Source organism: Eubalaena glacialis, chromosome 3, assembly GCF_028564815.1.
Source record: "Eubalaena glacialis isolate mEubGla1 chromosome 3, mEubGla1.1.hap2.+ XY, whole genome shotgun sequence".
NCBI lineage: Eukaryota > Metazoa > Chordata > Mammalia > Artiodactyla > Balaenidae > Eubalaena > Eubalaena glacialis.
Genome location: NC_083718.1, coordinates 77,726,013 through 77,798,101, shown reverse-complemented (window position 1 = coordinate 77,798,101; position 72,089 = coordinate 77,726,013). Strand labels below are relative to the sequence as shown.

Sequence of the window (72,089 nt, the reverse complement as noted above, 5' to 3'; positions counted from 1 at the left end):
TTAGTATTTCCTCGTAGACACATCATATCCTTTTACTCATCTGTAACTTACAAAGCCTTTTTTGTATTGGGTGTGCAGGACACATTTACAGCAGGGATTCCCATCACAGTAATCTCCTGTAGGCAGCTGCTTATCTCCTCTGTACTACAAATGTCAGAGAAAGAAACCCATTGTCAGTATCCCCTCATGTCTTGTACTGATGCCTCTAGGAACTGCTTCCTTTCTCTCGCCCTCCTTTAAGTGCCCCTCTGTTTTTCATAGTGAATAGAGCTGAAATGGCACTAGGCATCTTCCACATTAATATTCACCATCATTATTCTTCTTTTTTTGTTCTTTATTGCCATTCTCTTTTCTTTCTCTCACTCTTCTGTTGCTTCCTGCAGCTTGACCCTAGTTCAGCTCCTACCGAGTGCTACTGACTGAAGGTCATTCTGCCCTTGACACCAAGTGTGTATAATTCTATACTCCCTCCTGCAAAAACTAGGAGAGTGGCTGCTTCTAGTGTTTTTCTATCTCCTACAAAGTCTCTCTTTGGTTGACTCATCCTGGGTCCCCTTCCTCAGTCCTAGGACCTCCTCCAGACATTGACCTCCTGCATCCTTTCAAGTGAGGCCACAGCACACACTCTTTACCTGTCAGCAAAAGCCACATTTAACTTTCTGTCAGAGAAAATACAGGCTTATTATTTTTTTTAATAAATTTATTTATTTTTATTTATTTCTTTTTGGCTGCATTTGGTCTTCATTGCTGCATGCGGGCTTTCTCCACTTGCGGCGAGCGGGGGCTACTCTTCATTTTGGTGCGCAGGTTTCTCATTGCAGTGTCTTCTCTTGTTGCGGAGCATGGGCTCTAGGGGCACGGGCTTCAGTAGTTGAAGCACGTGGGCTCAGTAGTTGTGGCTCGCGGGCTCCAGAGCGCAGGCTCAGTAGTTATGGTGCATGAGCTTAGTTGCTCCGTGGCATGTGGGATCTTCCCGGACCAGGGCTTGAACCAATGGCAGGCGGATTCTTAACCACTGCGCCACCAGGGAAGCCCTACGGGCTTATTATTGATGAACACCCTAGACCCGAATCCTAATCCCAAACATTCTCCCAATGCTGTATTTTCTCTTTCTTCAAGCATAAGGCCTCTATACCATCCTGGGCACAATTTTGAACTGACAATGCATAAAATGCCACTATAAGCTCGTGCTCCTGAAGTGCCTTTAGTCCACTGAACTCAACATCCCAAGAGAAAAAGAATACTACTGAAGCCTTTCTATTGATGCACAGGAACAGAATCAAAAGATGTTCTGAAAATAAATAAAAGATGTTCTGGGCTTACTTTTTCTCTTTTAACTAAATAGCAAGTATGGATAAACTCACCTCTATTCAGAAGAAAGAGAAAAGGATAAAGGAGAAAATAAGTTCTAAGAAAAATATTGAACACAAAAGAAGGAATAAAAATATAAACAGCCACTTCTAAACATTTGCCCCAGAATACATTAAACTATTTGATAACAGCTTATTTGCCCTCTGGTAGAAACAAGAGAAAATTAGGTCCCTGGCTTGATGGAAGACAATCTTTAAACCTTCCCAGGTTTTCTTCTCTTTTTATTCAAATGGAGACCTCAACTTTCTTTGTTGTCCTAATTATAAACTTTTATGATTAATAATATCCTTTCCTGCACCCTACACTTTTTTCCCTTTAACTCAAGGAAAGAGTCTAGATCAGTGTTGTCCAATACAGTAGCCACAAGCCACATGTGGCTATTTAAATTTAAATCAATTAAAATTAAATAAAATGTAGAACGCAATTCCTCAGTCACACTAGCCACATTTCAGGGGCGCAGTAACCACATATGTCTAGTCGTTACCATATTGGACAGCACAAATTATAATATTCCCATCATCGCAGAAAGTTCTACTGGACAGTACTGGTTTAGGGGAATTCTCATTTCAGTCAAGGCTGATTAAAGCCCCTTTGTAATAATGGTATAGAAAGGTAACATTGCCACAGAGGATTTAAAAAACTCGGAGCCAAAATGGCTTGCCCTTTTAGATGAGGTTAAAACTCTCAGTGCTATAAAGCAAGATGCAAGCAGTCCACATATGAAAGATAGGAGCACTGCCTTGGATGTACGTGTTTATGGACACTGTGAGGTGGAACAGGAAGAGGATTATTGAAATATTATTGATAAATAATAAGTCTGGCATATATAAGCTGAATGGACAGTACTCATGTTACCGACTAGGGTTCTTGGCCTGCTTAATCAATAGAAATTGATTAGAGGACAGACAGGGAATTCCGGCAAGGCTTTACTGGGACTTGTGCTGTAGCACGAGGGAGCGAAAACAAGTAACAGGTTCCCTTGCTTGCTCCCTGAGTAGGGGGCAAGCTGGTTCCTTATATGGGGTGAGGGTAGGGGTGGGTCTAGGGGTTGGTCCAGAGGCGTGGCTTAGGTGGTCTGCCCACCCCCTTGGTGGTGCTGTGTGCAGGGGGCTATGTGCATGCACAGTACCCTGCTTTTGCTCCTGGCTCCTCAGAAGTGGCAGTTGCGTTTTTGTATCTTGTTGTTCATAATTTGCCCCGACTGCACATGCACGCAGTTGTTTTTTACCCCTTATAGTTTCTTTGTATTTCGTTGCTCGAGGAGGTGTTTGTTCAGGTACAAGCACTGCAGCAAAGGGTCCCACGTCCCAGGTCCCAGCCTGTCTCACTCAGAAGCAGGGTTGAAAGGCAGTATGGACTGACCACTGTAGGAATACAGTACATCGTACAGTACTAAATTCCCTACGCCAGTTTTCTTGAGATCAGCCCTGGACTCAGAGTGTGACAGCTATGAAAGGGTGAAGAGCAGAGGGGAATTGGAATAGGATATTGTAAGACCAGCATTGTGTTTCCACTATAGAAACTCACCAGCCCCAGGGCCACTGTGTATGGTGTGCAGGCTGTTCACTGCACATGGGTGTCTAGCTGAGGGAGTGAGTAGGGGCTTTTATCTCCCCACACTCCACTCACCAAGCCGTTCACCCAGCATAGGGTTAATCCCCCCTTCACACAAAAATACCACATGGACTACCAGCAGTCCAGACGAGCCCTGTCAGTTTTTTTTAATTCCCCTTCTTTAGGGTCTCCGTTGTACCTTCTGTAAATGAATGTGATAGGCTGAAGAGCCTGTCTATGTATGTCCTAATCCCTGAAACCTGTGAATATGTTACCTTTACAGATAAGGATGTTGAGATGGATAGATTATGCTGGTATCCAGGTGGGCTCGATATAATGACAAGGGTCCTTCTAAGAGGAAGGCAGGAGGTCAGAGAGAAGAGAAAATGCTATGCCATTGCTTTTGGAGTTGGAAGAAGGAGCCACAAGCCAAGGAATGTAGGCAGCCTCTAGCTGCTAAAAAAGGCAAGGAAATGGATTCACCCCTAGAATCTCTAGAAAGAACACAGCCCTGTGGACACACCCATTTTAGACTTCTGACCTCCAGAGTTGTAAGATATTAAATTTGTGTTGGTGCTGTGTTAAGCCAATAGATTTGTGATCATTTGTTACAGCAGTGATAGAAAACCAATACAATAAGGATGCTGGATTATGTCTAGAGTCCTTTTCAATGTAAAACATAAATTCCATAATTTTGATTCCTTCTGAGAAAAGCATGACATATAGATTACCTTTCACGTAAGAAGAAATGTTCATTCATTCATGTTAATGAAGAGCAGAGAGGGGAAGTCCAGTGTCCACTCTGCAGCACTCCAGGGTATAAAGGCAAAAATTCCTCAGAGTCTGAGACACGATGCTGGTGAGGTGTCATCTCCAGTGGGCATGCTCAGCACTGCTGCTGTCGGACAGGGTCACAGCCCCAGGACGGCAGCTGGGGCTTGGTGAACACTCGACCGTGAACCCCATACACTGGCAGCCCCCCAACCCAGGACATCAGGACTGAAGGTCCACCATGATAGACATTGTTAATCTCTTCTGGTGACAACACAAATTCCCACATGTTCACATCTCCAGTGTCTCCCACCAAGGACTGGTTCTTATCAAAGACCACTCTTCCCCCAAAAAAGAGATCTGCTTCTGCCCCAGAATGATGCTTGCCTCTGTCCCCATAAAGTACCCCTTCTCCAGACTCCTCCTCACCATGGGCTTCCCATCCACACAGAGCTCAACAATTCCCAAAGCTACTCTCAACTCCCAGATGTGCAGCAAAGCAAGAATGGCCTAGAGACCCAGAAGAGGGCTGCCACCCCACTCAATGAGTGCCATAGACATCAGTCTTTCGCTTATGAGGGAGTCTTATTAGCTTGGGCCCAGGCATCACGAAAAGAGGCTGCACCCCCAGGCAGGCAGTGTAGACCTGGATTAACTGATGAAGACCATTGGTTTCTTTATCTGTGCTTATCTGGTTACATAGGATTTCTCTCTCTCTCTCTCTCTCTCTCTCTCTCTCTCTCTGGAAAACACAAAAGGCTTTTGTGCCTATGTCTGTGGAAGTAAAAAAAGGAAGAAATAAGAAATTGAATTATCAAAAAAAAAAGTTGAATTATATTATATATATATTATTATATTTATCAAGGAAAATATTGGAAACTAGAGATTTACTCTGCCTCTTCTCCACAATTCTGTGTATTCTCAGCTCCATTCACCCTCTCTTGAGCCCACACAAAGCTTTTCAAAGTCACAGCCCAGTAGACCAGAGCTCAGGCATAGGCTGGGGCTGCAAACAGACTGCTGGGCAGCGGCCCAGGGGGCTGATGAGGACTAGGAAACAGTGAGAGCTTTGCCAGCTTCACTCTTCCTGTTGTTGTTCTGGACGGTGAGGATGTTAGTGGCTGAGTTCTTAGGACCTAGATGTCTTAGACAACCTCAACTCCAGATATTAGCTAATGTGTGAAACATTTTCCAAAACTACCTCTGAAGACTTTGTTTTGGGGCAAAGGGAACAGGATCATTCCCAAGTTGGGAAAATGACAAGCAATTTATTAGAGATTTCAGGCATTCCTGCAGCTTCAAATCTCTATAGTCATGCTTGAAAACTTGGGAAAAATTCATTCTTTCTACCAGTTTAAGGAAATTATTCAAAATATGAAAAAGTTTTTCTTAACACCAGTATTATTTAGAGAGGTAAACGCTTAGAAATAGACCGAATACTCATTCTGTTCACTGATTCAAGCCAGAAACCTCTCAATTGCTTTGTGTTTCTAACCTCCAGTTAACATTCCCCCTTAAGCGCTACTCAGGTCTACCTGGGTCTCTCCAACATGACTGCCTTAGACCTACGCCAGCTGCCATCACCTCCCACCTGGATTTCCAACAGCCCTCTTATTGTCCTCACAGCTATTCTCATCCCCCTCCAAAGCAGTCTTCACAAAGGAGCTGGAACAATCATTCTAAAACAAAAACATCAACTCTCACAATTAAAACATATTATTAGCTCCCTGTATTTTAATTTTCCAGTCATAATAGAAAAATAAGACAAGAAAAAATGAGCTTGGGATGGGTGTTAAGTGAGCCAACCCCCTTAACTCTAAGAAGCTTAACACGCATTACAAGCCCCTCACCAATCAGAGCCCTCTTTAATCCTCTAGCTTCATTTCTCTCCACACTCCACCTTGAACCCCAGCATCCAAGGCCGGTTGGTCTTTCAGTTCTTAAAACATGCTGGTATCTCTCTTTTTTTTTTTAAAGGAATGTTTATTTATTTATTTATTTATTTAGGCTGTGTTGGGTCTTCGTTGTTGTGCACGGGCTTTCTCTAGTTGCGGTGAGCGGGGTCTACTCTTCTTTGCAGTGCGTGCGCGCTTCTCATTGTGGTGGCTTCTCTTGTTGCAGAGCATGGGCTCTAGGCCCGCGGGCTTCAGTAGTTGTGGTTCGTGGGCTCTAGAGCAGGCTGTGTAGTTGTGGAGCATGGGCCTAGCTGCTCCACAGCATGTGGGATCTTCCTGGGCCAGGGATCGTACCCTTGTCCCCTGCATTGGCAGGTGGATTCTTAACCACTGTGCCACCAGGGAAGCCCCCAGAGACTTATTTAACTTTATTTAAAGCAAATAGAGATGTGGCATTTCTTACTCACCTGAATTTATTGAATAAGATTTATATTCCCTACCTAAATGAATGGCTTGATGATTTATACTACATACATGTGATGGATGAAATAATAAGCAGTCATTCAAACTAACAGTGGCATACCCAGAGAGAAATAAGCCTCACAGTGACAAACTTCTGTACATGGTGTTTATCACCTGGTTTTATTCTCTCTGGACACCATTATTTTAACCTAAAAATCTGAATCCATTCTGTCAAGCTTTCTCAATACAAGAATACCTGAAAGATCTTCATCAAAAATCTTCAGAAAAATAGCAAATGGATCCATTGAGAGTGACTGAACTTGCATTCTGTAATGAGAACAATAAGTTTATTGGTTATAACTACTTGGTCTTTCAGGTTAGACCCTGTGTAATGATTTGCCTCGTCTGTTCCACCTCACTGAAGAATAAGAGAACCCTTAATCCCTGAAAGATAATGAACTAGCGTCTGTTCTGGTCACATCTAGATGCTCTTTCTTGAGTCCCCTGATGGTCCAAAACCCCATACAATTTGATCTACTTCTTTGTTCTGATGACTTGATTATCAAGTCTCAGTATGTGCTTATGCATCTTCTCAAAATAAAGCCTGGGAGTGCTCGTTCTCTATTGATTTTTCTGAAACATCTGACCTTTCCCAGACCTCATCAATCTGGGAAAGAGAATTGAATCACATTAACTGAAAGCCCTTCATGACCCTTTCCCTAACCCCACAGTTACACTCAGTTATTTCTGAGGGTCCTAGTGGTGCTCATAGGAGCTTAGCCCCCTCTTGGACTTTTACTGTCTTTCAATTTTCTGAAGCTCACAAAACCTCTCTCCCTCTTGCTGCAAACACTGTCCTCTGTGAGAAGCCCTATATTTATTCCAGGGATGCTAGGGCTTCCAAAGCTGCCCTCACCAGGTGCCAGGCTGGGTGCTCTCTCTTCAGTCCTCAAGGCAGCAAAGTTTTGCTACCTTTCCCCATGAAGTAGGGGAAATTGATATCTCCCCAGCTCAATAGAGAATGAAATCTGCTTTCATTGTCCTCTCTATGTGTCTGTCTCTCTAACAGCTTATTTGGTTTCTACCTATCACCCCAAATCTCCAAAATGCTCAAGAATGGATCAATGGGGCCCAACAAGGAAAGGAATCTAAGATACACACCTTAAGCTATCCTCCCATCTCCAATTTTTCCCCAAATGTCCCAAGCAAATACCATCTCTTCTCTGTAGGACCAAAAGTCCTTAGGCAAATTAATTCCTCCTGGTTCTGACTCTATTTCATTAGACATGTCCTAATCCCATTTTACAGTCTCTGCTATATAAGAAAGCTATAACTTGCTCTAATTTTATAGTAGACCACTTGTTTTTATTTCCCTAGCCCCAACCATCTATCCCTGCCTATTTCTAAACCATAGACACAAAAGCAACATGTCTTCTCTGACAACCAGGATCCCCTAAGATTTACATAAAGCTGTGGTTAAGATTTGTAGAGTATGTGTGGGTTTCTATCGTCTAACCTTCCTGTGGAAAATTCTAAAGCTGTCAAATGGGCCTTTCTCTTGTCCTCTATACACAACCGGACAAAGTGAAATGATCTAAAAATTACATCTCAGAGCCTCAAAACTTTCACTGTAAATTGATCACAAAATATTGACTCATTTATTTTAAGAAGCCATGTCCTGCTCATTATAACTTTTTCTCAAATATTCCCCTCCAGGAAAAAATGTGTTTGTCCTCAAATTCCATTCAAAATCTCACCACCCTTGAATACTTTCTTGACTCTCATTCCATCCACAATCTTCCCCTCCCTCATTTCAAAGGAAAAATAAATCACTCTATTAGTTCTCAACTCCTGTAGTTCATTCTTTATTAATCTGTTACAATACATATCTCATCGGAATATAGTTGTTTGTGTATGTTTTCGTCATCTGTGGGCTACAAAAACTGATGCTACATCATCTTCATTCATTCATTTATTCAACCATTCATGTATTCAACATATATCTTGTTTCACTATGTACCATTCACTGTATTAGCCCTCTAGCTCAAGAGACATTAAATGACTAGTTTTTGCCTGAGAAAAGAGGAAGAAATGTTCAAATAAGAAATAAATAATTGCCCAAAGCCTCCAAAAAACGACTTTCCATTCTTTGGTTGCTTCTTTCTAGTACTTCTGCTGTGACACTTTAGGTTGTTCTACTAGTCTATCATGCTTCTCATCTCTTCAAATCCCTTAGAGTAAAAGACTACAAAAACAAAAACAAACAAAAAAAAGATTTATAAGAAAGGACGCTGTATTTGGTACCTCCAACTCTGGTTCCCTGAAATTCACATTCCCGAGAGGCTCTCTGTCATCACTGCCTAATGGTCTCAGAGGTTCCTCTCTCCCCCTTTTGAGCGAACCCCTCAAAATGGACATAAATCCTTCCCCCAATTCTCCATAGCACAACTAAGCCCATACTGTTATATTTCTTAGATATGTTTCCTGATATGACAATTCTCAGAACCTAAGGTTCTGGCTTATGCTCCTTGGATGGCCTCAGCCTACTTCTCTCCTGTGATACTGTGATTTATAATAAGTATATATTTGGTTTCATCCTGTTTCTGGAACAGAGCTCCTAAGACCATTGGAATTTCCTGACAAGAGCAGTAAATGTTCTTTTGTTATGTTAATGAGGTGACTTTTGGACCCCACCCAGTGATGGGGGCTGGTTGCCAGTGGAGCCAAGGGTGTCATTGGAGGGTTATAACTTCCAGTCCCACATCCTGAGCAGGGGAGGGGAAAGGGGCTTGGGCTTCAGTTCAGTCACCAATGGCCAATGATTTAGTCAATCACGCCTATGTAATGAAGCCTCCATAAAAACCCAAAAGGACTGGGTTTAGAGAGCTTCTGGGCTGGTGAGCACGTGGAGATTGGGGACAGTGTCATGCCTGGCACTCCACGCCCCTTCCACATACCCTGCCCTGTGCATCTCTTCCAATTGGCTGTTCCTGAGTTATATCCTTTTACCAGTGAACTGGTAATTAAAATGTTTCTTTGAGTTCTGTCAGCCACTCTAACAAATTAATCAAATTCAAGAAGGTGGACATGGGAACCTCTGATTTATAGCCAATCGGTCAGAAACACAGTTAATAGCCTGTGTTTGGCATCTGAAGGGAGTGGGGGAAGTCTTGTAGGACTGTTCCCATAACCTGTAGGATCTTTTGCTATCTCCAGGTAGATAAAGTTCAGACTTGAGCAGAATTGGGTTGAATTGTGGGACACCCAGCTGGAGTCCAGAGCATTGCTTGTTGGTGTGGGAAACGCCTGCCACCCACCCACACACACACACACACACACACACACACACACACTGGAATGGGGTCTAGGAACCCAGAAAGATCTCCCAACTCAAGGGATGCCCTGAGGCAAGAGCCAAGGAATACCCTGACACTTTTCTATCCTCCCCCAAGTCTAGGCCCAATGAGCAAGGGCCTAACACAGGAATGAGTTCCCTCTCCTTCCTGCTAAGTTCCACCTTCATCTTCCTGTGAATTAAGATATCCTCTTCCCATAATAATCAACACTGGAAATATCTAGACATCTTGTGAGAGAATCATTTCCTACTTTTGTGTGATCCTTATCTATGGGACCAAACTCCCAATATAATAATAGCCCAACCTTAGGACAAGAAATAAGCATATGGTGAGGGCAATAGGGGAGGATATTTTCCTTACACTGTCAGCTCCTGTGGGCTGCTTCTCCATCCCAGCGTGTTATTCTATTTCCCTTCTTTTGGCCATTAATCTTACTTCTTATATGTCCCTTGCCCCTTGACTGTGGACTTGCCTCAGACTAGTTTTCTCAGCTTTGACTTCAGAACACCTAACCCAGAGCACTTTGCTAGTACATGCACACACATGCACACAAACCTGAAAGTAGATAAAAGTAAACATCCCTCAGGAGACCCTGGATTGCATCATGAAGCAAGCCTGCTGCAAACATGAAATGCCATACCAGTTTTGTGTTTTCTCGTAAAATGAGTGCATATTTTGCACTCTAATTTCTATTTTTTTTTTTTCATATTCATTTTAGGTTTAAAATTACTCAAAATCACATTAAACAACCCAACCATGTCCCACCTGTCTTACTGCCCTGCAGGTAAGAAGTTGATGTACTAAGCGTGTCACTTTTAATATCTGGACTGAATTGAACTGAACTGGCACTTGATAAATCAAATTCAGCAACCAGGCGATTGCTCTTGTCTGTCTGGGTATCATAATATTTCAAGAGTCTGGGCTCACTCATGTAGATACAAATAGAATCAGCTTTTGGTGGTGGTGGTTTTGTGAGGAGAGAGGCTGTTTGTTTGTTTTAATGTTTGATTATTATGTCAGAGTGATCACCTAGATGAGATACCAGAAAACTGCCAATAATGTGCCAACATGTACAACTTGTAATTGGTGGAAATTTTGATCAGCATATTTTCTTACTGAGAAATCAAGTAGCTTTTGTCATTTGTTCAGTTAAAACACCTGCTGGTCCACTGGACAGTTTATTTTACCGTTTTGGGAAAATACTTGCCAAAGGAATTTGTCTCCAACAAAGAAAGATGGTAATGATGCTGCTCCTTATTTTACCACCAAAGTTGTAATTTTCATCACATATACATGAATAAAGTATTTCAAATGATTCAGACTCCACATTCAACTTTCTTCAATCAATCTCAAAGATCATCTTCATTTCAGTATGTTTGTTATATGCCATAAAAACCTTAATAGTTTTGCCTTACAGTTATTTATTAAGAGTATTCAGGCTCTTACAAATTGCTAAATAAGTCAAATTTGTGGCCCCTCTATCAATGATTAAGATAAGAATTTAATCAATTCACCCTGTCTAGATACTTATCCATTTTGAGGGCATCTTTTTTCTGTACAGTTAAGTAATAAATCAATCTTCAATTTGTAAACTCTCACCAACATCTTCTCCAAATTGAATTGGAAGATTGTGATTGACATATATACACTAATGTGTTTAAAATGGATAACTAATAAGAACCTGCTGTATAAAAAAATAAATAAAATAAAATCTTGGAGAAAAAAAAAGAATTTAGTATGAATATATATGGCTGGTAGGAAAAAAAATACTTTCAAAATTATTTCCCTCTTCATAATAATGAAGTTATATTCTAAGGGAAATACTTAGAATATAACTTTTATTAAAAACTGAAAATTTAACTATATTTTTAAAATTTAAGTTAATTATTTGGAGGGATAATTTTTACCTTCCAAAAATTTCCCAGGTACCACAAATGACTGTGTAAAATATATAGCCAAACCTAAATTAAATAAGTTACTTTTAGTTAAATAATTTTGAAAGCAAAACTATACAAATTATTTCAAATTTTTACAGGAAAAAATTATATTTGGGGAGGTGAATACATGTGAATATTCTTCCTAAGATTTTTAATGGAACCTCCAAAAGTTAAGAGGGTACAGATTTTATCATATAAGAAAAAAATGTTTTATGCTCATTCACATTTTTTTTCTTTTTTTTTTCCTTTATTTCTTTCATTCACATTTAAACATAATAAAACCTGTATTTGAATAGGTTTCCAAGAACATCCTAAAGCTTTTAATTTGGATGCTGCTGTTTAGTGACAGTTCATTCATTATGACAAGGGGTAGTTTTGTCATCTTCTCTGTTTAGTTCATGTTTAATGTTTATTTCACTTTTTTAAAAGCAAGATAAAACTTAAATGCATATTATGAAGTAAAAGATGCCAGTATGAAAAGGCTACATATTGGATGATTCCAACTGTATGACATTCTGGAAAAGGGAAAACTATGAAGACAGTAAAAAGATCAGTGGTTGCCAGAGACTGGAGTTTGGAGGGAGGAATGAGTAAGCAGAGCACAGAGGATTTTTAAGGCAGTGAAACTATTCTGTATGATACTATAATGATGGATACATATCATTATACATTTATCCAAAGCCATAGAATGTACACCACCAAGAGTGAACTTTAATGTAACTACAGACTTTGAGTGATAATGATGTGTCAATGTAGGTTCATCACCTATAACAAATGTACCACTCTGATTCAGGATATTAATAGTAGAAGAGGTTGTTCATGTGTGGGGCATGGAATAAATGGAAACTCTTTGTACTTTTGGCTCAGTTTTGCTATGAATCTAAGGCTGCTCTAAAAAATAAAGATTATTAATTTTTAGAAAGCAGGATATATTTATTCTAGAAAATGTCAATGATTTTTTCAACTACCTGTAATCTCTTCCCCTCCAAGAAAACCACTTTGAACACCTTAGTTTGAATCCCTTTTGTATTTTTCTAAACCTACACACACATATGTGTGGATGTGTGTGCTTTCCTTATTAAAAAATGGGAAAATATGGGTATCAATATTCATTCTTTTAAATTAAGATGCATTGTGGGCATATGTTCATATCAAAATATTTTAAAACACAATAAAGTAAACTTTATGCATAATCCCCTTGGCGGATCCTGTACATTTCTCCAGTCAGTCTCTCTTTGGAATGATGGTAAGGTACACACTACATTTCCCAGGCTCCCTTGCAGCTCAGATTCTGGATGTGAATAAGGTTCTGCCAATTCAGTGAACTTACATGAAATTTGAAGATGGGACTCAGAAGGAAGCCCTTTTGCTCCCCTCTTTCAGGTAGTTTTTGCTGTCTAACAAAATCATGGAGACATGAGATTTCCTTGGGGACAGTGTTCCAGTGCCCATTATTCAGCAATCTGGGCATTGAGAAACAGCTGCCACTATGTCTTGATTCTAACTCTCTGACCCTGGGATGGTAACTATGGGATTGTGGGGGGTTTGTTTGGTTTTTGCTTCATAGTTGGTTTGCCAATTTTACTGAGTTATATTTGACGTATAACGTTGTATTAGTCTAAGGTGCTCAACATAATGATTTGATATATGTATATACTGAGAAATGATTTCACAATGTTTCATTAATATCTATCACCTCACATAGTTATAATTTTATTTTCTTATGATGAGAACTTTTAAGGTCTACTCTCCGGGCAACTTTCAAATATACAATGCAGTATTCTTAAGTATAGTTACCATGCTGTACATTACATCCCCAGAGCTTAATTATCTTATAATTAGGAGCTTATACCCTTTAACTACCTTCATCTATTTCCCTCAGATCCCCACTTCTGGCAATCACCAATCTGTTCTGTTTCTATGAGTTTGGGGTTTTTTTAGACTCCACATATAAGTGAAATTATACCTTTCTCTGTCTGATTTATTTCACTTACTATAGCAGTCCATCCATGTTGTTACAAATGGCAGGATTCCCTTCTTTTTATGTCTGTGTAATATTTCACTATTTATTTATTTATTTTTATTTCTATTTATAATTTATCTCCTTTGGATATATAACCAGAAGTGGAATTGCTGGATCATATGGTGGTTCTATTTTTAGTTTTTTGGGGAACCTGCATATTGTTTTCCAATTGCCTGCACCAATTTACGTTCCCACCAACAGTGTACAAGGGCTCTTGTGCATGTCCTTGCCAACATTTCCATGTCCCTGCCAACATTTGTTATCTCTTGTCTTTTTGAAGATAACCATTCTAACAGGTGTTGGGAGGGATTGTGTTCTTGAACTTGGAGTTCCAGTGGTGGCCTCAAAGGAAACCCTGGTATGTCACTTTTTGATTGATCCAGGAGTCATTCCATTCCCAAAAGCCATCTAAGAACCTACTTTTTCAGTTCTTCCAATGATTTTGCAAACACTTAATTCCCTGTATTAAATCATTCCCCACTTAAAATATTTAGAATGGTTTCTCTTTACTACATGGAACTCTGACTGACACAATCCCAACACACTAAAAATTTTATAATAAAGTAATAGTAGAGAATTCCCACCTCTGCCTATTTATTATAACATGAACATAATCTTTACCAATATATCTGCCTACCTTTGGTCTATCTATCTATCTGCCTATGTACCTATCATCTGTGTATCCATACACGTAAAAATGTTTTGTGTTGCGAAATGGAAATATGCTGCACGTGCTGGTCTGCAACTTGTTTTATTCCCCTGAACCGTTTTCCTGAATGGTACATGTGGATATATCTCATTACTTTTTAATAGTTACACAATGTTCTATAGTATGGTTGTAGCATAATTATTCAACATATCCAAAAATTTCCCCACTGACGAACACATGTGTTTTTCCAAATGTTTGCTGTGAGAACGCTGTAATGAATATCTTTTTACACATTTCCTTGAGAGCTTTGATTTTACTGATGTAGCATAGATTTCTATAAGCAGAATTACTGGGTCAAAGAGTATGAGCATTTCAAAATTTTAATAGATACTGTCAAATTAAATTCCAATAAGCTTCTACAAATTTACACTCCCAGCACAAATGCGTGAAACTGCTTATATCTCCATAACCTGGTTATAACTGGATATTAATGACTTTTTTTGGCCAATCTAATAACGTTTAAAACGTAGCATACTATCATCTTTAAATTGCATTTCGTGGATTACAAGTAAAATTGAGTCTCATTTCAGATTTTTACTGGCCATCTGCAATTTATGTGCTATGATTGTCCTTTCACATGTACCCTTTGCCCATTGAATTAATTTTCGTATCTATTTGTAAGTATTTTTAGTATATTAAAGATATTATCCCTTTATCTGTCTGCCTCTCTCTCTTTCTCTCTCACACACACACACAGAAAGAGAGGAAAGAGACTATTCTCCCACTTTGTTGTTTGCTATCTGTTGTTATTTATATTGACTTTTGCTGTAGCAAGTTTTTCATGTAGCCATTGGTTTACTGTGTTGCTCAGAAAAGGCTCTGTGACCTTGATATTTTACAAATATTTTTCTAAATTTTTAAATAATTTTTCGGTTTTGTTGTTTATAATTAAAGGGTTAACCCACCAAATTTTTAATTGATTGTATTGTATAAAATTAACATTTAACTTTATTTTAGTTCTAATGGATAGATAATTGTCCCAATACCAATACCAACCAATATCAACCATTGTCTAAGCCATCCTTTCCTCCATTGAAATTAATTGTTTTACTCCGCATAAACCTGGATCCGTCTCTGAGTTTTTATTTGTGTTTCACTGGCCTATTGTCCAATTCCTATTCAAATGCCATATTGATTTGATTATGCTGCTTTATAGATAGTAAGCTCTGGAGTTCCCCTTACTATTTTTTTCATTTTGAAACATTTCTTGCCATTTGTAACATATTTATTCTTCAAGGTCAATTTCAGATTTATTTCCTTTTATTAAAATAAGCTGGAAATTTTATTCAAATTAAATTAAATTTACATATTACTTTAGTGATTAATTTAATGATTGGCATCCTTGGAATGATTGAGAGTTTATAATATATATGGAATATATATATGACATGTCTTTCCAATTTATTCATGTCTTGTCCTTCAATAACACTTCTTTTTCCTTCATATAGACCATGTGGCTTCTATTAAGGTTCTTCCTTAAGAGATTGACAGTTCTTACAGAATATAACAAACTAGTATGGATTCATGCTTCCTTCCCTTGAACCAAACTCTGGAGAAGCCACTGAAGTGAGAGGGAGGTTGCTGGATCCCAGTACAAAAAATAATGGGAGAAATGGTTGGGAAGATGAGTTGACTGAGCCCCAATGTGAAAGGGAAGAAGGTTCAGGCAAAAGGAGGCCATGCCCCATGATTGGGGGAGTGATGGGAAGCAGTTGTCTAATTGGGCCTTTTATTCTCTGGCCCACATTGCCCTGTGAGGACTACTGCTCATCCCTTCACAATGGCTTGGTGAGAAAGCACATCACCAGCCCAGTAGTAGCACCAGCCCTAAGTGGCAGACTCACAGTAGGGTGACTCTGAGTGCAGAGTTGATAACCAGAAATGCACGTAGTCTGGTCAATCACTAAGCATTCCCTTCCACACCCTCCCCCTCTATCTCACTCTATGATAGCATCAGTCACGAAAGAAGACAGCCTCTGGAATACAGAAGTACTTGGGGCAGAGATATTAAGTGGGTGGGGTTCATGAAAGACAAGGTCGTCTGGTGAGTGGAATGAAGTAAACAGGAAATGGTTGAGACCATATTACAGAACTAGAAGCTCTCTACTCTGGGATATGCCCCATCCCCCCTCTCAAACTTACCAATAGGACAACAAACCAGGGCAGAGGATCTTATCCTTCCATCAAAGTACATGTTACCTGTCAAGATAGTTGATAGCTCCAAAAGAATATGAGCTTGCACAGAAAAATGTTAGCATAATAGGTCTGAGACTGTTATACTTAGAAAGGTCTGCTTGCAAGACTGGACTTTCTCTTTAGCCATAAGAAGATGCAAGGATATTTAACACACACACACACACACACACACACACACACACACACAGAGCAAACATCATACTTAATCACAAATTATTGAAAACATTCCCCTTGAGGTTAGGAAAAAAATAGATGATGACAATTACCATTTTCATTCAAGTGAAAGTGCTACACAGTAGAATGAAACCAAAAATAATATATGAGTCTATACTGATATAAATAAAGGAATGAATTAATGAGGAGAAGAGAGACTTTTTCCTTTACAGTAGAATGTCATTAATAAACTAGAAGGAATGATTGAATTAGAAAATCACCATTTGATAAACTATCACAGTAATAATTAATTCAACTAAGAAACATTGATGGATGCTAAAACTAGTGAGTGAAAGTTTGATGGGGAAAGGTATGTTTACATAGTCTTGAAGTATTTCCTCACAACGTATTTAAGAAAACCAAATGAAACCACTTTAATCAAATGATCAAGTAATGGGACAAATCAAAATGTGTTCCTCTTGTTGGAATGCAGTGAGAAGTATACAGCCTCAATTCTGAGATATTTCTGCCAAAAATTTATAACCTGAATCTAATCATTAGAAAATACCAGGTAAACCCAAATTGAAAAATATTCTGGCCTGTAACCTTCAAGTGTTAAGGTTATGAAAGTTTAAAAAAGATTGAAAAGAATAGGAAATGCTCCAGATATCGAAGGAGACTAAAGAGGCAAGACAACAAATGCAACACTGATCCTGGACTGGAACGGTTTGCTATTGTTAACAAAAACAAACAAACAAACAAACGAAGACTGTCACTCATCATCCAGTTATTCAAAGGGTTAAGTTGCAACCCTCTGCCAATGCCCACTGACAGTCAGCCCTGAGGGGAATTCAGGATGGAAAAAAACAGGATGAGACCCTCTGTGCTTTGGATAAACAGGCCCTTAGATAGTTAGATGCACATTGCAAGAAGAATTTCAATGACCCCAGATTCTTGCATCTTCCCATACACAGAAAAGCACTAAAACCATGAACTTGAGATATCTGTTCTTTGTGATGAGCAGTAATCTTTTACCAAGATGTATGCTTGACTGCACTATTCCCTAGCCAAAAAAAAATAAATCATACCTAAGCTGGCTCCTCCCCTACCTCTTCAGAGCAGTTTCTCAGAGCTAGTGAGAGGCTGTCTCCCAGGCTATAGTCCCCAGTAAGGTCCCTGAATAAAACTTAATTCACAACTTTCATGTTGTGTGTTTTTCCTTCAGTCAATCCTATACAGGACATGATTGGGACAATTGATGAAACTTGAATAGGATCTGTAAATTAGATAATAGTAATACATCGGTATTTCCTGATTTTGATCATCGCATTGTGATTATGTAAGAGGTCTTTGTTGGCATGAATTTTACTTTGAAGTATTCCAGAGTGATGGGTCATCATGTTGTCAGGGAGGAAGACACCTTCCTCTACCTTTCTAGGTTCTTCTGGCTGGTCTAAGAATTAAATTGACATGAGACAGATTAACAGGAGAAAATCAAACAAAAGTATAAATAACATGGATACATGGGAGAGACCCATGAAAATTGAGTAACTCACCAAAATGGTCCAAGCCACCGCCTTGAATACCATCTTCAGCTAAGGACAAAAGAAAGATGTTGGGAGCAGGGGAGATTTGTGGGAAGTTGCCAGGAAAAGCACAGTAAACAAGAGTAAATCTGTGATGCAGATTTAAGTCATTCCCTTCTCCATTGATAAGAAGTTTCTAGAGACTTAGAGTCATCCCTCTCTTCCTGGTACAGAGGAGACACCCTTACACATGGAGATTTACCTTATACAGGTAAATGTCTCTTACGGAAGGGTAACTTCTACTCAGTTTTCAGAGCTCCTCTGCTATTTCTTAAAAGTAGCTAGCTGAAAATAATTAAGTTGCCAAAGAGGCATATTTTGGGGTGGCATATTCTGTTCCCCTCCCCAAAGTGATCTCAGGTGCCCTCAGCCTGCAGTGACTTAAAGCAGGGTTTTGGTTCCCAGCCAGAGATTGAGGTCGGGTCACGGCAGTGAAAGCACCAAATCCTAGCTGCTAGACCAGTGGTCAGAGACAAGGCCCTGGCTCTTCGGCTTTACAGAAGAGAATTCCCACAAAGACAGAAAGTAGTGAAACAAGTAAAGTATTTATTAGGAGAAAAAAAAGAGTACAGTGCTTCTGGATAGACACACGGGCGGACTCAGAGAGAGAGAGAGTCACGCCCCCATGGTAGTTTAAATCACTTATATGGGGCATTTCTTCTGGGTTTCCTTTGGCCAATCATTTTGATTTGCCTGGTTCAGAGTCCGTATTTGGTATACCTCAGTATCCTCCCATGTGTGCGTGCATCTCTCAGCCAAGATGTATTCCACCAAAGAGGCCTATGGGTAGTTGACATCACCTACTATGGGGGTGGTGCCCTCTCCCTTTTTTGACCTCCAAAGAGCTTTCTAGTCGGGAGGGTTTCCTTGACTTCGAGAATAAGAAATATGTGGTCTCTTATCTTCTATCTGGGCAGGGCCCAGCCTCCTCTCTCAGTTGTCCTTCTGTTCTAATCTTGGAGTATCAGTCCACAGGGAATGAATCTCCAGTTGTTTACCCTGGGGGGGCCCAACTACCTCTGGCCTCAAAAGGCAGTTAAACATCAATACGGCAGCACAAGCCTTAAATACACACACACACACACTTGGGAGAAATCTCCCTCCTATCAAGAAGTTCATTGTACTACAATAGTTTCCATATCCTTGAGAAAAATTCACTAGTATGTATCCTGCCTCTTGTTATGGAGACTAGCATTTGGAATACTTCTGTCTCTGAAAAATTTAGAGATTTGAGATGGTTTGCAATTGGCAGATTTCTCCTGAAGTTACTTGATCCCTCTGTCTACTCCATTTATTGTTAGTAATTTTTAAATTTCCATTTCCTTTCCTGCTTTATTCCCAGAAGCGTATTGCTGAATCAAATGCATACTCTGTGGCCATTCCCTCCCTCCTCTACGAAGCAAGCTACCATACATTTATAACAGGCCATTCTGTGAGCAAAATTACAGTTTTACAATTTCTCGCTCTTTAAGTATTTCTTCATCCTCAGCAGCATCCAAAGCATTTCTTCGCTGCTGCTGCCTCCTCCAGAATTAATTAATTCATCAAATATTTATTGAGAAAATACTATGAGCCATACCATTCTAGAACCTGGGAATACAATAGAGAATAATGTCTCAGCTCTCATGGAATTTACAATCTACTAGGGGAGGAAACAATAAAAAAGAACTCCCCCCCCCTTTTTATTCAGATAATGATATCTGCTTAGAAAACAATAACAGATGCTAAAAATGACTGGGGAAGGTCCTTTCTAAGGAGAGAACATCTGATCAGAGACAAAATGATGTGGAACCAGCCATGTGAGGATCTGGGAAAAGGGCAAATGCAGAAGCTTTGTGGAAACAAATCAAGCATATTTAAACTCACTGTAATGTAAGTCCCAGGCAACCATGATTTTGTCTATTGCGTGTGTGGTTGTGGTCATTTCAGTGGTTTTACTGCTTATCCCAAGCCCGTGTCTGTCGCATCACAGGCATTCAATGTGTATTTGTGGAAGAAATGAACAGACAACATGGCAGAAGGGCTGGGATCCCAGAGTGAGGGAGAGATGCGTGAGGCTGTGACTGAGGGGAACAGAAGTCAGAAATCACAGAACCCTGAGCACCAGGCAAAGGGTTGTAAATTATTCTAAGTGCAATGGGAAACTTTTGAAGGTTTTTCCTCAGAAGCGGACTTGGTCTTATTTACATTTGAAAAGATCATTCTCTCAGCTTCCGCCCCGTGTGGCAATGCTTCCTCTTTGAGCCTGACCTCCCAGCAAGAGGTTGGAGGACTCTGAATTTGTGCTGTGTAGTCAGTGCTTGCAAAGCCTTGCTCTCACAGAAGTTCAACGGTGACCCCCTTGTCCTCCAGCCCGGATCCGCCCCAGCCACCACCTTCCTTCAGATTTAGAGTGTCCAGGCCCGAAGTGACTTGGGCTATTCAATGATACAAAAACCTTTCTTTCTACCTTCTTTTCCTCAGAAGTTTGATCTGATGCTTCTTCCTCTAACATCCCACTTCCTTTCTCTCTGTTCTTTTGAAGCCAGCCCGCTGCTGAGCTGTGAAAGCTGCAGCCAACTGCCCACGCTGAACCCACTCCCTTTACTCCCTGTAGGACCAACATGGACCAGATCACAGTATCTCCTGTTCCTTTCCCACTTCCTGTTGTTTTGACTGTAGAATAAAGCCTGCCCTTTAAGTTGATTTCATTCTCTCTGAGTTTCTGATATTCTCCTAAAAATCCAACATTTCTGACCGCATGCCAAATTCTGAAGCCTCCTCACCCTTCACTGTCATCCTCATTCCACGGCAGAGCAAACCTGTTCCCTGTAGCCACAAGCATCCCAGGCACAGACCGTTCAAATGTTCCCCTTGTTCCTTAAATTTGTGATAATTTCCATATTTTTTTTTTCTCCGCCACAAGCTAACACATTGTTCACAGAGTCAGAGTCTTCATTCAATAATGAATCCCTTCAACCTACTGGGTCTCTGATCCAGAGCCTGGGTCTTTGAAATCCACAGTTGTGATCCAGCTTGAAAGTGAGCAGGACCCTGTGTGGCTCCTGGGCACAGAAGTGTTTCAAACAGTTGCTAATCAGGGAAGGGAGGGGATGCAGAGACAAGGGAGGGGCAGCCAAGAAACAATAATGCGACCTTGGGGAAGGGTCCTGGTTCTGCCTCAAGGGATACATATAACAGTATCTTTGAGCTCTTTACAGAACTAAAACCACCAACAAATGGAAGATGTTACCATTCTTCATTCCAGAGGCTATCACAATTTGATAACTTTGAGAAGCTCATCAAAAGACCACCTGAGGCCAGATTAAAAGAGTGCAGGCCCTGCACACACCCTAATTCTTATCAGCAGCTCTGCCCTTGAACCATTGCTATAAAACTCCTCACCAAATCCTCCTGGGTTGGACACACAGTCTTGAGGGACACAAGCCCACCATGTCCCTCTTTGCCTGGCAAAGCAATAAAGCTATTCTTTTCTACTTCACCCAAAACTCTGTCTCTGAGATTTAATTCAGTGTCGGGGTACGGAGGCTAGATTCAGCTTCAGCCCTGTCCCTAACAATAGCAGACCCTCTGTGCTGTCTGTGAGAGGTTGTCCACTACTCTGTTGTTGCACTAACATGCCTGAAGTCTGCTCAGCCCTCCTTCCTGCTGCTTGTAGGTGGGGAACCACAGAATACAGATCTCTCAATACAGAAGCTTCTGTCTGTCTTCATGCTCTGGTTAGAGCTCTGAAGGGACAATCTCACCTCTTCACCTCTGAAGGGACAATCTCGCCCTGTGGGTTCTAAAGGAACTGAGCAATAGACATAGGACTCAGGAAAGATCACAACATCAGCCTTGTGCCTGGTGCTGGGGAAGGAAAAAAAATTCCCTCTACCCTTTTTAGGTTCTTCTGGCTGGTCTAAGAATTAAATTGACATGAGACAGATTAACAGGAGAAAACCAAATTTAATTACGTATGAATGGAGGTCCCATAAGAAAAATTGAGGCAGGAGATAGATGGGCTCCAGGCTAGGCATTTAAAACTGGTCTCCTGTTTGCACTTCTTGGGGTGAAAAAAATATGGGTTCAGGCCGGACACTTACAACTAGCCGCCTGTTTGCATTTCCTGGGACAGGAGATATGTGGGCTCCAGGTTAGATATTCACAACCAGCCTCCTGTTTGCTCTCTGAAATGGAAGCAATGACAAAGCCAGGCTTTGTCTCCTGTGGACACGTTAAGATAACAGTCATGGCAAGAACAGAGAGGGGCTAAACCTTGTTTGAGTAAAGGCTCAAGAGGTCACATATTTCCCCTCCTTGGGGCAAGGAAGACATTGCACATGCGCAGAAAGGCTCCTGGGGGGTCAAAAAAGAGGGGGAACCACTCCATAATATGTGATGCTAAGGCCACCCCAAAGGGCTCTGGGCTGGAATCCATCTTCAAAAAAAGTAGCGCATGCATGTTGGGGAGGGTCCTAGGGCAGGTCAGGTATGGAAAAAGAAACCAGATAATTGACCAAAGGTAAACAAAGACCTGGAAGAACTGCCCTTTATAAATTATTTAACCACCTCTTTTCTGCTCTCCTCCTCATTAGGGAGGATGCCCACACTCTTTCTCTCCGGGTGTGCATCTCTGCCTTGCTAAACAAGCTGTTTCTCTGTGTGCTCTCCCACTTGTTGTGCTATGTCTCTAATAATAAACTTTGTACCTGTTTTTATATTTTTTACCTCCATGAGAAATGCATTTTTCACTGGGGGCAAGAGCCAGGGAAAAATAGCTTCTAGCCTCTAGCCCTTAAGCAAGGGTCTGGTGGCTAGGATTCCTGGTTTTCACCCAGGCTACCCAGGTTCAATTCCTGGGCAGGGAAATAATATCTTGCTTCACTCCACCACTCACTGTTGCCTCTCCAAGATCAACGTGAGACACAAGGATAAGTTAGGGAACTGAGACTTATATGCCACTGAAAGAAGGAGAATGGGGTAGGGGTTTGAGGCTTCAAAGGGGAGAAAGGCAATTCACATAGAGATGGAAAAACAAATGTTTGGTAAACAAATGTTTGCTATGCCATGCAGAGACAAGGGGACACAGAGAGGGCTTTGGTCTCCAGGCCCTGCCAAGTTCACCCTACCACACCTAGCTCATATTCTTTGCAGGTATCTCTGGTGAGAGTGCTCTTCCTGGACCAGGTCCTTTATCTAAATTCTTTTAGGCAGTTAAGGGGGAGGTAAAAAGAAACACTTTCTGAGTCTTCAGTTTCTTAAAAATAATCAGCCTAAAATAATCCTCCTGCCAAAGAGTTAAACTTTGGGGAGGCAAATTTTGATCCACTAGAGAATCCAGCTTAGACCTAAAGTAAGAAAGGTCTTCCTGAAACTTTCCCTCTCCAGACCTAAGTTTTAGGACAGAACATGTCAATGAAAATTAATCAGTCAATCTAAGAAAGAAATGGAAAATTTTATTCAAGCCAAATTTGAGGATTATAATCAAGGAAGAGCATCTCAGAAAGCTCTGAGGACTGTTCCACTCATTAGAAGTCAAGGCACAGTTATATAAGTTTTTTGAGACAGAGGGCTGAACATCAAATGACGTATTATTATCAACAGTTTACATAATCCAGATCTAAGTGTCATTGTGGTAGGTCACATGATCCCTTACAAGATCAAGAAGGAATGTTATCTTTTAAGGAGTTGTCTTGTTGATGCTAGGAGAATGGTGCTCTTTATGGTTGAGCAGGTATTCCTGCTGATGGGGGAGGTTTGGTCAATGCATGATGCAGATACACCATGCAGAGTGGGGGAAGGGAGAAGGCCAACAGACAGAGAAGAACTTTTTATATTTAAATTTTTCTTGCCTTGCCATAAAATATGAATTTTATTTCACAAGCAGCAACAAGAATCTCCACACATGGTGGGGAGCAAAGGATCCCAGAGCCCCAGAGGTTATCATGTGCATATGAAATTTGACCCCTGAGCTGTGGACCCATGGATGTTAGACTTGGGAAATGGTACCAGCATAATGAGTCTTTCTTCATTCCAAGGGGAGGAGCCAGTCAGAGGGATGTAAAATTTTCCCTAGCCTATGACCCTCTCCAAAAGAACCAAAGACCTCATCTTGCCTATTATGATGCTATTATCAAAGGTGTCCTCTTCAACACTCCAGGTCATTCCATTGAGAGAGAAATGAAGACACAAATATCTTAAGAAGTGCACCTATGTGAGTCCGGGACAATTGGCAGAAATTGGTAGAGGTGAGGGTCATTTAAAATGGGAGTTGCAGGATGTCAGGGCTGGGGATGCCTGACTAGAAACTACTAATATAAGCATCAGTCCACCAGCTAGCTAGTTTAAATTATTAGGGAATCTAATTGTGTCCAGGTAAGCAGGAAGGGGACTCAGAGAACTCACTTCTCACACTATATTAGAACAAATAGGAGGACTGAAAAGTACTAAAATATAAAAGAAAATGATTTAAAGCATGTAAAAGATTTACTTCATAAAAGATTAATCACAGGAAATTTAGAAAATTTTAGGCAGCGACTGCATTAAACTCTCAAGTAAATTGAAGAAAAACAGAGACTTGATGAAAGATGAAAGTTGAAGAAAAAAAACACACTAAATCCAAGAAAGAACTTAAGACAACTCAAAGCATTATAGAATTTTAAATGACATTAGAAATAGTAAGGATCCCAATACGCTAAAGAGAAAAACAAATCACCTGCAGGGGAGCAAAATCTGCCACCCCAAAGTGTTTCTTTGGCATGTGGATTATTTCAGGCTGAAAACAATCAAGGCCCAAAAGACTCAGGAAGAAACTTTGACCTTCCCCCTAACTGCCTAAAAGAATTTAGATACAAGGACTGTTTCCAGAATATAGCTATCACCGGAGATACTTGCAAAGAATATGGGCTAGGGGAGGTGCGGGAAACTCTGCAGTTCCTAGAGGTCAGAGTCCACTCTGTGTCCCATTGTCTCTGGTGGCCCAACAAACATTTATTTACCAAACATATGCTTTTCCGTCTCCGTGTGAATTGCCTTCCTCCCTTCTGAAGTCCCAAACCACTACCTCCCACCATCCTCTTTTGTCTTTAGCTGAAGATGATAAAGTGAGGATTTTGGCCATTTTGGCAAGTTACTCAATGTTTCTGAGTTCCTCCCATGTATACATGTTATTAAATTTTGTTTGATTTTCTCCTGTTAATCTGTCTCATGTCAATTTAATTCTTAGATCAGCCAGAAGAACTTAGAAGAGTAGAGGAAAAATTCTTCCTCCCTAACACTAATATGAAGGATAGGTTTGAAAAAATAAAAGCTCAAAATATAAGGACAAAGGACACAGATAAAAGTGATCTGGATGATGATAAATGAGAAGAAAAAATAATGGAAATTTCACACAATGAAAATTGGTGATCCTGAAGAAAAAAATAGAACAAATTAAACAGAAACAACAAAACATTTCTTTTTTCAATTTTTGAATTTTCAAATTGAAAGGATTAAAGAATTAAAGATAATTCTAATATGTAATGACCTCATCCTGATGGTGGGGGCAGAATGCTGGAAAAATTCTATTCCTGTATTTTTTTTTATTAATTAATTAATTTATTATTTATTTTTGGTTGCATTGGGTAGGTTGCTGTGCGCAGGCTTTCTCTAGTTGCGATGAGTGGGGTCTACTCTTCTTTGCGGTGAGCGGGCTTCTCATTGCGGTGGCTACTCTTGTTGTGGAGCACGGGCTCTAGGCGCGCAGGCTTCAGTAGTTGTGGCACATGGGCTCAGTAGTTGTGGCTCACAGGCTCTAGAGCGCAGGCTCAGTAGTTGTGGCGCATGGGCTTAGTTGCTCCGCGGCATGTGAGATCTTCCCAGACCAGGGCTCGAACCCATGTCCCCTGCCTTGGCAGGCAGGTTCTTAACCACTGCATGATCAGGGAAGCACTATTCCTGTATTCTTTAGATAATTCAATAATACACAATAAATGGGGTGGGCGTTCCTATAAAGGGAAATAAAAATGTTGGCAGGACTACAGTTAAACACATGCAGTCTTTTAGGTGAAAAAAAGTCGGCTCACTTTTTCTTAAACACTCATTAAAATGCAATGGCTCTCAACCTCAGCTGAACACTGGAATTACTTGGAGAGCTTTAGAAAACATTGATGCTTGGGTCCCACGCCCCCAAAATCAGATTTAATTGGCTTGGGGTGTGGCCTGGTAATTCTAATGTGGAGAAATGTATAAGACCCTCTGCTTGGCACTGTCCCATGTGCTGATGGAAAAAGAGTGGCGAAAGGAGAGGGAAATACACTCCGCCCCAGGGTACAAGAGCCCAGTGCCGTAGGGCAGTAAAACATCAGAGCCAGAGACAAGGGAAATGTAAGGTGTAATCCCCAAAAGGCAACTTCAGGATTCACAAAAGGGCCTCAGGGCCATAGCTGTCGTTTGACGAACACCTCACCATATGTTTTATACTTCAGCGCCCGCCAGTCCAGGACATTAGGACTGAAGGTCCCACCAGCATAGACAGTGTTAATCTCTTCTGGTGATAACACATAGTCCCACGTGTTCACATCTCCAATGTCTCCCACCAAAGACTGGTTTTTATCAAAGCCCCCAGCAAATGCATCCTGCTCCTGCCCCAGGACGATGCTTGCCTCTGTCCCCAAAGAGTATCCCCTCTTCATACTCCTCCTCACCATGGGTTTCCCATCCACCCAGAGCTCTGTAATCCCTGAGGTAGACTCCCAGGTCACACAGAAGTGCATTGGTGCAGGAGAACTCTCAGGAGGCTTGAAAAAGACATCAGCTCCACCCACGGATACACTGTATACGCCAGTCTTTCCCTTGAAGAGGAGGATCTCATTATATTGTTGCCTTGTGGCATAAGAGAAGAGGCTATAGTCGCGGGTCAGATCGGTATAGACATGCAGGCATACGGTGAAGGCCTTAAGTGGCTTTGTTAGCTGTGCAGTCAGCGTCACAAAGGAATTATCCGACTCTTTGGGGAACACAAAGGCCTTTGTGTGCATATCTGTAGGGTAAAAAAACAGAGAGGGGAAATGTCAGCAGCAGAGCTTTTTTAAAAATCAAAATTCAACTGAGTAAATTTAAAGATCTAATTGTCGTTATTCAGTGATTCATGAAATGGGCAGCATCCTGTCTAGCAGATAGAAAGGAACTTTGAAGAGCTGTACAAAATGAAAGCCTTTTATAGACAGAAGAGGGTGGGAAGAGGAAGTTCCTAGCAAAGAGTGGATTATTTCAGGCAAGGTCACCTTCCTATAGGGAAAGAAAGGGGTCTTATTGGGTGGATTACCTCATTAGAGAGGCCAGGTAATTCCACACTGACAGGTTAAAAGTCACATTCCTGGGAGAGATGAAACTGCAATTAGGTTAGGTATTGCATCTTGGCTTGCTAACATGGGACTTAACACAAGTGACTCCATTTTAAGTCAGTTGTCTCTTTTTTTAAATAATTCCCCCTTTTTGATCAACCTGAGATATCTCCAGCTGGTGTGCAGGACCAGAAGTCAAATGGAGTCTTCTTTGACTGTGAGGTGCGTACCTAAGGTTCAAGTCCCTGGATTTTGGCTGCCATTTGGGTAGTAAGGAGGACCATGAGTCCCTTCCAAAGGGATTCAAGGGCAGTCTTTGTTCTTAGTGATTCCAAATCAGAATGGGAGAAAATTGGAACATTCATTTGGAGATTCATAGCCAAATTCTTAAGGAAAATAGAAGAATTCAGCACCCAGTCCAATTTGCAGATATATAACAAAACCTCAAAGACAATCAACAGGATTAGAATTTAATATCTACAAAGGTGCACACATAACTTTTCTCTCTAAAATCACCCCATTTTTAAAAATCAAAGATAACCACAGTGAAACTAATTTATTTGCATTAAACGTGGCCTAATTATTTACATAAATGCAGCAAGAATAGTGATTGACCATATAAGCTCTTTGGAAGACTGCTCCGTTGGAACCTTGTAAGTAAAGTACCAAGCCAATATTTCCAAGGGGCTTTACTGACTCCAGAAAGTCAACCTTAGTTCCTTAAAAGTGTCTGGTCATATCCGAGTCTATGCACATCTCCCTCAAATATGACATTTCTGTCAAAGCCTCAGTAATATAACCAGTGTTTCCAATTGTATACTGTTACAAGGAGAACAGATTCTCATTGAATTTATGTAAATGACTAACTATAATGTCATGAAAAGAATATTTAAGAATTTTCAAATTTGGGAGAAATCAGGTAGAGAGAAAAAGTAAATGTTTCATCTTTGTTTACAAAGGTATACTTTGCCAATTGCTTTAAGTCACAGATAGCTTAAGAAAAAAAGGTTTCCTGAAATCTGGAGAAAAAAATATTAAGAAAACAGCAATATTTCAAACAAAACAATTATAATCATCTTCCTTAATTCATTCAGTCCTGTGTAATTAATATTTGTTTGCTTGAATCCAGTTTTTCCATTAGTTCTGTAAATTTTTACTCAATTCAGTTTTATGATGTTAAAGCTATAAGAAACCTGCACTTGTCAAAGTCCTTTCCAATAATCTTTTTGAAAATGAAGCACATTTGCAGAAACACTTTTGCAAAAACATCTGAGTAAAAAAATAACTGTCTGTAAATGACAAAAAACTTTAAAATGCCCATCATTAAAGATCTGTTGAGAGCTCATTATAATGGAATTGACAAGGAAATTTGGTTATTTCTGTGACATACAATGTTTTAAGATAAGACTGGAATTATGACTGATAATCATTACACCAGGATATGTCAGATTTCTAGGAATTCACAAAATTTTATAAAATTTATAACATATGCAAATACAACATAAAGAAGGCTTAGTATTACTTCTTCTTTGACAATGCTTCCAATATAATTTAATATATCAAATAAGCCTAATTTGTTTAACATCTTCTTCTTATAAGAAGAGAGAACAAGTGTTTTGAGATTTTCCAGGGGTCCTCTGGAACATCTCAAAGTTACTTTGAGGTCAAAATGACTTCATTTAGAATTTGATTTGCGGGAAGTTTGTCAAAAATATTAAAAGATTGTAAAGCCCTTGGTCAAATAGGATCATAGGTCACTGCAAAACAATACTTAGTTATCCATTTAACCATAATGACAATTAAAGACTTCAAAGGCAAATACAGAAAGTTAAATAGTTGTAAAGGAAAATGCAGCTGTTTTAATAGAGAAGACTCAGCTTTCTTAACTAATCAAAAGACACGATAAAGATAGCACAGGAAATTATTTTGACAAGACACAAAATCTTTGTTTTCTAGGCAAATTACTTAAGAGGTAAGAAAAAAAAACTTTTACAATCTCTTATCAAGAGCACACCAATAGTTCAATAAAACTTTATTGTTTTCACAGAGGGAAAAGCAGATTCTAATTTTGTACCTGCTTCCTTTTGATATTAAAATTTATTCACTCAGTTAAATTCATTTCCATCTTAGCCAGTCTTGACCATGCATTAAATCCCTTACCAAAGATTCCTTTTCCACAAACCTTCTACAACTTTCTTCTTTACATTCATATTTTGTCCTGTGTTTTTTCTCTCTCCCATTCTGAAATAAGCAGCCTCTCTTTAGGACAAAATTACTTTATTTTCATTCAACAAAATGTTTTTTCATTCCTCATACCTTCTTTTACTGAAAACACACATCTTATTTTCTTTACATATGGAGATATTCATCTCATTATTTCTGTTTTTAACCCTTAGAAAATTTAAGATTTAGTGAAATAAAGAAGTAAATAGTTGTGAACTGTCTTTTACTTTAGCATTTTGTGGCTTGGCAAATGTATAAATACATTTTATTGTTTTTAGAAATATCTGCTTTTTCATAGTAAATTTCTCAGAGTGGCACAAAACATGGTTATTAATAGAACCAAACATCTTTAGCTCCTCTGTGAAAGGAAGCCAAAAGTGGATAAACCTATGTTCAGTAATTAATGTTTCAGTATTTTATCATATTTGGAAATGATCTAAATATTTAATGACTGTCCATAATTTAGTTTAACCTAGCAAAACTTTAAGGTGTTAGTTTACCCAAAAGATTTGGGGAAATGATTTTATTTTTCTTAAAAACAAAATTTTTTTTGTATTTTTAAATTTTTTTGTTTTTTTATTTTTAAAAAATTTTTTGGGGGGAAACTATTTTAAAAGTTCACCTAAAAACTTTTTTCCCACTTACATCTATTTAATTCACTTGTTCTCAACAATTATGTTTACTCACAAAAATTTCATCATACCAAGTTATTTCTCTTGCTGACAAATTTTGAAACAGAGATGACATGAACTTATTTGACTAGTAAACCCAAGTAGAATAAAAGTTGTATGTTTGCATTATTTTTAATGTTGGTAACTCTGAAGATATAACTCTGTAGACATTTTAATTAAACCAACAAGCTCGAATTATCATTATTATTCAATATTTTCCCAGATTGTGTGAACTTGAAAAGCATTTGGGTCAGTTTCTATTATATTACTGAAAATTTTAGAAACACTTTATTTAAGTGCCTAATTTTCTTTAAGCCAATTAAATAGTGCTCTTTTACAGATTAATTTTTGGCAATATTATCCATAGGTAGAAAAATACCATACATCTACAACACAAATATATAGAGAGACACACATAAGTGACAGAGGCAAACAGAGACTTTATAGTTTTCATTTTAATATTACTGCCACTATTCAGGTACAATAATGCACAGTTCACTAGTTATAAAAAAGCTTGATTTAAGTTGTTATGGTAGATAGAGTAAGTTAAGGTTACCTGCTCAGATGGCTAAAACTTTTTAATAATATTTGTGGAGAAGACACTTAAAAGATTTTTCATTCACCTAAGTTTTAAATGACCTCTTCCTCTTTTGTTTTCCCCCTAATAAGAATTACCTCCCTGGAGTTTGTAGTTTAAAGAGATTGGCCTAGAAAATAATTCCTGGAGAAGACCAGGTAGGACATTTACACCTCAAAGGTACAAGGAAGGAATGCAAGTTCCTCTGAGAAGAACTTTGCTTCTTAAAGCCAGAATTTTTACAATATTTATTTGAGATAAATATGGGAAGTTTCAGGATTGGTAAAAAGAACAGGTGGGCTTTGAACTGTTTCTAGAGAAGATAAGGGCAGTTGCTCTTAATTCCTCGAAGAATTGGGTTGCAGCCTAAAAAATATCAAGGGGCTAATCCTCCCATCTAGCCATATTATCTTCAGTTTGCTCCCCTCCCCTCCCAGGTACATAGTTTTATTTCTGGCAGTATAGAACACCTCTTGGATGTGTCCAAGAGGTGTCCCCCAAAGAGGTGGCAAAAAATATTTTATTCCCCTCTCCACAGAGATCCAGGAGAGCTGGCTCCCATAAGAATTTTTACCTTTTGCTGGCTTCTGCCAGTTTTCCCAAGATCCCCTCTGCAAGCTCCAGTATCTATCAGAATTTGGCAAAGTTTTTAATTAATTTTAATTTAGTTTCCCTTTGGATGTTTAAGGGAATAACATAGCAGTTTACCAGAAAAATCCTTCAGTCTCATCAACTCTGGGAGGGACTCATATGGGGCCCTCCACTGAAGGTAGACATAGGGTCTGTAAGGCCACTTTGGTTTACAGTAATGTACAGACAATTCAGACAGAGGATCAGTAGACTCTGAGTACTTAATTAAAGGAGCTAAAGAGGAATAGGAGGAATCACATCAATCTTAGACTTTTGTATTAGGTACTTCTTGTATCTTTTTCATTAGCCTTTTGCAATGCATTTTTCAATGAAGCTAGTTTGGAATTTTGAAGCCTTTTGGAGACTTCTGCATGCTGATAAAAATTGGTATCTTATTCTATTTGTTTGATTTGGGAACCCTTACTTTCAGGTACACTTCTTAAATAATCATATCTAATCGGAACATTCCCCATAATGGCCACTGTAATTCTAGATTGTTTTTAGTAAGGTTTTGCCATTTTTGTAGGTATTTATATCTTCTAGCAGTATAGTTCATAGACATAAATCAAGCAGGTGTGCTGGAAGGCAGCGTGCTCAACTCTTTTGAATTCAAGGATTCTTTTTTTTTTCTTTCTTTTAGTTAAGCCTTTGGGTCTCTCAGAGGCAAACTAATATCTAAGAGGGATGTGCCACTGGGTTGGGGATTGTGTGGTGTTTTACAGTGTACCTTCTAGCATGGAAATTTTCTTGAGGTTGGCAGGTAATCTAGTGTCAATATAAACTGTCCCATGACCAACTTATCCTAACACGGGAGTTTAGTTATGTGGTGAGCACTCTAACAGCTTTTAAGTGCCTTAGCCTTGCTCACCAATTTTGTGGGTTTTTTTTTTTTCTTTTTTACTTCTATGAATCCCATTAGCCATAGCCTTTATTTACTAGACCCAGTCTAGCTTAAGTCGGACCCAGTATGATCTGAAACTCAGTCCAGTTTTTCAGCTGGTAACAACCAGCAGTTGCCAATGTGGAATTTGGGAGTTGGGGAAAGGACTGAATCAGCAGACCCCCAAGAATAGGGACTGCAGACTGAGGTTCCACACAACGGAGAACTCCAGACTGAGCCATCGGTCATTCCCAACATGGAATCTGGGGACAGAACCAAGGGCTGAGGTTTCCAATCAAATAGGGAACTGACTGGCAAGCCAATTAGATCAGGAGCTTGATGCAAAGAGAGCAGAGCTCAGAACATAGAGCAACTTACCCAGGGCCCTTCTGAAAAGGACAGAACTCCAAAAGGTCTGAGGGTACAATGCCCGTGTTTCATGTTTCAGAAGATCTTGGAAGGGCTCTGTGGATTCCATCGCTGACACCAAATCTGCTAAATTAAGTCAGATTCAACTGAATACCTTTAAAGATCTAATTGGCTTTAATTCAATGATTCATGAAGCAGGCAGCCAGCCATCTAGCAGACAGAAAGGAATTTCGAAGAGCTGTACCAAATGAAAGGGGTAGGAAGAGGAAGTTTCTAACGAAGAGTAGATTATTTCAGGCAAGGTCACCTTTCTATGGGGGAAGGAAAGGGTCTTATTGGGTGGGTTATCTCTAGTCCTAACCAAGTAATTTCAGATTGACTAGTGAAAGGTCACATTCTGGGGAGAGGCTGAAGCTGCAATTAAGTTAGTTATTAGGTCTTGGTTTGTTGACATGGGGCTTAACACAAGTGACTCCGTTTGGGGCCTGTTGTCTCTTTTCTAACCTTGTTAGGCCACAAACATGTATTCTCTCACTATGTATAGAGAGATTGGATTTAGAAACCACAGACTGCCCTCTTTCCCAGAACACAACCCCCCCCACACTCTGACTATTTTCCCTAACTTGGCTTTGTAACCCTGATACAAGAGCCCAGCGCCCACCTGAAGCAGTGCCTACCTGTCTGGGAAAAAGCACTAAGGAGGCTAATGATGACCAGGAAACACAGTGACAGCTTCTCCATGTTACCTCCCTGCAGTCACTGTGCCCAGAATCTAGGATATTCTCCTGGAAAGAGTAGCAGCGGCTGGGCTATCCAGGGCTTGGATGCCTGAAATCCCTCTGACTCAGATCTGCTCCACTTTGACCTTATAAGTGCAATAGTCAGATTGTCTCAGCTGATGGTTAAATGATTTCCCAAAATCGCTCCTTGGAGCCATAAATCAAAGCTCTAAGAGCAAACAAACCAAGACAAATCACAAAACAAGAGATCAATATGGGTTATTTATTAGAGACTCCATGATGCCTGCTGGTGCTCCAACAGCTCTGTGTGGCAGTGCTTTGTGAATTAAAACAGTCACCCTGTGAATCCATTCTGGAGAAATGCTGTTAAAAGTTTGGGGGGTGGGGGAGACATTTTACTCACAAAGGCAACCATAACACTAATCAGGATAGTGAAAAATTAGAAAACTGGGGCATGTTTAAGGAAACTGGATACATCTACATCCACTAAATAGAATGGATAGTCCTTTAAAGTATTGGTTGGTTGTGAATTTTATGCTACAACATGTAAAAATGCTTATAATAGTATAATATGGGAAAAAATAGCATAAATTTGTTTATACACTATTTTTTAAATGAAGTAACTAGTTTAGAAAAAAATCTATTAGGGATACCCCCAAAAAAGTAAGTGTCTTTATCACGGTAATGAAATTATTGTATGAAGTATATTTTTCTCTCATTAACAACATTTCCATAATGTAGTTATATTGCTTATAAAATAAAGTGTGTGTGTGTGTGTGTGTGTGTGTGTGTGTGGTGTGTAATTAAGAAGCAAGGAAAGAGAGACTAGAATAAAGATAAGTAGTCCTTGAAGCTCCAAAAGCTACTGTTTCATTTTATGAATAGGACACCCAGTCTGTGGCTCTTTGGCTTTAATCCCAAAACATTATAATTTCATGTAAAAAGAATCTTGAGCTTATTCATCATGAGTTTTCCCATTGACATTCAATGAGAAATTGATAATAGACATTATTTATTATTTGACTGGAAGAACTAACTGACGTGCAGATAGCATATTCTAAACACACAAGAGAAAAGAACTATTGCAAATGATAGTATTGATACATTTCTGGAAATGTTTGTTTTCTAGTGGTGTATAGTTAAATTTTCTTTTAAATTACCCTTTCCCAAACTCTTTGCATCTTATTTTTTTTAAAGATAAGACTGACAAAGTAATTGCTGCAAAAATTTTTCTCTTCTTACTGTAACCATTTTCCCAATTAAAGATATATGCATAATTTGAACAGAACAAAATATATATAATAGGTAAAAGATTGGGACAAAGAAGGAAGGTGTTTTCCCAGTACCCAAACTGCCTTCTCATTAGCATTGGGCTCCCCAGGTAAGTCAAAACCAGGCACCTACGAGTATGATGGGTGGACTCTTTGGAAATGTTATTGATTTCAAGGAGCCCATCATATTATCAGATCTATGTCCATAATGGATATTCTGAACACGGCTTAAAATTGAAAAAGAGAGAGAGGCAGAGAGACATAGAGATAGGGAGAGTGAGAGCTAAAGCAATAGAAAGAGAAGAGAGAGAAAAAGGGAGAGAGAATTTGAGAGACCTTCCAGGTGAACCGTTTCACAAGCCACCCCTGGTTCCAGTAATCTGCGAAGGCAACACTGTAACCACTCATGCCATATGACAGAGCCTTGGGTGAACTTTACCAGAAGAGAGGTGTAATAGATCAGTTTGCCATGTGACGTTATCCCTGCTCACATATGTTTGTTTGGGAGGCTTCTCCTCTCTTCCTTTTACAGCTCATGATGTCCCTGTAAAAATACTTAAATATTTCAGCTTTTCTAGACATCTTGGCACTTTGGTTTCTCCCTGATTTAAAGCCCCAGTAGATCAGAAAAACATTTCAATTGTAGAGACCCCAAGTATCGACTGGGGATAAAGAAAAACATTGCAAGACAATGTTTGTTATCTTGTTATCACAGTGCAGCTTTAATGAATAAATAAGAGCATGGTACATATAGAGCTATCATTTTATTTAATCCTTGAGTACCTACAACTCTAGACTCCAGTGCCTAAAGAGCAAGTTCGGTATGCTCTCACAGTTCAATCTGGAACCACTATAACATGGGGAAAAGAGGAAGCAACGGACATGTCGGTCAGAAACAACACATCCAGTCAGAGACAACAGTAGTCTTTTCAAAGCTATCACTCAGCCTAGAACAGTGGTTCTCCAGCCCCCACTGTTGGAGACTCGGCTGCACATTGTAATCAACTAAGGAGCTTTAAAAATACTGATGCCTGTATACCCAGACAAAACAATAATTCAAAAAGATATGTGCACCCTTATATTCATAGCAGCACTATTCACAGAAGCCAAAACATGGAAACAACCTAAATGTCCATCAACAGATGAATGGATGAAGAAGAAGTGGTATGTATATACAATGGAATATTACTCAGCCATAAAAAAGAACTAAATAATGCCATTTGCAGCAACATGGATGCAACTAGAGATTATCATACTAAGTGAAGTAAGTCAGAAAGAGAAAGACAAATACCATATGATATCACTTATATGTGGAATCTAAAATATGCCACAAATGAACCTATCTACAAAACAAAAACAGACTCAGACACAGAGAACACACTTGTGGTTGCCAAAGGAGAGGGAAGGACTGAGGGTTTGGGATTAGCAGATGTAAACTATTATATATAGGATGAATAAAGAACAAGGTCCTTCTGTATAGCACAGGGAACTATATTGAATATTCTGTGATAAACCATAATGGAAAATAATATTTAAAAAAAAGAATGTCTCTATGTGTGTAACTGAGTCACTTTGCTGTACAGGAGAGATTGGCACAACATTGTAAATCAACTACACTGCAATTAAAAAAAAAAAAATTAAAAAAAAAATACTGATGCCTGGATCTCACCAGCAGAGAATCTGCTGTAATAATCTGGGGTGTGACCTGGAAAACTGGATTTTTAAAAACTCCCCAAGTGATTATAATATTAGCATCTAATTTTGAGAATCATTGTCCTAAAGAATATCTCATATGATTCCGTGCCCTTGATGAATGCTTCCTAGAATATGAAATGATGTCTAAGGGCACACCTAACAGTGGAAAAGGTAGGGGCTTCCAAGTCAAAGAACTTCGATATTGTGTCAAGGGCATAGTTTGCCTAATGTTATGTTGATGCCAAAGCTGAATAGGATTTTTATGTGCAATCCATTCTCCCAAACATAAAATAACAAAATGAAAAGTTGGGAGATTGCCAGTGCCCCAAAAAAGGTAGTTTACATGCTGGATATATGGCATCCTGGAATGGCTTCTCCATGAGAAAACATGCATGCGTCCCCATACCATCCCTACTCCACTAGGGGTGTAAGTACAGCATATGAACTTTTACTGCATGCGGCAGTAGAAAACAGTGGTTAGAAGCATGAGGCTCTGTAGTCAGACTGCCTAGGTTCAATCCCAACTCTGGGCAAGTTAATTAACCTCTCTGGACCTCAGTTTCATCATCTGTAAAATGAGGACTATAAAATAGTACTTGCCTCATAGGTTGTCATTAAACAAATAAATATACCTAAAGGACTTTAGAGCAGTGCATGGAATATGGTAAGAGCTCAGTATGTGTAAGGTGTTTTTAAGACTGTCTGTGATCTGCCCTGTGTGCTTAAGCAATTACCATCCTGGGAGTGGTGATTGAAACTTACAAGATTACTTATCTGTGTGTATTAAAGGACATGGGTTAGAGGGATGAAACTGAATGAGTCTTCAGATAATGCACTACAGGCAGGGCAAGGGGTTAGATAACCTGACTCAAGATGTGCTAGATCCTTCTTTAAAGATCACCACCTGCCTTCAAGCTTATTGGGAGCCAGGCATGTCTTCCAGATAAGACATCTGAGCTGCCAGGAAGACATTAAAGTGAAATAGACATTTCTCCAAAGAAGATATACAGATTGCCAACAAACACATGAAAGAATGCTCAACATCATTAATCATTAGAGAAATGCAAATCAAAACTACAATGAGATATCATCTCACACCGGTCAGAATGGCCATCATCAAAAAATCTAGAAACAATAAATTCTGGAGAGGGTGTGGAGAAAAGGGAACACTCTTGCACTGTTGGTGGGAATGTAAATTGATACAGCCACTATGGAGAACAGTATGGAGGTTCCTTAAAAAACTAAAATTAGAACTACCATACGACCCAGCAATCCCACTACTGGGCATATACCTTGAGAAAACCATAATTCAAAAAGAGTCATGTACCAAAATGTTCATTGCAGTTCTATTTACAATAGCCAGGACATGGAAGCAACCTAAGTGTGCATCATCGGATGAATGGATAAAGAAGATGTGGCACATATATACAATGGAGTATTACTCAGCCATAAAAAGAAACGAAATGGAGTTATTTGTAGTGAGGTGGATGGAGTTAGAGTCTGTCACACAGAGTGAAGTAAGTCAGAAAGAGAAAAACAAATACAGTATGCTAACACATATATATGGAATCTAAGGAAAAAAAAAAAAAAGATCATGAAGAACCCAGTGGCAAGACGGGAATAAAGACACAGACCTACTAGAGAATGGACTTGAGGATATGGGGAGGGGGAAGGGTAAGATGTGACAAAGAGAGAGAGTGGCATGGACATATATTCACTACCAAACATAAAATAGATAGCTAGTGAGAAGCAACCGCATAGCACAGGGAGATCAGCTCTGTGCTTTGTGACCACCTAAAGGTGTGGGATAGGGAGGGCAGGAGGGAGGGAGATGCAGGAGGGAAGAGATATGGGAACATATGTATATGTATAACTGATTCACTTTGTTATAAAGCAGAAACTAACACACCATTGTAAAGCAATTATACTCCAATAAAGATGTTAAAAAAAAAAAACATATTGGGCAAAAGAGCTTGTGAATTGCAGATTCCTGGGCTCTATCTCCAGAGACTCTAATCTGGTAGGTCTGAGGTCAATGAATCTACAATAAACATCTTAGGTGATGATGATGCTTGTAATCAGCAGCCCACAATTTAAGAATCACTGGACCAGGCAATCTAGGAAATTTGAGCTAGGAATCTGCATTTTCTGAAGAAGAAGGCTAGCAAGGCCACTTAACCCACTTTCTGTTACAGGAGAAATGAAAAGATGCATAGATAAGATGGAGGCGGAGAACAGCAAGGAAGGTATACAGGCAAGTTTTGCCAATCCACCTGAGACTAGAGGTTGGTTATCTTAGGATAAAGTTATTTAGAAATCAACACAGCACTTCTCTTCTTTCCCTGGGAGTCTAAGGATCAGAAATCTATGCTTTTGAAACCTGATTTGCGTTTTCTTTTTTTTCTTTTTGGCCACATGGCTCTCAGGATCTTAGTTCCCCAACCAGGAATTGAACCCAGGTCAACCACCAGGAAATTCCCTGGGTATTTTTATTGTTGATGTTGTTGTTTTAATGATCTGGAGTTGTTTGTTTGTTTTGTTTTGTTTTGTTTTGTTTTTTTGTCAATCCTTGCTTCCGTGGAGATCAAACTTAGTGATAGCGAAAAACATAGGGAAAAAAATCACAGACTTACCATCTTAACCTAATTTGTCAACTGGTACTCCAAATCCATTTCCATCAGGCTCAGTCCCATTTCTGAGGAGGCCTGTAGTCTTTCCTCCAGGCCCTGGATGGACCACAGGGCAGGGTCCTCAACCACTCATCTGGCTGGATACCATGCAAGGCTTATCATTATGCCCAATGATCTAATATTTCTCCCCAACACAGGGAGATTTTAGGTGCCTGATCTGCACGTCACCATGTTGCATCCTCTGCTAAGGTGCTCACACTTGGGTCACTTCAGGCCTGGACCTGAAGGCCTGGCTCATATCCTTATACCAGCATGGCTATTTTCAGTCTTCAAAGGAAAGTGTCCTATCAGGTAGCAGCCTCCAGCATCTGCCTATGGTTTTACATTTATAATCTCTGACATATGCAATTGGTCTACCCCCAATGTTTGGCTGTAAATGTACTAAAGTATCTCTTCATGCTACTGCCCTTGTCACACCTAAGCTTCATTTAACTGATAGAAAGGTATAAATCCATTCTCCTACCCCCGTTGAGTGAAAGAAATGTTTATTGTCTACTGCGCATGTGGCCTCCATATGGTTTACTATTTTTCTCAAGGAAGCCCTATACAGTAGTTTTTATAGTAGGTTTTATATATCATTTGGTCCTCTTTTTTTTTTATGTCAAGTTGAAATTAGGCTTTATAGCTTTATTTATTTATTTATTTTATTCATCTTTTGGCTGTGTTGGGTCTTTGTTGCTGTGCGCAGGCTTTCTCTAGTTGCGGCGAGTGGGGCCTACTCTTCGTTGTGGCGCGCGGGCTTCTCATTGCAGTGTCTTCTCTTGTTGCGGAGCACGGGCTCTAGGTGCACAGGCTTCAGTAGTTGTGGTGCATGGGCTTCAGTAGTTGTGGCTGACGGGCTCTAGAGCCGCAGGCTCAGTAGTTGTAGTGCACGGGCTCTGCGGCATGTGGGATCTTCCCGGACCAGGGCTCGAACCCATGTTCCCTGCACTGGCAGGTGGATTCTTAACCATTGCACCACCAGGGAAGTCCCTCTGTCTTTTTAACTTGAACCTTAATACCTGATTTTACTTCTGGACAAACTGGATGCATGATCCCTGCTATAAAGGAAAACCAGTGCTAATGACATGGCTTCATTAACATCAGCTAGAAGTGGCCTTCCTGGATAATTGATCTTACTCTCCATTTACTGTGACAAAGAATTGCTTAGAACTAACTCACCTAAACCAAAATCATCCTCTTCAGTAGATGTCATCTAATATTTAATTGGATTATGTCAAATGACTCTGTATAGTACAACAATACACCATTTACCTTGAGATTTATTCTCTAACAAGATTACAATGAAGTATTTACCAGTAAGCTAAATTTCTTAAACATTCTAATGCTTTATTGAGATTTTTTAATGTTCACCAAATGCAAATACCAGCTTTAAAAATTTTTCTGGCTAAAATTATCAGGGCCGGAGGTTGTCCACTAAACTATGTGTAGTAAGGTACCAGTAATTGAATTCTGAGCAAAATATTAGCTCAGCCCACATCCCTGGGGAGTTGGGATGGTATTCTATAATTAAGACATATCTCCTGACTGGATTCTTTAACTAGAAAAAAAGTGTCAACCCTTCCTTCTGCTTAGCTGAATGTCAGGGTGTATGGGTCTGCCCTAATTAGACAACAGAGAACATCTGCACTCACATATTTGCCCAAGAATGTATCCTTAACTTCTATACTTCCAAATGGTTATGCAAAGTCAATTGGGTAATCAATATTCATAATACAATATTCATAAATTTATCCTCCTAATATTCTGAACTTAATTTTTGGCAAATCAGACTCTTCACTTGCTGTCAACCCAGACCACTTCCACCAAATTTTATTTCGGTGGTATATAATGAACCTATGTTTAGGGATATCATACAAAACAGCCTAATAATAATAATAGCAGATAACTGTTTTGAGAGCTTACTATGTGCCGACACTACCTTAAGTGCTCTATATGCATGATCTTACTTGATCCTTTCAACAACTCTTTGAACTAATTACTATTACTTCTCCCCACTTTATAGATGAGATAACTGAGACATAAAGAGGGTTATGTTACCTAAAGTCACATAGCCAGTAGGTTTTAAAGCCAGGATTTAAGCCTAGGCAGGCTGATTCCAGAACCTCTATGCTTAACTAGTCTACTATATGCCTTCCCTAAAGTAACTGTTTGATATATAATCACAAGGAGCCCCATCCTTCATACTTGGATGTGACCTCTGTGGAATAACTTCAACAGCTCACTTAGTACTGAAAGGCCAAGATGAAGGACACCTCTGGAAGGAGCCAGCAGCCATCATCCTTGAGGGGTCCTTTTCTACCAGGGACCCAAGCAGCCAGGAAAAGTGCATTCCAGCCATTGAACCTAAAAACAGATTCTTGGATCTCAATGATCTTTAGTTTCTGTTCCTCAAATTGGAGTAATGATAGAGTGAGAATTTTGTTTTAATTGAAGTATAGTTGCAGTACAATATTATATGTTACAGGTATATGATATAGTGACTCACAATGTTTAAAGGTTATACTCCATTTATAGTTATTATAAAATATTGGCTATATTCTCCGTGTTGTACAGTTTATCTTTGTAGCTTAATTTGTAAATAATAGTTTGTACCTCTTACTTTATCGAGTAAGAGTTTTAAACCCCCATAACTGGCCTCACATGAATTACCAGCTATCACAAAAGAGGGGCTGTGCTCGTCAGAGAGAATCCCTATAGGAGGTTAGAGGGCCATAGGTATGTTATTGCAGAAGAGGTAATGATCAGTCTGAACTCACAGGAACTTGGTTTCAGAAGATCTTTAGAAAAGTTAGTCACCACTTCAAATGCAAGCATCAGACAACAGCTCAGACTCGCTAATATAAAGAGGCTTTATTGGTTCGTGAACTTGGGAAGTCCAGGTATAGATCTGATTCCAGTCAAGGCTGATTCAGAAATTCAAACAGTGCAGTCAAGGGTCCATTGCTCTGTCAATCCCTCAGCTCCGCTGGTCCCAGCTTGGCTTCTTTCCTCATAGTATTTCTCCATGCGGTAAACAAGATGGCTGCTGGCAGTCTCAGGTTAATATATTCTCAGCTTGGAATTCCAGCAGAAAGAAGATGTCTCACTCCCAAAGTTCATAAATCAGTCTTTGGGAAGATTATAATTGGTCCTGCTAGGAACATGTAACCATCCCCCCCAATCTCCAAACAGGGTTGAGCTACTCTGATAGGATAGCCTGGGTCACACCCACTCTGTGGCCTGGGTATGTTGTGGAAACAGGTGGGGATTCACAGTCCCATGCGGTTCATGTGGAGTTTGAGATTTTCCCAAAAGAACTACAAAATTAAGAAATCACTGTGAGCAAACAAAAACATGGTCATGTAAGCCCTTGGCAATAATAATTAAAGTAACTCTATCTAGATGCCCCACTTAGTCTATGAAAAAAGATAGGTCTTCTCTACTAGGGCCATTCTGATTGCCCTTCCAGGGTACTTTGACAAAGTGGAGGAACTGCACCACTAGGCTTCCCATTTCAGAAAACCTGGGCCAATGTCATAACTCTGAGACTGAAGAGCCCTGTGATTATGGGCAAGTCCTTCCTACTTTCTGGGGGGTCCTGAGTAGGAAATTAGATAGGAGACCAGCACTCCCTTCTCAGCTCAGAGAAAGACTCACCTTGTGACTTTTTTTAAAAAATCACTTCTCCTTTCTGGGTCCTGATGTTCTTATCTGAGTGAGGGTAAGGGATTATCTCTAAAATCTTTCCAACTTAAAAAAAAAATAGCAAAACACAAAGCACCTGCAATCCTGATCCTGCTAGACAAAGTTTCCCAATGTAACTCACAATCTCCCTAGCCAGACACTTAAATTCCATCTCTGGTGTTGAGGAACGTAGAGCAGGGAAGCAAAAGCCTGTGTTCACAGGGCAAGCCTGCAGTATGTGTATAGGGGGTGGGAAAGGTCCAGAACCACAAGGTGTAATTGCCAGGAAGCACCTCCAGGACCACGGCGTGGCCTCAGGGCCACAGCTGAGGCTTGACGAACACCTCACCATGTGCTTCATACTTCAGCGCCCGCCAGTCCAGGACGTTAGGACTGAAGGTCCCACCAACATAAACAGTGCTAATCTCATCTGGAGACAGCACAAAGTCTCACGTGTTCACATCTCCAATGTCTCACACTGAACACTGGATTTTATCATAGTCCCCAGCAAATACATCCTGCTCCTGACCCAGGATGATGCTTGCCTCTGTCCCCAGAGAGGCTCCCTTCTCCAGACTCTTCCTCACCAGGGGCTTCCCACCCACCCAGAACTCTGTAATCCCGGAGACGGACTCCCAGCTGGCACAGATGTGTGTTGGAGCTTGGGTGTTTTCAGGACTCTTGAATAATACTTCAGTCTCATGCACTGCAAGAGTATAGCCTCTACACTTAGACCAAAATATGAGGATCTCGTTAGGTTCTTTCTTGGTGGCATAAGAGAAAACACTATAACCACGGGACACGGCCAGCTCTGAGTAGATATAGAGACACACGGTGAAGGCTTTGAGTGGTTTCTTTAACTGTGCTTTCAGGGATACGTAGGAATTATCTGACTCTTCGGGAAACACAAAGGCCTTCTTATAGAGATGAGAAGTTTCTCAGATCACAAAGATCTATTCCCTCACATATAGAGTTTGGGATGAAGAAACTGATTGTTCCTCAGTTACACACACACATACACACACACACACACACACGCACACTCATCCATGCTGGATGCTCCTCTGACTTCAGTTTGTATAATCTTGGGCCCCACCTGCATTGTTCAGATCAAATCCCTGGCATAGCCTGGCATACCCCCTACTTCATCAAGATCAGGAAACACCACAACAGTTTCTCCATGGGCATTCTCTGCTGCCACTGTTACTAGAATCTTGATTCACCCTCTTGGAGAAGATGTCTTTGGTTGAAAGCTCAGGGACAAGAAGTCCTAGATTCTTTGCCTCAAGACCTGCCTCATTCTGCCTGGATTTATATCCAAGGCAGTGGGGAAGTCTGTGTCACTCTGTGAATGATTTTCCAACACTGACTCTTGCAGCAAATGTCAGGGTTCTGGGAAGAAGGGAAGCAAATAACTCCAGAACAGAGAAATCAATGTGGATTATTTACCAATATTACAAGCTCCTGTGACTACTGAATCACCAACTCTTTGTGACAGGAAAAAGGAAGAAGCTCCCCAAGAGTTCCACTTTGGCTATATATCTTGAGAAAATAATGGGAAAATCTTAATAGAGGAGTAGCCGTCTGAGTACACATGATAGCTGCATCTCCAGCACCTACTTCAGCCCAGGTCATGGGGTTTCACGGAGAAAAGCTGATAGCTTCTAGAGATGAACACCATTGCCAACCCTTGTCAGACACCTCTAGTTTACAAATTGGGAAACCAGGAAAACAAAGATGCCATTCGCTGAGCCAAAGATAAATATTTCTTAGACAATTGAGTTTAATTATGAAGAAATCTCTGGTCCAGTGAAACATGTGCCTGATCACAAACATACCGTATGCCAGAGTTTCTTCACATTTTCTGAAAATGTCAAGGTTTAGGGAAGAGTCAGGATGATCTGACCTTACTATTTCCTTTATTCCCAAAATTCAGGTAGTCTCTCCATGATGCCTGGCAATCTTACTACAGTTCTCTACTTAACTCACTCTTCAAGCTGGTTCCTCCTCTCTCCTCAAATCTACAAAATCCTATCCATTCTAATACTCAGCATTCACAGCTCTTTATTGAGAAATCAGAAGCAAGCATATAAAACTACCATATCTCTCTTTTTTTTTGGCTGCACTGGGTCTTAGCTGTGGTACACGGGATCTTCATTGCAGCATGCGGGATCCTCCGCTGCGGCGTGTGGGCTCCTTGTTGCAGCACGCAGGCTTCTCTCTAGTTGTGGCGTGTGGGCTTCTCTCTAGTTGTGGCCTGCAGGCTCCAGAGCACGTGGGATCTGTAGTTGCAGCATACGGGCTTAGTTGCCCCATGGCATGTGGGATCTTAGTTCCCCAATGAGGGATCAAACCCGCGTACCCTGCATTGGAAGGTAGATTCTTAACCACTGGACCGCCAGGGAAGTCCCTAAAAAAAACTACCATATCTCTTGTAGCAGGGGCTTTTGGCAGCTCCACAATGTTCATTCTCCACTTCTCATACAGTAAGAATAGCATTGTTGATTGGGCACATGGTCACCCAGCCAAACACTAAACTTCCCAGCCTCCCCTGCAGTTAGGGGTGAGAATGTGATTACATTCTGGCCAATGAGATATGAACAGAAGTAATAGGGACAATTTCCAGGTTGCCCCCTTTAAAGAGAAGACATGCACTCTCCACTTCCACTTCCCCCCTTCCATTTGCCTAGTATTCAGACGTGATAGCAGGAACTAGAGTATCACTTTTAGACCACCATGGGTAAGATGCACGTTTGAGGTTGGCAGATAGATGGAGCCTGGATAATTGACTATGAAACCACTTTATCAGCTCTGGACCACCTACCCAAACATTTACTTAAAGGAGATATACTATCTTTTGTTAAATCACTATTAATGTAGTGATTCCTGTTATAAAACTTCCTGTTATAAAAGCCTAACTGATATCCTTATACATCCTCCCACCACCACGGTTACAGTCTTTCTGCATCTTTACTTACATATTCTGCCTCCCTCCTATGACAAAGGATGAACTGTCCCTGTATATATCCAAGGCCAACTCTTGCACTTCTGCAAAGGATCCCATATCCTCTCGATCACTCAAGGAATTTTGCTTCTATAGATATTCTCTCTATCTGCTACATCATTAATTTCTTCATCTTTACTCAATCATTCCCCAAACCAAACAAATACGTTGTAATATATTTAATCTTTTACAGAAAGAAAAAAGGAAGGAAGGAAGGAAGGAAGGAAGAGATTTCCACATCCCAAGAATCCCAAGATTCCACATCCTCTTCAGCTACTGTCCATTTTTTCTGCTCTCACTTACTGCAAAACTCCTGGAAAGGGTTATGTGTATTGACAATCTCTATTTTCCCATCTCCTGTTCTCTCCTCAGTCTGTGCAAACAAGACTTTGGCCTCCACCACTCCAGTGAAACAAACATAAACGAAAACCTCTCTCTGGTCAAATTTAATAATTGATTTTTGGTTCAACTTCTTGGCAACAGCATTCAATACAGTTTGTAACTTCTTCTTGAATACTTGCACATCGTTTTTTAAAAAGTGAAATAGTTTTAAAGCCCTATACCTAAAAGAAGTGGTTCTCCCTTCCACCTCTCTCCATCCTTGATTCCCAAGTGGAGCTGAGAGATGGCAGAGCCTCCAAGGACATTATTTGAGTCATTGAATCAAGTCTCACCTGACACTAGTACCACCTCAGGTTTTCTGAAGTCTATTAGCCAATAAACACTCTTTTTACTTATTTTAGTTTGTTTTATGATACTTACATTTGAATGAATTTTGACAAATAGAAATACCTCCCTGACAATACCCTGAATCCAAGGTATTGTGTGTCCAAACTGGTTATTACTTGCCCTGAAATGAAGCATCCACTGGCATACTTGCCACAGGAATCCCGCCCCCCCCCCCCACTCCAGGGAAGCACAAGTTTTGTATGGAAGGGGCAGCATTTATGCTAAGCCACAAAAAAGGAAGTGAGAGTTTTAGACTAAGAGAATAATGCAAGCAATGGTCACCACAAACTTCATTTTCTACTGTTTCATTCACAAACTCCAAAAAGCTTGCTTGAACCTCTCTATTCATGATAGTCCATTTTAGTGAGTCAATGTCTTTTCAGCCCCCAAATTTTATTGGTTTGCAAGACAAAATTCTGATATCCTTATTCCACAGATTGTACCAATTCACTCTTTTGTTTACTCTTTAAAGTGCTTCATAAGTGTAGCTTCTCTACCAGGTGTTTCCTACTTCCTAATCACTATTAGTATTGCTATTCTGCTTTACCAGCAAAATAATTCCAGTTGTATTTGTAATGTATTATTGTCCCTCTTGTTGCCACTATTTATAAAAACTTCTTAATGAAAAAATCTGTAGAAAATTTGGGCCTAAGCTCTTTCAAAGTAAGTGAGAGGCTTTGGAGCCTTCTTGAACAAGGAAATAATAGTCGGACCTGTGTTTTGAAATTTTCCTTGGCAGCAAGATGAAGGATGTATTGGAGTTAGAAAGTCTATAAATAGGGAGACCACTTAGTGGGTCTTAGTTCATTAGTTCACCAAGACACAGGCTAGGAGCATTTACCAGGGATAAGGCACTAAGCCAGTTAACTAGAAAGTTGTTAAAATGGTTCTGGACCCAATTCCAATGTGACAGGGCAGGGTGTGTGTGTGTGTGTGTGTGTGTGTTCACACCACCAAACAATGCTCCAGCATCAGTTGGGTGTCTTACAATTCAATTCTGACACCATCTCCCTGGAGACAGTGTTAGATTCCACAGGTTAAGGGTTCAATCTTACAAGACTGCCTCCCCAACCTCCCCTTCAGATGCCAATTGCAAGCCCAGGTTGTCACCTGTGCTACTGACCTATTGGCTATAGATTGGAGGTTCCAATGACCTCCTCCTCCTTGGGTTCAATTAATTTGCTAGAGTGGCTCACAGAACTCAGGGAAACATTTTACTTACTAGATTACCCCTTAGTTATGAAAGGATATAACTCAGGAACAGCCAGATGGAGGAGATGCATAGGCCAACGTATGGGGAAAAGGTGCAGAGCTTCTATGCTCTCTCTGAGAACACCACTCTCTCCACATCTCCACATGTTCACCAACCTGGAAGCTCTGAACACTGTCCTTTTGGGTATTTATGGAGGCTTCATTACATAGACATGATTGATTAAATCATTGGCCATTAGTGATTGAACTCAATCTCCAGCCCCTCTCTCCTTCCTGGAGGTGGAGGGTGGGACTGACAGTTCCAACCCTCTAATCATATGGTTGTTTCTCCTGGTAACCAGCCTCCATCCTTAGGTGTAGTCCAAAAGTCACTTCATTCACATAACAAAAGACTTTTGTCACTCTCCAAGGGTTTTAGGAGCTTTATGGCAGAAATAGGGACAAAGACCAAATACATACTTCTTACTACAAATCATAGTATCACAGTTATGCTAAAGATAATAGGGGTCAAAACTAGACTAGAAGCATTAAGACTGCAGAGAAGGGGAGAGATTTGAGAAGCAGGTCAGCAAGAAAATTGATAAGAATGAAAAATTGATCAAATATGAAGCTATAGAGAGCAGTGTTCAAAGATATTTAGCTAATTCTCTTATGGCAAACACTCTGTGAATGAGGTCAAGGTGGCTTGATTGTTAGTACATGGACCAGTTGGTTTCACTTACTCAGTGGTCAAACACTACAATTTTAACTTTGGTTAGGCATCTAAGAAAGATGATCCCAAGGTCAAGAAAAATTGTGCACATAGATTGGTACAGCAGCAGCATCTCTGTTAGGAAAATGAGAGAAAGTTCATACTCTATTATTTATGGGCAATGGTATCACCTTCTTGAAAGGCAGCCTATTGCAGAGCCTGACACAGAGTTGGAGCTCAGTAGTGTTGTGGGGTAATAGATGAAAAAATAATGAGGGAATGTAGGAAGGAACTGCAGGGAAAAAAGCCTAGATGCTAAATGTAATCAATGGTGGACTGAACTCAAGCACAAATATCTTCTTCCCATCTCAATTCCTACAAATGATAGAGAACATTTTTAAAAGAATAAAAGAAAGAGTTCCATGGGCAGAAAGAAATGTGGGAGATGTCTGAAAGACAAAAAACAGGTAAATCACATAGATAGAAGAAAAGTATAACCCAAAATATATGCTGGGGAGGGCTGTTCTGAAAATTTGAGGTGTTTCTGAGAGTACTCCAAAGTAAAGGACAATGGAAACAAGTGGTAGAACAAAGTAGTGGAGAGATTGATTGAGTCACTGTCACCATCCCTTGCCTTCTTAATCAAGCATTAAGTATCAGAGGTCATTGACCTCAACCTGGGCAGTGAGAATACTTTTGCCTGGGAAGTAAGGCATCCACGAGGCTGGAGACACCTACAAGGAAACTCTAAACTCCCACATCCAGAAGAGAAATTACTGGTACACCTTGCCAACACTTCTTGCTCATTCCTCAAAATCCCTGGAGACAAGCTACAGAAAATAGTAACAGCATCTACAGACAAGCTGGAAGAATTAATGTCATGAAAATGGGGCACCCCATTCCACAAGCATAGGAACACTCACCTTAGGAAACAGAATTTAAGAGCAGTTGAGAAGTTATTTGTTGAGAAATATAATTAAGACACTCAGAGCAGGGCTTCCCTGGTGGTGCAGTGGTTAAGAATCCACCTGCCAATGCAAGGGACACGGATTTGAGCCCTGGTCCGGGAAGATCCCACATGCCGCGGAGCAACTAAGCCCATGTGCTACAACTACTGAGCCTGAGCTCTAGAGCCCGCGAGCCACAACTACTGAAGTCCACACACCTAGAGCCTGTGCTCCACAACGAGAGAAGACACCGCAATGAGAAGCCTGCACACCACAACAAAGAGTAGCCCCTGCTCGCCACAACTAGAGAAAGCCCGCATGCAGCAACGAAGACCCAACACAGCCAGAAATAAATAAATAAGATAAATTTTTAAAAAAATAAAAGTACAATTTAAAAAGAAATGATACTCAGAGCATATAAAGCATAGATTGAAAGAAAGAGAGAAAGAGAGAAAAAGAGAGAGAAAGAGAGAAAGAGAGAAAGAGAGAAAGAAAGAAAGAAAGAAAGAAAGAGAAAGAAAGAAAGAAAGAAAGAAAGAAAGAAAGAAAGAAAGAAAGAAAGAAAGAAAGAAAGAAAGAAAGAAAGAAAGAAAGAAAGAAAGAAAGAAAGAAAGAAAGAAAAAGAAAGAAAGAAAGAAAAAGAAAGAAAGAATGGACAGGAGGGAGGGAGGGAGGGAGGAAGGGAGACAGGGAGGAAGGGAGAAAACTGTGAAGAAAAAGAAAGAGAATTTTGAAAAAGAGAAAGCTACCTGACTTATTTTAACAAGTTAACATGACAACCCAAATAAAAATAGCTCAAGAAAAGAAAATGAGAAGTTAATCTCATCTATGAACATAGATGCAAAAATCTTACATAAAATTTATGCAAGTCAAATTAAACTACATAAAAAATGTTTTAGGGTTTCCCTGGTGACACAGTGGTTAAGAATCCACCTGCCAATGCAGGGGACATGGGTTCGAGCCCTGGTCCAGGAAGATACCACATGCCGCGGAGCAACTAAGCCCATGAGCCACAGCTACTGAGCCTGTGCTCTAGAGCCTGCAAGCCACAACTACTGAAACCTGCGTGCCACAGCTACTGAAGCCTGTGCACCTAGGGCCTGTGCTCTGCAACAAGAGAAGACACTGCAATGAGAAGGCCATGCACCACAATGAAGAGTAGACCCACTCGCCACAACTAAAAAAGCCCGTGCAGCAACGAAGACCCAACGCAGCCAAAAATAAATAAATAAATAAATTTTTTTTTTAATTTAAAAGAAAGTTTTAAACATCATGACTAAGTAGAGTTGTTAAGCAAACAAGAGCAAATGGCAAATATTCCCGCCTGCTGAAGCACCATTTACTGGGGACACTCACCGTCACATCTGTGCACTAATAAACAATCATGTTCTAGAGCAACGCTCAGAGACCTAATAGGGCAAAACATCAGACTCTAAAGAGGGACCCCCTACCCTTGGGTTGTGAGGCTGCATGATTAGATAAGTACTGGCTTCTCCCCTGTGCGATAAGAGTCAGTGACACAATGGCAATATGGCATGACAACTGAGCATTCATGGCTGGGGTGGGCCTCGCTTTTCCCCTGGTGTGGTTGGGGGCTGAGATCCAAGCCTTGTAGTCGCAGCTAAACAACTCTAACTCAAGCTTAGAAAGGATGAGCCATATATACATTCACGGTGAGACCATGCTGGTATGACTGAAAGGTAGGTGTTCAAGCCTTGCAGCTGACAAGGATTCGTGCCTGAGTTGTTTCCATGGGGATTTACATTGGCCAACACCTTTTCTGGGTAGCCAGCTGCAGAGGGTCATCTTGAACACAGTAAAATAATTAACACTTACCTCTCAGAGGTTTTCTTCAGAAATTCAGGGATAGTTTGAAATTAGGACAACCGATCAATATAATTTATACCACCTTGACAGACTTAAATGATGACATCATAAGATTATTTCAATAGATATCAGAAAATTTAGAAAATTTATCATTTATCCATTGTAAGCAAGAGTAAAAAGAGTAGATACTAAAAACCTAGAGCAAATATCACTCTTAAAAAAGAAATTTTAGAAGCTTCCCTTTAGGGTCAGCAACATGGCAAGTTGCCTACTATCAACTTACTGCACTGTCCAATCCAAAGCAGCAAGACAAGAAAAAAAAAGTGATCTGATGATCAGAAAAGAAAGATGTACAGTGATTTACACATATGATTGTTTATATTTAAAATCCTGGAAAACCTGCACATAAACTATTAGAATCAATAGGAGTTCAACATTTGTGTTGATATAGGATAACCATTAAACACATTAAAAATGGTTCCCACAGCAGAAATCAATTAGAAAATATGACTTATAAAAGATCCCAGTCACAATAGCAATAAAACCCATACAATACCTGGAAGTAAGCGCAATGGAAATGTGCAACTCTTTTATTTAAAAAATGATAAAATATTATTAAAGGACATAAAAATGAATAAATCAATAGTTAAATTATACCCATCAATTGACCCAATATCATGATGGTGCTAATGCTCCCTAAATTACTGTATATGTTCCATTAAATATGTTCATGTACTTTGACCCAGTAATACTTCTAGGAACATAACCTATAAAAACTTCCTCAGAGACATGTGCAAGGAAATTTTTTGCAGCATTGCTTGTAATTGGGGAAGAAAATAGAAGAAATCCAAATGTCCACCAGTTGGGAAATGCATATTCATATGAAGAAGCAGTATACCTCAGTTAAAAAGAATGAAATAGATAAGCATACATTCTGCTCTGCAAAAAATAGAAGTGTCTGGCTGCAAATTAGGCCATATTTGATTGGTAACTGAAAGAACAGTGTCAGAATAATATAGAAGTTATATCCATTCATATGCCATCTTCCTTGACAGGTTAATATTGTGAAGCAATAAAGACCACACTTTCTCACAATTAAAGAAAATACTTAGTAAGATATGGAGATCTTAATGAAAAGGCTGCAAGTTCTTTCTAAGTGCCATTAGTGCATGCAGTAGATGGTTTAGTGGCTTCAAAAATTGCTGTGCATTTCATAGCATTAGCTATATTGTGGTGCTGCTTATGCTGATGAAGAAGCTGCCAAGATACTTCTCTTCAGCCTTTAAAAAAAAAACATTTTTTGATGATTTAAACTACACCAGGGATCAGATTTTAAATTTTGATGAAGCCAACATCTATTGGAGGTGATTGCCCCCAAAAACATACATCTAAAAGGAGGTCGTGTGAGTCCTGGGCTGAAGGTTGCAAAAGTGTGACTAATTGTGAGACTGGTGAAAGTGTATGAAAAGCCTTCACCATGCTAATAATTTGATTGGGATTGTTACTGCTCATGTTAGTGCTCTGGTGTGTTAGTGCACAGGTTTTTCTTTTTCTTTTTTTAACATCTTTATTGGAGTATAATTGCTTTACAATGCTGTGTTAGTTGCTGCTGTATAACAAAGTGAATCAGTTATACATATACATATATCCCCATATCTCTTCCCTCTTGCGTCTCCCTCCCTCGCACCCTCCCTATCCCGCCCCTCTAGGTTGTCACAAAGCACCAAGCTGATATCCCCGTGCTATGCGGCTGCTTCCCATTAGCTATCTCTTTTACATTTCGTAGAGTATATATGTCCATGCCACTCTCTCACTTTGTCCCAGCTTACACTTCCCTCTCCCCGTGTCCTCAAGTCCATTCTCTAGTAGGTCTCTGTCTTTATTCCCGTCTTGCCCCTAGGTTCTTCATGACCAGGTTTTTTTTTTTTTAGATTCCATATATATGTGTTAGCATATGGTATTTGTTTTTCTCTTTCTGACTTACCACATTCTGTATGACATATTCTAGGTCCATCCACCTCACTACAAATAACTCAATTTCATTTCTTTATATGGCTGAGTAATATTCCATTGTATATATGTGCCACATCTTCTTTAACCATTCATCTGTCGATGGACACTTAGATTGCTCCCATGTCCTGGCTATTGTAAATAGAGCTGCAATGAACATTGTGGTACATGGCTCTTTTTGAATTATGGTTTTCTCAGGGTGTATGCCCAGTAGTGGGATTGCTGGGTCGTATGGTAGTTCTATTTTTAGTTTTTTAAGGAACCTCCATATTGTTCTCTATAGTGGCTGTATCACCTTACATTCCCACCAACAGTGCAAGAGGGTTCCCTTTTCTCCACACCCTCTACAGCATTTATTGTTTGTAGATTTTTTGATGATGTCCATTCTGACCAGTGTGAGGTGATACCACATTGTAGTTTTGATTTGCATTTCTCTAACGATAAGTGATGTTGAGCATCCTTTCATGTGTTTGTTGGCAATCTGTATGTCATCTCTGGAGAAATGTCCATTTAGGTCTTCTGCCCATTTTTGGATTGGGTTGTTTGTTTTATTGATATTGAGCTGCGTAAGCGGCTTGTAAATTTTGGAGATTAATCCTTTGTCAGTTGCTTCATTTGCAAATATTTTCTCCATTCTGAGGGTTCTCTTTTTGTCTTGTTTATGGTTTCCTTTGCTGTGCAAAAGCTTTTAAGTTTCCTTAGGTCCCATTTGTTTATTTTTGTTTTTATTTCCATTTCTCTAGGAGGTGGGTCAAAAAGGATCTTGCTGTGACTTATGTCATAGAGTGTTCTGCCTATGTTTTCCTCTAAGAGTTTTATAGTGTCTGGACTTACATTTAGGTCTTTAATCCATTTTGAGTTTATTTTTGTGTATGGTGTTAGACAGTGTTCTAATTTCATTCTTTTACATGTAGCTGTCCAGTTTTCCCAGCACCACTTATTGAAGAGGTTGTCTTTTCTCCATTGCATATTCTTGCTTCCTTTGTCATAGCTAAGGTGACCATAGGTGCGTGAATTTATCTCTGGGCTTTCTATCCTCTTTCATTGATCTATATTTCTGTTTTTGTGCCGGTACCATACTGTCTTGATTACTGTAGCTTTGTAGTATAATCTGAAGTCAGGGAGCCTGACTCCTCCAGCTCCATTTATTCTTTCTCAAGATTGCTTTGGCTATTCGGGGTCTTTTGTGTTTCCATACAAATTGTGAAATTTTTTCTTCTAGTTCTGTGGAAAATGCCATTGGTAGTTTGATAGGGATTGCACTGAATCTGTAGATTGCTTTGGGTAGCATAGTCATTTTCACAATGTTGATTCTTCCAATCCAAGAACATGGTATATCTCTCCATCTGTTTGTATCATCTTTGATTTCTTTCATCAGTGTCTTATAGTTTTCTGCATACAGGTCTTTTGTCTCCTTAGGTAGGTTTATTCCCAGGTATTTTATTCTTTTTGTTGCAATGGTAAATGGGAGTGTTTCCTTAATTTCTCTTTCAAACTTTTCGTCATTAGTGTATAGGCATGCAAGAGATTTCTGTGCATTATTTTTGTATCCTGCTACGTTACCAAATTCATTGATTCACTCTAGTAGTTTTCTGGTAGCATATTTAGTATTCTCTATGTACAGTATCATATCATCTGCAAACAGTGACAGCTTTACTTCTTCTTTTCTAATTTGGATTCCTTTTATTTCTTTTTCTTCTCTGATTGCTGTGGCTAAAACTTCCAACACTATGTTGAATAATAGTGGTGAGAGTGGGCAACCTTTTCTTTTTCCTGATCTTAGAGGAAATGATTTCAGTTTTTCACCATTGAGGATGATGTTTGCTGTGGGTTTGTCATATATGGCCTTTAGTATGTTGAGGTAAGTTCCCTCTATGCCTACTTCTGGAGAGTTTTTATCATAAATGGATGTTGAATTTTGTCAAAAGCTTTTTCTGCATCTATTGAGATGATCATATGGTTTTTCTCCTTCAATTTGTTAATATGGTTTATCACATTGATTGACGTTCATATACTGAAGAATCCTTGCATTCCTGGGATAAACTCCACTTGATCATGGTGTATGATCCTTTTAATATGCTGTTGGATTCTGTTTGCTAGTATTTTGTTGAGGATTTTTGTATCTATGTTCATCATTGATATTGGCCTGTAGTTTTCTTTCTTTGTGACATCTTTGTCTGGTTTTGGTATCTGGGTGATGGTGGCCTCGTAGAATGAGTTTGGGAGTGTTCCTCCCCCTGCTATTTTTGTAAGAGTTTCAGAAGGATAGATGTTAGCTCTTCTCTAAATGTTTGATAGAATTCGCCTGTGAAGACATCTGGTCCTGGGCTTTTGTTTGTTGGAAGATTTTTAATCACAGTCTCAATTTCAGTGCTTGTGATTGGTCTGTTCATATTCTATTTCTTCCTGGTTCAGTCTCGGAAGGTTGTGCTTTTCTAAGAATTGGTCTATTTCTTCCAGGTTGTCCATTTTGTTGGCATGTAGTTGCTTGTAGTAATCTCTCATGATCCTTTGTATTTCTGTGGTGTGAGTTGTTACTTCTCCTTTTTCATTTCTAATTCTGTTGATTTGAGTCTTCTCCCTTTTTTTCTTGATGAGTCTGGCTAATGGTTTATGAATTTTGTTTATCTTCTCAAAGACCCAGATTTTAGTTTTATTGACTTTTGCTATTGTTTCCTTCATTTCTTTTTCATTTATTTCCGATCTGACTTTTATGATTTCTTTCCTTCTGCTAACTTTGGGGGTTTTTTTGTTGTTGTTCTTTGTTCTCTAATTGCTTTAGGTATAAGGTTAGGTTGTTTATTTGAAATGTTTCTTGTTTCTTGAGGTAAGATTGTACTGCTATTAACTTCCCTCTTAGAACTGCTTTTGCTGTATCCCATAGGTTTTGGGTTGTCGTGTTTTCATTGTCATTTGTTTATAGATATTTTTTTACTTCTCTTTGATTTCTCCCATGATCTCTTGGTTATTTAGTAGTGTGTAGTTTAACCTCCATGTGTTGTACTTTTTACAGATCTTTTTCCTGTAATTGATACCTAGTCTCTTAGGGTTGTGGTCAGAAAGGTACTTGATACGATTTCAATTTTCTTAAATTTACCAAGGCTTGATTTGTGACCCACGATATGATCTATCCTGAGCAATGTTCCATGAGCACTTGAGAAGAAAGTGTATTCTGTTGTTTTTGGGTGGAATGTCCTATAAATATCAATTAAGTCCATCTTGTTTAATGTATCATTTAAAGATTGTGTTTCCTTATTCATTTTCATTTTGGATGATGTGTCCATTGGTGAAAGTGGGGTGTTACTGTCCCCTACTATGATTGTGTTACTGTCAATTTCCCCTTTTATGGCTGTTAACATTTGCCTCATGTATTGAGGTGCTCCTCTGTTGGGTGCATAAATATGTACAATTTTTATATCTTCTTCTTGGATTGATTCCTTGATCATTATGTAGTGTCCTTCTTTGTCTCTTGTAATACTCTTTATTTTAAAGTCTATTTTGTCTGATATGAGAATTGCTAGTCCAGCTTTCTTTTGATTTCCATATGCATGGAATATCTTTTTCCATCCCCTCACTTTCAGTCTGTTTGTGTCCCTAGGTCTGAAGTGGGTCTCTTGTAGACAGCATATATATGGTTCTTTTTTTTTTGTATCCCTTCAGTCAGGCTATGTCTTTTGGTTGGAGCATTTAAGCCATTTACATTCAGGTAGTTATCGATATGTATGTTCTTATTACCATTTTCTTAATTATTTTGGGTTTGTTATTGTAAGTCTTTTCATTCTCTTGTGTTTCCTGCCTAGAGAAGTTCCTTTAGCATTTGTTGTAAAGCTGGTTTGGTGGTCCTGAATTCTCTTAGCTTTTGCTTGTCTGTAAAGGTTATAATTTCTCCATCAAATCTGAATGAGATCCTTGTTGGGTAGAGTAATCTTGGTTGTAGGTTTTTCCCTTTCATCACTTTAAATATGTCCTGCCACTCCCTTCTGGCTTGCAGAGTTTCTGCTGAAAGATCAGCTGTTAACCTTATGGGGATTCCCTTGTATGTTATTTGTTGTTTTTCCCTTGCTGCTTCTAATATTTTTTCTTTGTATTTAATTTTTGACAGTTTGATTAATATGTGTCCTGGCATGTTTCTCCTTGGATTTATCCGGTATGGGACTCTCTGCACTTCCTGGACTTGATTGACTCTTTCCTTTCCCATATTAGGGAAGTTTTCAACTATAATCTCTTCAAGTATTTTCTCAGTCCCTTTCTTTTTCTCTTCTTCTTCTGGGACCCCTATAATTCGAATGTTGGTGCATTTAATGTTGGCCCAGAGGTCTCTGAGACTGTCCTCAAATCTTTTCATTCTTTTTTCTTTATTCTGCTCTGCGGTAGTTATTTCCACTATTTTATCTTCCAGGTCACTTATCCACTATTCTGCCTCAGTTTTTCTGCTATTGATTCCTTCTAGAGAATTTTTAATTTCATTTATTGTGTTGTTCATCATTGTTTGTTGTTCTTTAGTTCTTCTAGGTCCTTGTTAAACATTTCTTGTATTTTTTCCATTTTATTTCCAAAATTTTGGATCATCTTTACTATCATTACTCTGAATTCTTTTTCAGGTAGACTGCCTATTTCCTCTTCATTTATTGGTCTGGTGGTTTTTACCTTGCTCCTTCATCAGCTATGTGTCTCTCTGTCTTCTCATTTTGCTTAACTTACTGTGTTTAGGGTTTCCTTTCACAGGCTGCAGGATCGTCGTTCCCGTTGTTTTTGGTGTCTTCCCCCAGTGGCTAAGGTTGGTTCAGTGGGTTGTGTAGGCTTCCTGGTGGAGCGGGCTGGTGCCTGTGTTCTGGTGGATGAGGTTGGATCTTGTCTTTCTGGTGGGCAGGACCGCATCCGGTGGTGTGTTTTGGGGTGTCTGTGACCTTATTATGATTTTAGGGAGCCTCTCTGCTGATGAGTGGTGTTGTCTTCCTGTCTTGTTAGTTGTTTGGCATAGTGTGTCCAGCACTGTAGCTTGTTGGTCATTGAGTGGAGCTGGGTCTTAGCATTGAGATGGAGATCTCTGGGAGAGCTTTCACTGTTATATATTACATGGAGCTGGGAGGTCTCTCATTGACCATTGTCCTGAACTCGGCTCTCTCATCTCAGAGGCACAGGCCTGACACCCGGTCAGAGCACAAAGACCCTGTCAGCCACATGGCTCAGAAGAAAAGGGAGAAAAAAGAAAGAAGGAAGGAAAAAATAAGAAGAAGAAGATAAAATAAAGTTATTAAAATTAAAAAAATTATTAAAAATTAAAAATATTAAAGTAATAAAAAAGAGAAAAAAATGATAAAAGAAAAGAAAGAAATAAGAGAGTAACCAAGACAAAAAAGAAATCTACCAATGATAACAAGCGCTAAAAAATATACTAAAAAAAAAAAAAAAAATGGGCAGACAGAACCCTAGGACAAATGGTAAAAGCAAAGCTATACGGACAAATGGTAAAAGCAAAGCTATACAGACAAAATCACACAAAGAAGCATACACATACACACTCACAGAAAGAGAAAAATGAAATATATATATATATATATTTTAAAAAAAGGAAGAGAGCAACCAAATCAATAAACAAATCTACCAATGATAATAAACTCTAAATACTAAACTAAGATAAGCATAAGATCAGAAACAAATTAGATGCAGGAAAAAAAACCCAAGTTTACAGTTGCTCCCAATGTTCACCGCCTCAATTTTGGTATGATTCGTTGTCTATTCAGGTATTCCACAGATACAGGGTACATCAAGTTGACTGTGGAGATTTAATCTGCTGTTCCTGAGGCTGCTGGGAGAAATTTCCCTTTCTCTTCTTTGTTCACGCAGCTCCTGGGGTTCAGCTTTGGATTTGGCCCCGCCTCTGCCTGTAGGTTGCCTGAGGGCGTCTGTTCTTTGCTCAGACAGGACAGAGTTAAAGTAGCAGCTGACTGGGGGGCTCTGGCTACTCAGGTCGGGAGGAGGGAGGGGTGTGGAATGCCGGGTGAGCCTACGGTGGCAGAGGCCGGTGTGATGTTGCAATGGCCTGAGGCTCACCATGTGTTCTCCTGGGGAAGTTGTCCCTGGATCACCACACAGGCTTCTTGGTGGCTGCAGCAGCAGCCTTAGCGTTTCATGCCAGTCTCTGGTGTCCGCGCTGATAGCCGCAGCTTGTGCCCATCTCTAGAGCTCGTTTAGGTGGTGCTCTGAATCCCCTCTCCTTGTGTACCCCCAAACAATTGTCTCTTGCCTCTTAGGCAGTTCCAGACTTTTTCCCGGACTCCCTCCCAGTTAGCTGTGGTGCACTAGCCCCCTCAGGCTTTGTTCACGCAGCCAACCCCAGTCCTCTCCCTGGGGTCTGACCTCCGAAGTCCGAGCCTCAGCCCCCAGCCCAACCCTGTCCCGGCAGGTGAGGAGACAAGCCTCTCAGGCTGATGAGTGTTGGTTGGCACCGATCCTCTGTGCAGAAATCTCTCCACTTTGCCCTCTGCACCCCTGTTGCTGCGCTCTCCTCCGTGGCTCCGAAGCTTCCCCTCCGCCACCCACCCCCCGTCTCCACCAAAGAAGGGGCTTCCTAGTGTATGGAAACTTTTCCTCCTTCACAGCTCCCTCCCAGAGGTGCAGGTCCCATTCCTATTCTTTTGTCTCTGTTTTTTCTTTTTTCTTTTGCCCTACCCAGGTACTTGGGGAGGTTCTTGCCTTTTGGGAAGTCTGAGGGCTTCTGCCAGCATTCAGTAGGTGTTCTGTAGGAGTTGTTCCACATGTAGATGTATTTCTGATGTATTTGTGGGGAGGAAGGTGATCTCCACGTCTTACTCCTCTGCCATCTTGAAGGTCTCCCATGCATAGGTTTTGAGTGGTCTGTCCCTAATTATCTATGGTCTAGTTATCCCACAAGCCCTGTTATTTTTAGTGCACAATTATGCTGAACATGAGGATTTTCAGAAATGCACATATCACATTATCGCAAAAAAAAAATGCCTGTATTTCAAAAGGGCTGACTCTTAAGACAAAGTTGAATAAAAAAGGCAAGTTATAAAAGCTACTTAAATGTTATCTCTTGCTCAGCTTTTAGAATTCAAGATAATATTATATAATGTATATAAATATCTACATATCTATTGTGTTTATAAAGTATTTTTTTAATAAATCATTTATGCTAAAAACCCACAACTCCAGTCTAATAAGGAGGGAAACATCAGATAACCTCAAATTGAGGGACTTCCTACGAAATACCTGACCAGTACTCTTCAGAACTGTCAAGGTTGTGAAACACAAGGAAAGACCCAGAAATTGTCACAGACCAGTGAGGCTCAGGACACATGATGACTAAAGGTAACGTCATGTCCTGGATGGAATCCTTGAACAGAAAAAGGACGTTAGTATAAAAACCTGGGAAATCTGAATGAAAACTGGAGTTCAATTTATAGTAATGGACCAATGCTGATTTTTTTAGTTTTGACAAATGTACCACTGTAATGCAAGATGTTAAAATTAGAGGAAATTGGGTAAAGGGCATAAAGGAACTCTCTGCCTTATTTTCACAACTTATCTATAAATATAAAATTATTTCAAAATTAAAAGTTTATTTTAAAAATTTCGACTTATTGAAAAAATACGTAAGAAAGACAGCATAATTTCATTACTGTGCTTGCATCTGGGACAGAGGGTAAAGTTTTCTTTAAATTATTTGAGTTTTAGTTTTAAAAATTCTGATGCAAATTTCCAGTTCTTGGTAGGATCATTTCTCAAAATAAAAAATATAATTTAGAAAAAAAAACTGGAATATTTTTAAGTTAAAAATAACCAGTAGAAGAAAATATATACATACAACTTCCAAAAAACTCAAGAGAGAAAATGCAAGTGTTGAGGTATAAGGATGCTTATAAATTCTACTCTCCTTTCCAACTGAGTTTTGAACCAATTGAGAGAAATTAAGAAGGCAGACAGAGTTCAAAACATTGACTTTAAAACTGAAGGGGCTGGGGGACTTGGTTGGTGAAGATGACTTAATACCAATCCCCAGATATAAAGAGCTTTACTCACCCAGTCCCAGGTGGTGCTAGACCAGACAGATTACTCCTCATGGGTGAAGAGTATTTACTGTCAAAGTCACCAAATAGCTGAGAGTAGAACCAAACAAGTACTATTTGCAGACAGGTAGGTCCCAACACACACACACACACACACACACACACACACACACACACACACGGAGGGGAGAGAAAAGGACTGACATACATATGCTCAGTTCCTTATCCCGAAGTCATTAATAGGACAAGTCATTCCTTTCAGAGTAAATGACAGATATACTGCTGGTAAACTGGTTATCTGGAACAAAAAGCCCTGATTTGTAGTGTTTGCTGGTTCTATGCTTTAAATACTCCCACTAGGGCTGATTTCAAACTACCAATGTGATGTCACTGAATGCAGAGTTGGGAAGAAGTGTACCAAGCCTGTGTTAGCCAGCTGCAGGACATGACTGACTTCTCCCCTGGAGATGAATGAGGATAAGGGAAATGAGGTCAGGGACATTCCTCTAATGCTGCTTCCATCCTGTGGAAGGAAACATCAGGAATGGGGAGCAAATATTTCATTCAAAAATACCTCTATCTTTTGTTCTTTTAATCTAAAATGGCTCAACTAATATACCTGTGACCAACCAGAGATGTAACTGTCCCCAGTGCTCCTTTATAAATTCTCCTATGACTGCTGGCAGAATAATAGTCAGAATAATAGAATAATTAAATTAACTCTGAAGCCATGCTACAACCAAGTCTAAAATTAACTCCCTACTGTTCCCAGTCCGAATTATTTCTAGTCATATCATCCAAATATGGTTCCGTCAAAAGTTCTGCAATGAAATTCAATGACAGTATTAATGTGTTTCAGTAATAATTGCCCACAACATATAATGCCCCAAATCTAAATACAAAACTCTTCATCATTAAATTTCCAGGGAGAGATTAAAGTCCAAAAATTACATTCCCTCGTAAGTAAAGTCCAAAGTCAAATTTTCTCACCTTGTGAGTTAAAAATCCAAAGAAATTAGACTTTAAATTCATTCTCCCCAACTTCTAATTCTGCTTTGTCTCAGCCAGCGTCACACTGCAGAGTCACATTCCCTCAGCATCTGCAGCCTGGGCTTCTTCCACCAAGAGGAGCATGGCTCCTACAAGCCCTGCAAAGTTGAATGAGCTCTTTCTTTAAAGAGTTCAAAGAGTTCAACAGAGCACACAAGATTACCACAGCATTGACTCCCACCTACAAAATGTAGAAAACAAGCTACTACCACAGCTACTAAATCAGATATCCCAGACAAAATTATTTTCTCCAAACCCAGGACTCAATGTTGCCAAAGGCAATAATAGAAACTCTGTAATGGTTAAGAGAATGAAAATAGTTGAAAAAATTTTGGTTTGGTTTCACAAGACACCAGTGAACTGATGTCGATTGTCCTGAGTCAATATATAAACTCATTTGGGAGCAATCCCTTGAGAGATTAATCTGAAGTCCATGGATTTACCCCTGCTGGGAGAGAATTCTACTTCTGCTCACCCTGAGAGCAGCACTGGGGACATTGGAAACCTTTTGAACAGTTTAGTAATCTAGGATGTTGGCAATGCCCATCACCATGTCTCATTTGATACATCTTCCTTATTCTTACTGTGTAATCAAATACTCTTGATTACCATCCATCCCTTTGAGCCTTATGTTTTTGACATCTCCTGTTTCTGACACCCCCTGGGAGCTCCCACCTAATGGCACAGCCTCAGAAGTACATTCAGGACAGGAATGTTTGGTTCTGGGCCCCAGAAGCTGCTGCCATGGCCTCTTCCTGAAGAACTGTTCAGGCTGGTAAAGTACACTTGGGAAAGGTCTCTCTCCTGTCCTCCCTTTTGTTTCATCTTGGTCATCACCCTAAGCAGATCTCTGAACTGAAATGGTTGTTGATACTTCTGAATCTCAGCCCGTGGGGCCAAATAAACTACTTAAGAAATCACTTCGGGACTTCCCTGGTGGCGCAGTGGTTAAGAATCTGCCTGCCAATGCAGGGGACACGAGTTTGAGCCCTGGTCCAGGAAGATCCCACATGCCGCGGAGCAACTCAGCCCATGTGCCACAATTACTGAGCCTGTGCTCTACAGCAAATGAGCCACGACTACTAGGAGAGCAAGCCACAACTACTGGGCCCGCATGCCACAACTACTGAAGCCCACGCGCCTAGAGCCTGTGCTCTGCAGCAAGAGAAACCACCAAAATGGGAAGCCCGCGCACCACAACGAAGAGTAGCCCCCACTCGCCGCAACTAGAGAAAGCCCGCACGCAGCAGCGAAGACTCAACACAGCCAAAACTAAATAAATTAAAGAAAAAAAAATCACTTCATCAGCTTTCGATGCTCCAGGCCTATTCTGAACAGCATTCTTTCTGCCACATCATTTTCTTATGTAATTAACAAAGCCAGAGCCAACTTTGGAGGGGATGATGTGACTTAAGTAAAAAATAAATAATAAAATATGCTTACTATTCAAACGTAGCTTCAATATAGTACCCCCTATTACCCCTTTTCAACCAGATTGCCACTCCTAAGCCCCTTGAATACAGAAATTCCAGCACCACCACCATTGGTCTTTAGTACACTCTGTTCAGCTACAGATCTTGCTTTGGGACAAGAACTAATTCAGCTGTGACTGATAAGTGAGGGAATGATATCAGTGTAATATAGATGTTGCATCATTGTTTTTTCTCAGCCAGTTACTATTTTCCACCACCAAGTAACAGCAGCTATCACAAAGTACACCAAAACAAGGGAATACAGCAAACTGGAGGAATGCAGAACCAAATATTCTTCCTCGGTCCACCTGGGCATGTGCTCTGTCTTAGAAGTACCTTCTGTGCTGTCTCTCATCTTGGTGCATTTTGCCTTTATCTCCACTACTCAACCTTTACTTATACACCTTTCCATCAAGTTAGATTTATCTGGGTTTTTTTAAGGTAAAGTACACTATTTGGTTATTGTAACTTGATATATGAATGATAATAGTTTCATTGGAATAGTCACTGTTTTTGACATTGAGCCAATTACATCATTGCATAACTTTTTGATGTTGTGCCCTAAACCATATTTCCCCCCATAATCCCCATTACTTTTTAGGATATAATTCTAAAGAACAAATTTTCTCCGTGATATATTGTATTACAGCATAAATGTCAACATTGAGAAATATTCATAGAGAGATTGAATATCATATGAGATCATTTATATGGGATTTTCTATTTTTAAGATTGGGCCAAATACTTAAACCAAATTCTGACAATGTAGAAACTCTATACCGGGGAAAAAAAAAAGTTTGGGCTCCTGGAAATCAACAACAAACAGCTGTTCAGCTGAAACCTGCTAATTTAAGTCTCTTGATGATAGAAAATTATGAAGAAACTGTGTAGGGGTCTTCAGTAAAGACTTTTCCAGTAACAGGTAGCATGAATCTGAAAGGATTTACTGAAAGCACCTTTATCAGGAACAAGAACCAGGACTCCAGGAAATTCTCTCTCTCCACCTTTCAACTCTGCTCAAACTGAAGGAGAATCTCTCACTCTTAATTCAAAAGTATGAATAGAGGAATAATCCACTTAGTCCAGTTTGGGTCAGGAGATCACCATTGGTCCAAATCAAGTGTAGTCAGTGATTTAAGGCACATAATGAAAACACAGTTGCCAAAACCCACCCTTGGATGTGGAGTGGAGGCTTAGTTATGGGAAGAAAGGGGCTGGGTCCAAAGCCAGAATACATCCACTATGTAGGGAATCAGAAGACCTGCATTTCATTTCCACTCTGAGCTAGACTATTACTTTTGCAGCCATGCCTTTCCTCTCTAGGTCCTCAAACTCTGTGCCATAAGGGCTTTGGTCTAAAGCATCACTTTTCAAATTGTGTTACTTGGAAAGAAGGTCTCTGGGAAAGAATTAGGGATTTCACCCACAGCTAACACCTTCCAAAAAATGGTGAAGATTTAAATAGCTTAGAAAGATATACATTGCTTCTACCAGTTTTTGTTTGTTGTTTTTTGTTTTTCTTTTTTTCTGAGGGGGTCGTGTTGCCATAAAGTCTTATTTGGTCTCAAGTTTTCAAAAAAAAATGTATGATTCCATGTGGTCTCTAAGGTACCTCTAAGCTTAAAAACTTCCTCAGTTCTGATCCCCAGTGATTACTGCTTCAATAGGCTGCCTGCTAACAAACACTCCCGTCAGATGATGGTGCATTGAAGAGGGAGGGGGGAATTCCCTGGCTGTCCAGTGGTTAGGACTCTGCGCTTTCACTACTAAGGGCGTGGGTTCAATCCCTGATCGGGGAATTAAGATCCCACAAGCCATGGGGGCGTGAGGGGAGGGAGAGCAGTCCCAACAGAGCTTAGGCAAGGTTCCAAAACGTGCAGCAAACAAATATTGAAGAGCCTGACGCATGGGGAGAGAGAGGTTTAATCTCCGAGGTTTGCCCTTCAGGACCTGAACACTGAGAGGATCAGAAAGAACCTTGGGGCCACACCCGGGGCTTGGTGAACACTTCGCCATGCACCTCAGCCATTGGTGCCCTCCAAGGTCAGGACATTAGGACCGAAAGTCTCGCCATGATAGACACTGTTAATCTCAACTGGTGACAGCACAGTCCCACAAGTTCACATCTCCAACGTCTCCCACCAAAGACTGATTCTTATCAATGTTACCGCCAAAGGAATCCTGCTTCTGCCCCTGGAAATGCTTGCCTTTGTCCCCATAGAGAATCCCTTCCTTCTCCAGACTCCTCACTGTGGGATTCCCATCCTCCCAGAGCTCTGCAATCCCTGGGGCAGACTCCCAGCCCACATAGAGGTGCTTTGGACCAGGAGAGCTCTACGGGATCTTGAAAAATGTATCAGAACCACCCACAAACCCACTACACACTTCAAGCTTTTCTTTAAAGAGGAGGACCTCATTTTCTTGCTCCAGGTTGTTATATGCCTAGAGACTATATCATGGGTGAGGTTAGCATAGAATCTGTCATATACTGTGTGCCAGGCCTTGATGGGCTCCACCTCCAGTGCAGCAAAGGAATCATGTGACTCGATGGGGAACACAAAGGCTACCCTTCCCCTGTCTGTTGGAGAGAAAAGGAGATAGAGGAAAGAAGTTAGACAACCTGGAACACAAAGATCTCTTCTCTCACTTCTCCATAAAATTAGGAGACCACATACCTCTCTCTCTCCCTTAACCCTCCTCCATGCTAAGAGTTCCTTGGACCAGCTTTGAGCAACCTCAGCTCCCTCAGGCCAGGACACAGGCACAGCCTTCACCAAACTCTACCTTCCTGAGCAAAGAACACTGAGGGTTGATGAGCACCAGGAAACATGGCAACAGCTTCACCATGTCTGCTCACCGTGCCGGCTGCGTACAATCGGATCTTGAGGACACATCCATGAAGAGGATGTGGGAGGCTGATATCTAGGGCCTCAATGACTCAGATGCCACCTCTCAAGACCTACTCCTTTCTGGACTTATATCCACAGCATGGGGGGGCATCAATGCTGGTGTGTGAATGATTTCCCAGACTCGCCCCCTTGGGGCCAGGAGTCAGGGCTCCAGGGCTAAAGGTAGCAGAATCATTCCAAAAAAGGGACATCGATTAGGGTTGCATTGTGCTGGAGTTCCAACTCTGAGAAAATGATTGGAAACCTGGGCAATTAGGGGAAGCCAGTTGTGTCTTCCCAGGCTCGGCTACACTCTGCCCATGTGGCCCCTCTTGGAGGCCCAGGGAGGGAAAAACTGAGCCAAAAGGAATAAAGTCTTCACTCCCATTTTATGGAATAGACATGCCTCCCTTCACCAAGGGCTGTGACAGGGGCAACCTGGATACAGACCCTGCAGAGGTGTGGAAGGGAACGATTACTATTGCAAAGAATGTTTCAAAACTGCATTATAGGGCCAAGATTCAAAGCTTTATCAGAAAAGGAAGGAAAATCATCCCCAACAGGGAAGTCTATGTGGGTTACATATTAGAGATTCCTGTGACTGCGGAGCTCCTGTTCCAAGAGGTACAGATTCAAAGTCAAGAGAGGCGAAATGTATTGGGATGGGACGAAAGGATGTCTCTGTCTCCATATTATGGCTTGAGTTCCCATCCTGCTCCCCATTTCTCCACTCCTAGGTCTCCGGGGAACAACCTGAACAGAGAGTCCATGCTTCGGGGGGAGACACAATTGAACAACAGAGCTAGAAAGAACTTTAGAGGTTATCCAGCCCCGATACCTCAGAGATATTGGGTGACTTGTCTGAAACCACACAGCCTGGTGTTCCTCACTGGTCCAGTGCTATTGGCCTTCCCCTGTCCTACTGGGAGGACCTGGAAGGGCAGAAATCCTGTCCATATTCAGGCCAGGAGCCAGGAACGGTGATGATGGGACCTCCTTGGGAATGTTCACTGATGAATAGCAGACTTGAAAGTACCCTTGTTGTGCAACCACCTTGCCCAAAACTCTTCCTTTATAATTGAGGACCCTAAGGTCCCAACAGCTCTTACATCCCTCTCATGAGCTCTATGGATTCAGCTTGTTCCATCTGTTCTTTGTTCTCCTAAATCATAAATAAAACCCAGAAAAGAGTCAGGGTTGTCTTAAAGCAAAAGACAAGGTTTATTGTTTGCAAGGTTTGCAAACTGGGGATATGCGCCCAACGTACATCCCTGGAGGGTGAAAGGGGTGAGGGATTTTTAGAAGCAAAACCTGCAGAAGTCACAGTTGGGGGACTTGCAAAGGGGACTGGATGGCCCTTGCAGCCTGACTGCAAGTGCTCAGTCTAACTGCAAGTCTTCTGTGATTGGCTGTCCCTGGAGCTTCTCGTTGGGGGCTTTTCCAGGTAGGACCCTTAGCGGAATCAGAAGTCCTTATAGTTGTTTGTCTGTGGTTTTTCTAAGAACACAAAGTATGTGATTGAACCCCAGATCTGTCATGACTGCCTGGCTCCGTTTTACTTTGGGTCCCTGTTAGACACACTGGGTCCATTTTCTATGTTCCTTCCACAGGCGATTCCTCTTATTTCTACTTTTCCTTAGGGGATTATTTTATTTTTACATCTTCAAAGACCTACTCAGTCTCTTGGGCTTCTCACTTGATTTGCTACAGAATCAATGTCTCTCAACAGTTCTGCTCCGTTTATTTGCTATTCCCCCACCATGTAAATTTACAGATTTTTTGCTTTAGGTTTCGTTTTTGTTTGCTACCATAAACAGTAATGAAACAGACATAAGGAAATAAAAATAACTAACATGAGACGTTGGATGAAATCTGATAAAGCACTCAGAGAAAAAGTTATCTAGATTCTTTCCAGGTTCTTCCTTTGCAGGCATTGTTCTTTATAGTTTTATGAGTTAGTCTGCACTCACCAATAAAGTCACTTCATCTCTGGCTACAAGACTCAAGAATCATCTTACCTCCCTTCACAGGGACAGGACTACGTACCTGTGGGCCAGCTACTACAGTTTCCAGGAGATTCTTAGACCACAATGTTAAATATAAAATACACACACACACACACACACACACAGATTTAGTGTTAAGTCTGTTCAGCATGCAGTTCAGGGCAACACTGTTGGTAATTTCTACTGAAGGCCACAGTGGTAAATTTTGTAAACTAGTTTGGTTCACTCAAGACCCACATCCTAGCTTACCTTCCTAACCTATCCTACTTGGAAAGCTAAAAGCTACATTTCCCAGATCTTTTGCTGCTAAGGTTCCCCATGTGACATAAGCTTCGCCAAGCAGTAACACTCACAGATATTTGGATGCACAAAGACTTTCCAAGGGAATCGACTTGCAAATCCTCAACTTCTATGTGAGTCTTTCCTGGAACTGAGCCCTCTGAGCACACATTTATTCTTGAGGCATCTCATAGGCTGTCCTTTCCTACCTGCTGTTTCACATTTACAAATGAAAAGCACAGACTGATTGACTTTTAAGGTATACGTCTTTCTCCTTCTTCACATGTATGCACAAAGTTTAGTCATGATGTCTAATAAAGTTAATGGAATGATTTCTGATATTAATACATGGCTCTAACTTACCTCCAAAAGCCAAACCCCAGAATCTGATACATGTGTTCACACATATTTGCAGAAGAAGTACCATGCCTTTTACGGCATTGTTTCATAAAATTTTAGCTTCACACTGCATTAGATTATTACAAATTAAGTAACGAGAATGAGCACAATTGATATGTTATCTGATTTTTATAATTTATTATATAAAATTTTTATAAAAATGGATAATCATATTCACTCTACATCATTTTAATCTGAACCTTACTGACTTGAGTAATCTATATCACAAGATTCTTTACATAATTTATTTCTTAGTGGTTTTTTTTTTTAAGATTTATTTATTGATTGATTGCTAGGTTGGGTCTTAGTTTCTGTGCTAGGGCTTTCTCTAGTTGCGGCAAGCGGAGGCCACTCTTCATCGCGGTGCGCGGGCCTCTCACCATCGCGGCCTCTCTTGTTGCAGAGCATGGGCTCCAGACGCGCAGGCTCAGTAATTGTGGCTCACGGGCCCAGCTGCTCCGCGGCATGTGGGATCTTCCCAGACCAGGGCTCGAACCCGTGTCCCCTGCACTAGCAGGCAGACTCTCAACCACTGCGCCACCAGGGAAGCCCCTCTTAGTGGTTTTTATAATAGTCTTAGGAAATATAAATCTAAGTAGTTAGATGTATTCCATGAAAATATATAATTACTCATAAACAAAAGGTACATTGTATTGACATATAAAATTAGAATTTGGTTGTATATTTATTTGGTTGTATGTTCTAATGGAAAATCTTGTGATGCAAATTTTCCAATATCTGAATAAATTAATATTATTTAAACTCTGAAGTAAAATTTCACCCTTTGATATAAAAAAATTTTAATTGGATGTTGTGATGGGTTGAATTGTGTCCCTCTAAAAGATAAATATTGAAGTCCTAACACCTCAGTATCTCAGAGTGTGATTTTATTGGGAAATAGGGTTGTTGCAGATGTAATTAGTTACATTAGGATGGGATCATACTGAAGCAGAATGAGCCCCCATTCAATACGACTGGTGTCCTTATAGGAAGATGGGAATGTGAAGATAGAGACACATGGAGAGGACGCCCTGTGACAAAACACAGAGATTGGAGGGATGCAGCTGCAAACTAAGGAACGCCAAGGACTGCTGGCAAATCACCAAACCTGGGAAGAGGCAAAGGATTCCCTTGCAGGTTTCAGAGGAAGCATAGCCCTGTTGACGCCTTGATTTCAGATTTCTAGCCTCCAGAACTGTTAGACAGTAAATTTCTGTTGTTTTAAGCCCTCCAGGTCATGGTACTTTGTTACAGCACCCCTAGGAAACTAATACAGATGTGTTTTATACAAATGTGATTTCCATTTTGAATTGTACTGTTGCTTTCTAGTAAAAGAAATCTATATCATTTAAATTTTTTAAAATTTGCCAGTCTGTGGCTAAGGAAGAATCAGACTCTTAAAGAAAGCAGACTGAGCATTTCCTTGGACATATTAAACCAACAGTTTGGGGGTTTTTATAAGAGACCGAAGCTCTGACAAAAGACAACAGAAGTTTTTCAATGAACATTCCAAGAACTACCAAAGATGAACTAAAAACAAAACACCAAAACTAAACATAATAAATCTTACATATACCATGAATTTCTTTCTAAAAACAGTTCTGCGTTGTGATCATCATAAAAAAATTGTAAAACAATAGTATGAAAAATATCTCTAATGCAATGTGCAATAATAATTTATAGAACATTCAGACTTTAAAATTAAATCAGTTAATTTTTTGTGAAGGAAGCTAAGGGCACTGGTAAAATTATCACTAAGCTTAACATTTAAACATGCTTGGCTTGGAGAGCATCATAAGAATTAGCATTGCTCATTAGGTCACTATTTTTCTAGTGAAAAATAGAAAATCTTAAATAAACGTGGAAAAGGTTATAATACCTGGTTCACCTTTGATAAGTAGAAAGATTTTACGTACCAAGTCTGTCACTGCCATTAAATCAATTCCTATTCTGACATTATTGTAATTTGTATACTGAATGAAATTACTGAATAATAATAGTAATAATAATAATAGTGATAATAGAAAACAGTTCTGCAACTCTGTTCTACTATAGCTACAGTTCTACTATATGCCATACACTGTTCTAAGTGCATTCCCATATTAACACAATTAGTCCTCACAATTCAGGGTAGGTACATTATCCCCATTTTACAGATGAGGAAACTGAGGCACTGAGAAATTGTTCACCAGATTATGGTAAAGATTGTGATAGACAGATTTCCCATGCCTTTCAGATAGGAAAATCCACAGGTGTTTTCAGTTAATAAATTGTGTCCACTTTTATGGAGAGGAAAATGCATGCACAGGGTGACCAGTGATATAATTTTTAAAATTTAGAAACTTTTCTTCACATTGATTCAGCTTATACTAGGGACATAAGGGTCTCTATGAACAAAACTATTGTCCCGGCCAGCTTGCTGGGTCTGTGACCTGCCCTTAGAAGGGCCCCATATTATGAGAGCCAGTGCTGTCTTTAAGGCTCTGATGGTCCCATCTTGAAATATTTAATTTTTTGAACACGGGGCCCCACATTTTCACTTCACACTGGGCCCTGCAAATTATGTAACTGGTCCTGATTGTTACAATGACTACACAGAAATTGTTTTATGTATTTTTTTAATCCATGCTTTAAAATTTGCTTTAGCTTGAGAACATGATTTTATTAATAAACAAGTTTTGGTTGCAAAAAATGGAGTTCTTGCAGGGAGTATTGGATGTTGCTATTTAAATTGTAAATATTGTAAAATCAAGGGAGTTAAGCCTGTATCTTTTTAAATTGATGTGTGAGGAAATGGGATCATCTTATCCCCAGC

The 72,089-nt window shown here is 40.0% G+C and overlaps 1 protein-coding gene and 1 pseudogene across 3 annotated transcripts; both read right to left on the bottom strand.

Moving 5' to 3' along the window:
* Nucleotides 1-26,406: 26,406 nt before the first annotated feature.
* CRP (C-reactive protein) lies at nucleotides 26,407-33,409 on the bottom strand. Of its 3 annotated transcripts, none has more exons than XM_061185851.1 (3): nucleotides 33,346-33,409; nucleotides 26,880-27,014; nucleotides 26,407-26,519 (listed from the first exon to the last, which is right to left on the bottom strand). In XM_061185851.1, the coding sequence occupies exons 1-3, from the start codon at nucleotides 33,407-33,409 to the stop codon at nucleotides 26,407-26,409; spliced, it is 312 nt and encodes a 103-aa protein (XP_061041834.1). The 3 variants fall into 3 exon arrangements, with proteins under 3 accessions (XP_061041834.1, XP_061041835.1, XP_061041833.1); XM_061185852.1 differs by having other exon boundaries at nucleotides 26,407-26,498; nucleotides 26,892-27,014; XM_061185850.1 differs by having other exon boundaries at nucleotides 26,407-27,014.
* A 9,635-nt stretch (nucleotides 33,410-43,044) lies between these two features.
* Nucleotides 43,045-43,912, bottom strand: LOC133088066 (C-reactive protein-like; annotated as a pseudogene).
* Nucleotides 43,913-72,089: the final 28,177 nt, after the last annotated feature.

What these genes read in the sequence shown, in the direction of transcription:
- CRP (XM_061185850.1), bottom strand. Translation starts at nt 33,409, where the DNA reads ATGGAGAAGCTGTCACTGTGTTTCCTGGTCATCATTAGCCTCCTTAGT. An exon ending in TAGTGCTTTTTCCCAGACAG is followed by an intron (nt 27,015 to 33,345) that starts GTAGGCACTGCT and finishes TTTACCCTACAG; the next exon opens with ATATGCACACAAAGGCCTTT.